At 41.5% G+C, this 72,089-nt stretch overlaps 1 protein-coding gene across 2 annotated transcripts; it reads right to left on the bottom strand.

The window, feature by feature from the left end:
* Window positions 1-14,418: 14,418 nt before the first annotated feature.
* On the bottom strand, window positions 14,419-56,984 carry si:dkey-199f5.8 (beta-1,4-galactosyltransferase 3). 2 transcript variants are annotated; one of them, XM_048260146.1, is made up of 9 exons: window positions 56,899-56,984; window positions 56,262-56,394; window positions 35,667-35,750; window positions 34,594-34,924; window positions 26,326-26,561; window positions 23,308-23,495; window positions 18,794-18,916; window positions 18,040-18,144; window positions 14,419-17,727 (listed from the first exon to the last, which is right to left on the bottom strand). In XM_048260146.1, exons 4-9 carry the CDS (start codon window positions 34,847-34,849, stop codon window positions 17,478-17,480), a joined length of 1,158 nt encoding a protein of 385 aa, XP_048116103.1. In that variant the 5' UTR covers window positions 34,850-34,924; window positions 35,667-35,750; window positions 56,262-56,394; window positions 56,899-56,984; the 3' UTR covers window positions 14,419-17,477. The 2 variants fall into 2 exon arrangements, with proteins under 2 accessions (XP_048116103.1, XP_048116102.1); XM_048260145.1 differs by having other exon boundaries at window positions 34,594-35,750.
* Window positions 56,985-72,089: the final 15,105 nt, after the last annotated feature.

Raw genomic sequence — 72,089 nt, forward strand, 5'->3', positions numbered from 1 at the left:
GAAATTTCCCAGGAACAGACCCAAAGCAGGCAGCCATCAAACCACAACAATAGAAAGATGGGCACAGACAAGAAGCAGCACTCGACCCTATTCATCCCACAACCCTCGTTCTAGGCTTACTTTGCTGTGAGACATATAAATGGGGAAAGGATGATTGTATGTTGTTTCCCAAATGCTTCAGTGTCTGACACAAAAAAACAAGCTTGCAGAACTGGTGTCAAAATATGCAACTATCAAGCTATCATTGTGCATGTTGGAGCAAATGACATCTACAGAGAACAGCTGTATGTCAAAGAAGATTTCAAGGAACTTTTCTCGGCCCTATATGAGCTTGGAATACAAATTTTCATCAGTGGCCCACTCCCAGCAGAGGGAAGCTTTGTATTTTCCAGACTATTCAGTTTAAACACCTGGCTCATAAAAACATGCTTTTCAGTTGGGATGAATTTTATTGACAATTTTAACCTTTTTTTTTGAATCGCAGGGAATACTTCAGACCAAATAGCACAGAGCTGAGTTGGACTGGGGCCAAGATCTTAACCGAATACTATCACCTCTCTCCTGCACCCAACATTTTTCTGCCAACCTTGAGCCGAGCCTCTGATAAGCGCTCAGTGGCCATACAGACGGAACAAGCGGATGACATCAACAACTCAGCTAAACCAAAACACTCTGCACAGGCTGAAACAGAGATATGCCCAACCTCCCCTGCTGTGGGGCCCTCTGATAACCACCCGCTAGCCTCCACTGAAATGCAGACCTTGGAGAAACATAAACAACCAGCTCAACAATGCCAAGCCATGTCCACTGGACAAGATAAGATGGGTGCTGCTAAAATGACTCAAAGTCAATCACTGGCGTCAAACTCCCTGGAATCTCAGCAAACAAATGGATGTGATGAGCATGAGGAGATGGCACCTATCAAAGCTGCTGAGAGGATATCAGAAAGGAAGGGTCATGTTGTAACACCAGTACCAATACCCCTCCCCACCTCCGTCGTCTCCTTGTCACCACAAAGACACAACAACATGGAATACACTACTGGAATACATGCTGAAAGCGGAGCATCTGCAACAAACTTCCCAGAACCTCAGCAGGCAGATGGAGACTCTGGATCAATTTTCAACCCCAACCTCCTTGATTTCCCATCACCACCCACACCCAATCACGTCCCCCCACCCAATCAAACTCCCCAGGCCACACAAACCCCCTAATCTCCCATCCCCATCCCCACCCCTTCATCCCACCACCCACTCAAACTCCACAGGATCCCCTGAATACCCATCACCATCCCCACCCAAGCACATGATGTTCCCTGCAAGAATGGAGAGACTGCTACCAGTAGCCATGCAGAGTTTTACTAGCCCAAGATCATTAGCACCAAAGAAGCGAAAAGGCACCTCCACCCCTCGCCCTCCCCTCCCGTTTAGAAGGATCTCTTAAGCAGCAGCAACCTCTTAGTTCATTTTCTCAGCCGGCATATAGCATGGAATGTGCAGTGGAAAATACAGATGGCAGCAGCAGGGGACAATTATATGATGACTGTATTGCATGATATTCTCAGGGTCCCTGCAATATAAATGGTACTGACAGTAGTTTTGAGAACATGCGGGACCCAGTAAGCCCATGACATTCTCTATTCCTGTATTGACAAGAAATAGAACACAAATGCATCGAGCTTATAGGGTAAACCAGTCCAATCTCCTACCCGTACCACATCAACCTCAGATTTCCCCCATGGATCATATTTCCCCAACACTTAAACTAGCAAAACTAGCACTCCTAAATATCAGATCTCTTTCAAACAAATCATTCTTAATTCATGATCTAATTTGCACACACAACCTTGATTTTTTACTTTTAACTGAGACATGGTTAGATCAAGCAAACAGTGCTGCTACTCTCATCGAATCAGCTCCCCCAAACTTCAGTTTCTTGAGTGCTACCAGAGCAAATAAAAGAGGTGGGGGGATAGCCACAATTTTCAATGCAATCAGTCGTCATTCGGTGACTTTACTTCATTTGAATATCTGTGTGCATGCATTAAGTCTTCTCCTCAGATTTTATTACTGACAATTTACAGGCCTCCAAAACATTCAGCTAAAGTTTTTCTTGAAGAGCTAGGTGAACTGCTATCAGTTGTTTGCATAGAGTATGACTGTCTTATTATATCAGGGGATCTAAACTTGCATGTGGATAATCCTGAAAACAATTATGCCAAGGAATTCATTGCACTAATCGATACTTTCTCCTTAACACAGCATGTACAGGGGCCAACACACTCTCTCGGCCATACCCTCGACCTTGTTATCACAAAGGGTCTCGATGTCTCTACAGCTGTTAAAGACCTGGCCTTATCTGATCATTTTTGCGTGTTCTTTGATGTGTCTATGTCCCCACACACTCAAAACACAGCTATGATTGTAAAAAGGAGAATCATAAATGATCAGACAAGTGCTCTCTTTGAGCAAGCACTTTCACTAAAGTCAAGTCAACTGTCAGACTCTGAAGACTTATTTGATCACTTTAATGCAAAAATGGCAAACATTATGGATTACATTGCTCCATTACAATTCAAGAAAGTTAAGGACAAACAGAAAGCACCATGGAGGCAAAATCCAGCAGTTAAACTTCTAAAAAGAGAGTGTAGGAAGACTGAAAGAAAATGGCGTAAATACAAACTTCAGATCCACTATGAAATCCATAAAGAGATGCTCCGCACATATAACTCTGAAATATGCAAAGCAAGACGGTCTTTCTTTTCTAACATTATCAATAGAAGTTCAAATAACACTCGTATTCTATTTTCAACTGTTGATAAGTTAACAAATCCCCCCCTCACAATTAGCCCTGAACTTCTCTCAACTAATAAATGCAATGAGTTTTCATCTTTTTTTTTTAAGGTAAAATTGACAAAATCAGACTCAACATATCTGCTCAATTACAAATTCAACAACCTGAACTTCCAGCAACAGAGGGAAACTAAACTTGATGTCAGAGTTCAGCTTCATAGACTACGAAACACTTGAAAAAACGGTACAAAATCTCAGCCCTTCCACATGTGTCTTAGACACTCTGCCTACCAATTTCTTCAAAACTGTTTTTCACCTCATAGCGTGGATGTCCTTCAAATTGTAAATGTATCATTGCTGTCTGGCACTTTTCCTAAGTCACTGAAAACAGCTGTTGTAAAGCCACTTCTCAAGAAGAATAACCTGGATGCCTCCATGCTAAACAATTACAGGCCCATATCCAATCTACCTTTTATTGGCAAAATTATTGAAAAAGTAGTCTTTAATCAATTAACCACCTTCCTAACATCAAATGGGTATTTTGATTACTTTCAGTCTGGTTTTCGGGCAAATCACAGCACTGAAACAGCTCTCATTAAAGTTTCCAATGACATACGCCTCAACACAGATTCAGGTAAAACATCAGTCCTAGTGCTACTGGACCTTAGTGCAGCATTTGACACTGTTGATCACAATATTTTACTACACAGACTAGAACACTGGGTTGGATTTACAGGCATAGTTATCAGCTGGCTAAAATCATATCTACAAGAAAGGAGCTTCTTTGTTGCCATCGGAAACTGTACCTCAACACCAACGTCCTTGACCTGTGGTGTTCCCCAGGGGTCGATCTTGGGGCCACTATTATTCAACCTCTATATGCTCCCACTTGGACAAATCATTCAAAATAATTTGATTTCATATCATAGCTATGCAGATGACAGAGCTAAGTAAATTTGTGTATCACCAAACAACTATGGTCCTCTTGAATCTATGTGTCAGTGTATAGAACAAATCAACACCTGGATGTCTCAAAATTTTCTTCAGCTGAACAAAGAAAAAACTGAAGTAATTATATTTGATAAAAATGAGGAAAGACTTAGGGTTGCCACTCTCCTTGACACAATAGGGTTGAAGGCAAAGGATACTGTTAAAAATCTTGGTGTATTAAATGACAGTGATCTAAATTTCAACAGCCACATGAAAGCGATAACTAAATCAGCTTTTTACCACCTCAAAAATATTGTCAAACTCAGAGGGCTGATGTCAAAACATGACTTAGAAAAACTCATTCATGCATTTATCTCCAGCAGGGTTGATTACTGCAATGGACTGTTCACAGGCCTTCCTAAAAAGACTATTAAACAGCTTCAGGTGATACAAAATGCAGCAGCTAGGACTCTAACAAAAACTAAAAGAACTGACCACATTACTCCAATTCTTAAGTCCTTGCACTGGCTTCCAGTAAGTCACAGAATTGACTTTAAAGCACTATTGCTTGTTTATAAATCAGTAAATGGAGCAGGACCTAAATACTTGTCAGACATGCTTCAGCAGTACACACCTTCTTGTCCTCTCAGGTCCCAGGTGAAAAACCTGCTAGTAAAACCTACAGTTAGAACTAAACATGGTGAAGCAGCTTTTAGCTGCTATGCGGCTCAGCTGTGGAACCAACTTTCTCGATGACATTAAAAGGCCCCAACTGTAGCCAGTTTTAAATCTAGACTTAAGACCAAACTGTTCTCAGGCGCTTTCTGCTAACTGTGCCGTTACAAATTCTGAATCTGCCTCGATAATTATTCTACTTTGTCTTTTATTACTTTTTTTACTACTTTTGCCTTTGTTTTTGCTTACTAATTATTCTTTATTTTTAAATGATTTTACCTTGTGTTTTATGTTTTCTTTTTATTATGATCTTTACCTTTTAACTATTCTTTGACTATTATCGTTTGGTTTTGTTTATGTAAAGCACATTGAATGACCTCTGTGTATGAAATGTGCTATATAAATAAACTTGACTTGACTTGACTTGACTTTACTGAAAGCGTCTGATATGTCGCCCTTGGATTGAAAGGCCAAATCCGAAAGCGTCCTGTGAAACGGATTTGGGTTGCATTGGAGAAAGCCACCTCTCTCGCACGGTAAAGGTGTTGAAAAGGGCCAATATACTCCTCTATGCGGGCAATAGATGGCATGGGGCATGTCACCTGTTATTGTGTTTTTTTTTTGTTGTTAGACCTACCAAACACACGTCCATGTTTAAATTAAGGTTAGGCTACTGGATAATTGGTAAACTGGTTACGTTGTTATGAGTGCGAGTCAGCCGAATCAGCCGGCTACGTTGTCATGAGTGGATCTGTAGACGAGCGAGTAACTCCTCGTCAAGGTGAAAAGCAAATCCACAACAAAAGCCATTCTTTCACTTCTGAAATAGCGTACAATGTTCTACACGTAGGCATAGCCTACTTTAAAATGCAATTAGGTCGCGAAGACAGTCCGAAACATTGCAAGCTCTGTATGGAGCTGCTCAGGCTAGCCGGGTCAGCCGAATCAGCCGGCTACGTTGTCATGAGTGGATCTTTAGAGGAGCGAGTAACTCCTCGTCAAGGTTAAAAGAAAATCCACAACAAAAGCCATGCGTTCACTTCTGAAATAACATATATTCTGCACGCATAGCCTACTTTAAAATGCAATTATGTCGCGAAGACAGTCTGAAACATTGCAAGCTCTGTATGGAGAGTAGGCTAGCCAGTCGGATCAGCCAAGCGGGCCGGTTACGTTGTTGTTATGAGTGTGAGTCAGCCCAGAGCCATAGAGAGAAAGAGTTGCGACACTCCCATTGGACCATTCTTTTACTGTCTATGATTGGACTCCGTTGTACGCTTTTTGCCGCCTACTTCCGGGGTATGCAGCTTCGCGTAGTTCCAAAAAGCCATTCTATGGCGTTGGACATCATTCACTTCCATTGCTGACTGTCGAGTAACTTCTGAGGTAAGTTGATTAAATAGCTACCTGTTTTGAATTGTCAACTGTCTATATTGTATCATAGGCCCTTTATGATGCATATACTGATCTTTTGTTGTATGTACACAGCGTAATTATATATATATATATATTTTTTTTTATCTTGGTATACGACCGATTGCCTGCTAGTTTGTTAGCTTGACTTGCCTTCTGTGAAGGTAACGTTATATCCAGGGGTAAATTGATTAAATAGCTACCTCTTTTGAACTGTCAACTGTCTATATTTTATCAGAGGGCCTTTATGATGCATATGCTGATCTTTATTTGTATGTACACCGCGTAATTATATATATGTTTTATCTTGGTAGACCACCGATTGCCTGCTAGTTTGTTAGCTTGACTCTGTAAAGGGAACGTTAACGTTATATCCAGGCGTAAATTCATTAAATAGCTACCTCTTTTGAATGGTCAACTCTGTATATTATATAAATAGGCCCTTTATGGTGCATATGCTTATATTTATTTGTATGTGCACAGTGCAATTTATATATATTTTCTTAACTTGGTAGACAACCGATTTTCAGTCATTGCCTGCTACTTAGTTATCTCGATTTTGCGAGCTGTGAAGAAGGTATTAAGGTATCGCTACACCAAAAATTACGAAGTTCAGTAGTGAATCTCTGACATATTTTATTTAGTAAATTATTGATGTTAGATTACTAGGATCATTAAGGTTGATTTTTTTTATCTGCTGAACCTGGCGGTGTTAGCTAGTCAGCTGAGTACTGTGTATCTGATGCTAGTAGAAATAAGGTTTATTTAATTACACCCTTGAAAGGGCTGTTGGATTGCATGTAGGAATACAAATTATTTTACACAAAAAATTATCATAAGCCATAATGAGCTTTAAAATGTTTATTACTCAGACAGTAGTGTGACTAATTTGTTTCCCAAACACTGCTGCTGCAGGCGGCTGCTGCTGGAGGCGATGACTGCTTGAGCTGGCTGGTGTTGGCGAAGGATGGTGATGGCGGCTGCTGCTGGTAATGGTGGCGGCTTCAGGTAATGGTGGCTGTTGCTGCTGGTGGCGGCTGCTGCTGGTAGCTGCTACTGCTGGTGGCGGCTGTTGGTGGCGGCTGCTGGTAGCGGCTGCTGGTGGCTGTTGCTGGTGGCTGCTGCTGGTGGCGGCTACTGCTGGCGGCTGCTGCTGCTGCTGGTAATGGTGGCTGGTGCTGGCGGCTTATATAGTGTTACCTGCTGTGTCCATTGTTGAATCTATTGTCGCCCTATTTCGCTTTATCTGCTTTTTAGTGTCCAGGACACAGATGAAGAGGATGTTAGTATGCGTTGTCGAGAGGAACTGCCCTACAGTGACTGGCCATAGTGCATAGTGGAACTCCACAGGTGTGAGTCTGATGTATGCAAGAGAAAGTATTTTCTAGGCAATCCTGAGTGAACTGGCTTGTTAGAATATATTTGTGCCCCTGTCTCAACAGATCTTGCTGGACCACCAGTATCATTGTTGTGGCCACTGTACGTATGTTTGTTGATATTATTCATGCTTGTTCCCATTTTTTTTTTGTTCCACACTGTTCATTTTTATCTTATGCCAGGTACCTTTATTATGAATGTTGTCCTTCCTTTCAGCCCTGATGCATTCTGAAGCCTGATGTATGTGGAGGATTTTTTTAATGTATTAATCACTTATAATATTCCTCCCTGTTCCTTCACTTTGTTCTTGTTTTTCCAGTTAGTTACACACACATCTTGTTGTCTCACTCAATATTTTTTATTAAACAATATTTTATTCATTCATCCAAGCTTAATGAGTTGTTATTCTTTAATATATTTGATTCTTTGTGCATGGCTTAGTATTAAAATTATCATGGTTGTGTGGTCAACTCCTGCCTCATCAGAAGAAGTGGGTGTAAATGCTGAATGGACTGTTCTTTCTCAAAAAAGCAAAAAGGTACAACGGAGTCCAATGGGAGTGTCGCCTGTCACTGTTCTCTATCACTCTCTCTGCAGCTAACCTGACTCTTACTCTGTGCATTAACCCAGAGCCGTAGAGAAAATCTTAATAGCTCTGCACTTACCTATAGACCCAAACATATAAGCATAATGCTTTTGATAATATGTGAATGGCTTAATCTTAAAATTATATTCTTAGTCTTAACATGATCATGTTTCACGTTGTGGTCGGGGGTGACCACTTATCAGAAGTGAGCTAGCTGCTAGGCGAATGCTGAATGGACCACGGCAGACGCTACCACGAAGGTAAGCTAATGGCTGAATCGGAATTTATAAGCAAAATCAATGGTAATCAATAATACAGCCCAGTTATGCGATAAAATTAAAATCATGAGACATCGGTCATCACATGAATGATATGGAAAAGAAAACTTAAGTTAGAGCCGTTCTAGCCTGTACTTCTGTCCATGCGAACATGAAAAGCTTTTCCCTCCAAAAATGTAAAACGTATCTAAGTAATATACAGCTTTTTCGTTGTCACCCTGCCTCTCAAAATGCAAACTGACATTAACAAATATGTAATCATGCAATAACAGCTGAAAAAGTAGTAGGGTTTATATATATGTTTTATATATATATATATATATATATATATATATATATATATATACCATTAAATAACGCAATCGCTGCTGTCTGTCCCATAGAAGAACATGACAGCCAGCGTATGTTTTGGAACTAAAGCGGTTTACACGAACCACGTGACTGCACTGGCGGTGACATCAAAGAGTGTCGCAACTCTTTCTCTCTATGGCTCTGAGTCAGCCGAATCAGCCGGCTACGTTGTCATGAGTGGATCTTTAGAGGAACGAGTAACTCCTCTTCAAGGTTAAAAGAAAATCCACAACAAAAGCCATGCTTTCACTTCTGAAATAACATATCTTCTGCACGCATAGCCTACTTTAAAATGCAATTAGGTCGCGAAGACAGTTGCAATGTCCGAAACATTGCAAGCTCTGTATGGAGTTGCTTGAGTAGGCTAGCCTACCTGGGTCATTTGGATCAGCCATGGGCGGACCGGTTACATTATGTTATGAGTGCGAGTCAGTCGAATCAGCCGGCTACATTGTCATGAGTGGATCTGTAGACGAGCAAGTAGCCTAGTTTCTACTCGTGTCAAGGTGATAATAATAATAGGCCTAATGAGAATAGTAGTAGTAGTAGTAGTAATAATAATAATAACAATAATAATAATTTAGTCACTGCAGGGCATTTCTACGTTCCTGTTTCTATGTCTACATTGAAAGTCAATTGCTTAGGCTAGGTTAAGACAATAAATAAACAGTCTGGCTCAAACTGCTTTCTTTCCCGTGAATGGGTGGAGATTTTGATGCTATTATATTAGGCTATTTTATATTATATTATATTATATTATATATGATATTATATTAGGCTACCTAACATGATATATATATATATATATATATATATATATATATATATAGCTATGATTAATAGGCTAATAATATTAGTTGCCTAGTAGGCCTATTAGCTGCCTATAATACCTATTAGAATAGATTCCTAGTAGCCTACTATTAGTATATAGTAGTGGTAATAAACATTGTAGCAGAGTAGCATTAGACCTAGGCAAATTTTCTATCGTTAACAAAACAACAACAAATAATTAATTATTATAATATAGGCTACCCTCCCTGTCAATAAGATCAAAGTTTCTGAACATGAGCACCAAAAAGATGAACAATGTGTGGATGCACTTTGACCAGGAGACCAAAACTCTTAGGCTAAATGCAAGTACTGCAAAAACCTGGTTTCAAATCATGGAGGATCCACATCCAACATGAGAAGGCACTTAACGAAATGAAGCACCCCACTGCACTGCTTGAACGTAGGACTGAATTTCTTTGCGATTTAGCAATACTGACTCAAGTGACTCGTTCAACCCGGATCAGTTTAGTGAGTGACTCAGAATAACCCGGATCCTTAAAAGGAATCGAGTTTGACAGGCCTACTTTTAGGCCGGTCGGAAAAGGAAAAAAAAATGTTGCCATTTGTCACGTTAAGTAGGCTACACGTTCCGCATTCTGTGCATTCCCGTTGCCTCCGCATGGGTTATAGCCTACCATGTGAGGGAGTTCTCCCCTCCCAAAAAGAGTTGGTTGGGTCCACATAGCCCGTCTTTTCCAAAAAGTTTTCTTAGCCGGGCCGGCCCTACAGTAGCCATAAGCGTCAGGAAGGATGGATGGTAGAAAGAGGCCAGGAGGGACTGAAACGGCCAGGTAGAATGCTGCTAAATGTGCATAGCTTCCAGATTACAGACAAAAGTGGCAACTGGTAAAGAGAGATAGCCTATAGGCAATGATTATTAGCAATGTAATTATTGGGCTGGACGTTGTAGCGTTGTCAAGCTATTCGTAAGCAACAAATTACTTAAAATATAGCCTTTTCATTCATAGACTTTGCAGTAGTCCTATGCAAATAACAAAACTGAAGCTTGATCTGTGTAGGCCTTTGCGGTAAAAATTGTAGCCTCTGAACAGCAGATCAACCAGTCGACCTGTAGACATTTGCTCATGACACTGCAATTGTGGGTTTCTTACCAGGTGATGAAACTTGCAGCAGTACAGACAAGGTAGACCCATAGACAGTAAAAGAAATGGACGAACAGACTCCGTCGTTTTCAATGGGAGGGCACGGAGTCAAATAGAACGATTTTTCAGTTGGTCCCCCCAGTACTGCGCAGACTCACACTTAACTTCGTGACGTTAGCCATCGAACTGAATCTTGTAACTCATATGATAGATACACAGAAATTCTTCTCACACTTCCTTCGTTTTCAAAGTCATCAAAGTTAAACATTTATTTATGTATTATTATTAATATCATCCTCACCAAGTCGTGTTAATGTTGAAGCTACCATACATGATCATCTTCAAAAACAGTCATGCTAAAACAAAACAAAAAAGTTATAGCCTTGAAGCTAATCTTCTTTCCACTTTCCCGCGCTTTCTCTCACTCTCGTCATTGGTCTGTCTCTCTCTCTTGCTCCTCCAGCCCTCCGCGCTCTCGTCGTTGCCTGCTACGCGACGTTGCTATGCCTACCCCGCTCTGCTGCAATTCATCACGGGTAACGTTGTGCGGAAGCCAGTATGCTATTCAACTATTCTCAGCCGGACACTACGTTGCCCGCAATGCATTGCGCACACAATGTCAAAACCATTTCTGTCTGGTGATAGGCTACATGATTTAAGCGGCACCAGCGAGAATAGAGTGTTGAAGTCGCGCACGTAAGGCAGCATGGGGGAAAACCCAGGCTAGATACTGATACTGACCAGTTACAATTTAAGGTAGGCTATTCTCTGTACGCAGTGTTGTGCAAGTTCATACTTCACAAGAACTATAAGATTATTGGAAGTGTTTTGTAAGAGGGGGTGCTGACCATAAAAGGGTGGGTCCGGGGGTAGTCTGGTTCAGTTAAAGGAACCATATGTAAGAAATGTATTTCAATTAATCATAAAATGGCCCTGATATGTCACTAGACAATAAGAAATCATGTTAATTTCAAATACTTATATCACTGACAACAGTAGTTCGGCCAGGATATTGTCATTTAAAAAGTGAAGTTGCAGCCCTCAACTTATGTTGATGTTGTGTTTTGTCATGTCATGTGTTTTGGCCTGATGCGCCACCCTCCACCTATCTACTAATCACAAAGTCAGTAGTGTTTCGGCACTCGGGTTGGCAACCTCGAGTCAGGGGGGAGGGGGAGGGCATACACCGCTCTACAGTAGGGTTGCAAAGGGGCGGAAATTTTCCAGTAAATTTCCGGAAACTTACCATGGTAATTTAAGCTGGGGAATTTTGGAAATATTCCAAATTGGAAACCATCATGGAATTAAAGGAAATTATGGGAATTTACGGGAATTAACTGGGAATTTTGGGTAATTCATACAAACTGTTTCATATACAAACATTAACATTTTGTTTCGTAATAAGCAATATGATTTGTATGTTTGTATTTTTGCTTAGCCTAGCATACAAAGCTAGCTAGCATGCTAGCGGGAATCCCATTCTCTGCCTATGGTTTACTAGCGTGCTAAACTAGCAACACTGAACTGCCCAAGATACATCACACCACTCAACAACAAAATCTGATTGGTTGGAACATTTTTACCCCATGCATATAAACGCACCAGACGCACCATAGGTTTCCTTTATGTCTAGCAGCCTATGCCGATTGCTGTGTGCATCTGATTGACATATATGTGCAGGGTAGAAATTTGACTGAAATTGCATTAAATCAGGTTGTTGTAACTAATATTAGACTGCACGATAGGGTTTTGTCCACTACATTTAAGTTCCCTGTTATAGACTAACTTGCCATATTAAAAATTCCCAGTTTATTCCCATATATTCCTGTTAATTCCCATGGAAAGTTTCCAACTTAGAAAATTCCCGGAATTTTGCAACCCTACTCTACAGTAATTTGAAAGTGATTGCAGTACCAGTTTTGGCCACAATCTTACATATGGTTCCTTTAACACAACCACAATTGTAGGAAAGATTTCTGACTTTATAGTTGTCAAGAAGACACTCATTGACACCCTCCACTAGGAGGGTAAGCCACAGAAGGTCAATGCTGAAAGGGCAGGGTGTTCACAGAGTGCTGCATCAAAGCATTGAAAGTTGACTGAAAGGAAAAAGTGTGGTAGGAAAATGTGTGCAAGCAACAAGGATGACCGCAGCCTTGAGAGAATTATCAAGCAAAACCAATTCAAGAACTTGGGGACTGAGGCCGGAGTCTGCATCAAGAGCCACCACAATGTTGAATGGGCTATACCAGTGTGGTATTACTAGTGTCAAGCAACTCCTGTATCAGAGACAAGGTTAGAGCATCTTGCCTGGACAAGACAGAACTGGACCACTGAGCAACGGTCCAATTTCCTCTTTTCGCCTAAAAACAAATTTAGCATTTCATTTGGATATCAATCAAGGTCCAAGAGTCTGGAGGAAGAGTGGAGAGGCACAGAATCGGAGTTGCTTGAAGTCCAGGTTGTTTCCACAGTCAGTGATGATTTGGGGTGCCATGTCATCTGCTGGTGTTGGTCCACTGTATTATCCACAGTGTAAGTCCACAGTTAATGCAGTCTTCTACCAGGAGATTTTAGAGCACCTTATGCTTCCATCTGCTAGGTGCTAATAATTCCAGATGCTAATTCCCTTTTCCAGCAGGACTCGACACCTGCCCGCAGAGCCAAACTGCTGGTTTGCTTACCATGGTATTACTGTGCTTGATTGGCACAGCTCGTCTGACCTGAATCCCATAGAGAATCTATATGGGGTATTGTCAAGAGAAAAATGAGACACCAGGCACAACCAAACAGAAGACCTTAAGGCCGCTATCAAAGCAACCTGGACTTGCGTAACACCTCAGCAGTGCCACAGGCTGATTGCCTCCATACCGCACCACACTGATGCAGTAATTTGTGCAAAAGCAGCCCAACCAAGTTTAAATGTATAAACTAACTATTTTAGATTAGTCAGATTAGTTCATTTCTTTTCAAAAGGCCATCTTTTCTGTATTATAACCTCTTTATTCTAATATTTTGAGATGCTGATTTTTGGTTTTCATGAAGGAATGGATTCCTTTAAGATGTAATAATCTAGATTAAAACAAAATGGCCTTGAAATATTTCACTTTAATATCTAATCAATCTAGAATATATAAGAGTCACTTTCTGAAATAAAAATTGACCACACAACCTTGAGTACCTCATCAGTTCATCGGGCCCTAATAGTGAGTAAGTATTCTAAGTTTGATAAATGTCCTTCAAACAGCTTTGATTCATTGAGATAACTACGTTTTTTCCATTAACGATTGGCATAGAGGCAATAGGACTGGTTGGCTTTGTGGGTGCCTTTTGCTCAGTCAACTTGCACTGGTAAACTTGCTTGTCTTTACCTGCATACGGCTTCGCACGAGGGCTGACGCTTCAGTAATAGCCTTCACTGAAATACTGTGAAAACCAATTGTTCTTTATACTACACTTGTGTGTAGTATCTACTATTTTTCAGTGTGCCCACATTCCACTCACATCTACATTCATTTTTCAAACAATAATAGTATAAGTATTATGATTGGAGTAGGCCATTACGGTATTGGATGCCTGAATATATTAAATTGAATAATTATACAATTTAACATAAATATCAATGTTTTTCATGTTTTTATTTGAATGAATTGCATCGATCTAGGTAAAATATGTAACTGTATTAGTAGTTAGTTTGTTTTCATTCCTTTCCCACTTAACAAAATCCATATTTGTCGGTCATTTTGAAAAATGTGGGGGCAAATCTGAGGCGCCTACGATCCTAAATCCTATCGGACCCCCTTTGTAAGTTTCTCTACCAAATTGGATGCTTTTATGATTAAATGATCCATTGTTTTGAACATTTGAGCTCAACTGCTCCACTGTAAGGATCTGTTTGGAAGTGTAACTAAGTATTAGTAGATCATAATTAACATAGTTCTAGGCAAAAATACAAAGGCATTTTTTCCCCAGACAGTGTTCAACATAGATGAAATACTTTTGGAATAGAAAAAGCCATTTAACCTCGGCACTAAATTAACCAAATCCTCCCCATTTTACCCATACATCACAGTAAGACTGGGACTGGTTGATTATTCGTTTTATTAATCATTATTATAAGGCAACTCTGGACTGTGCAGACTCTGATGAGAGGACAAAAACAAACATATAAAGTGAGACATTGCATTCTGCTGCATACAAATGTTTAGCACGGTTCTGCTAGAACCTCCTTTTGGGTGCTGAGGCCAAACGGAACAAAATGGAACAGACACTGGTGACTACTAATGCTGACTGAGAAATGCTGCAATAAATCTGTCGTTTTCTCACACACATGGCCAAGAGTACGTTGGGAAAAAAATTGTGGCCGGCGCATAGGATTCCCAAAAGTGCTTAAAAACAGCGGTCTATATTCATACGAAACATAATGTACAACATTTCATCCAGCCATGAGGTCCTGCATAGTTTGACCTTCTCTCCTTCCATCACACACACACATAGTGAACTGTCTTTATGTGTGCAGCGAATGGGTAAAGCTATAACGTCTCAGCACCCAACAGATCTGAGATCAGTCTCGTGAGCTGTGTGTTGATTTATCTCTTAACCCCCATCCTTCTTAGGATATAATTCCAGTTTCCCGCTCCTCCTTTAGACCAATGAGCGAAGCATGAAGTAGACACCAGAGGGACGTCTGCAGTGAGTCACCTGCAACTATCTATTAACCTTTTTTTTTTTTTTTTTAATACAAATGTGATACATCAGACATCCACGTTTTAGAGAGAGGAAGAAAAAAAAAGACAAAAACATGCCCAAGAAGAAAGGACCGGATATTAAGCTCATAGCATGGGCTGCTTGCCTCTAAAAAAAGCTTTGAGTGTAATGGATGAATCATGTGAGACAAAAACGTACCACCACCACCTCTCAATTTCCATACCATAAACAGCAGCATGTGAAACCACCATAAACTGTAAAAATACACACACACACATACACAATTATCTCTCTTTCTCTCTCACACTCACACACACACACACTCACATACACTTTTATCATACGCAATTTCATTTCATTTTGTACAAGACCCTCACTGGTCCAACAATTTAAACATTAGCTCAGAAGCTGCCTGCCAGACTCCTATCTTTGGTTTCAGCCCAGTAATAGTCTAGGCTCTCTGCTAAGACACACACGTTTGCATGAAGAACATGTTAATGCTGCAAATAAACAAAAAAAACAAACAGGTCTCTCCAGCTGCCGGAGTGAGGAGAGAAGCTCGCCTGAGAAGAGGCAGAAGGTATGAAGAACTCCAAGCCACATACGGAGTTATAACAAAGCGTGTGGATTACCCTGAAGCCTGCTCTCCACAGCCCCTAGAGGCCCTGGGACACACAAGCACTGCTGAACGTGCTACAGTCACAAAAGTGAAATCCGTAACAGATGATTTCAACAAAGAAAGATCTCAACCCATCAGACAATCACATCAACTAATTCCTCACAAGTTTTAAGTTGTAGTGCTGAACTAAAAAGTAGTATTATGAAAGTTGGTCACACACTATTCCTGATAACGGAGTAATCCTGCTTAGTGAAATGGCCTCCTGATCTTTGTGTTCCTTGGGTGATTATTTTTTTTAATTCAGGTTAAGCACAAACTATTATTTTCCTCCTCTTTCTTTATATATTTTTTCATGGCTACAGTATGAAAAAGGACTCACGACAGAACCATGCTCTCTATGCTAAACATGTTGTCACCTATGAATTTACCTTGCCTTCAGAAGGGTAGCTTTGACAAATAATTAAACAATCTGAACTACATAGGCAACTACATTGCTTAACCTACTCAGACAAATCCAGATTTTAGAAAATGCAACCTGTGGATACCTGTATATATAAAATAACGATACGCCCATATATCAGGTCCAAATGTAAAGGTCCAAGCCCAGAGTTACTGCAATAGAAACGTGCAGTTGAAACATCACAAAGGCACAACCGTCAGGGCGTACTTAATATTTGAATAGCCAAAGTGTGGCCGCACTCTAAATCACAAAGCACTATTCTGGTGTTGCCCTCCAGGCTACAACACCAGATCAGGGAACTGAAGAACAGAGAGGGAGAATGGGATGAATGTCAGCGCGACACCTGATATGATCTCAAAGAGAAACAAACATGGTCCTCCCTCTAGGCTGCTCACCAGGAAAGGCTATTACGAGAAAAACGTCCAGGATATCTGTGAGAGACATTGTGAGGCTGTGCATTTGATTATGTGAAGTTGATTACCTTCCTCCACTGCTAGTAACCACAGTAGTAGGTATCAGGTTGATATGCATGTAAGCGAGGGCTGGACATGTGAGTGAAACTAAACTATGTGGCCTGCGCTCAGCAGCACCCAGCTTCAATCTCTGCTTAAACTGTGTGGCCTCTTTCTGACTTTCGCTCACACACACACACACATAGCTTTAAACACACAGAGTGTAAGATCAAAATGAGCACAACAGTATGCTAAGGCAACAGGTTTAAAACCCAAGTCCGAACTGCTTTCCTTGCTGTGATGACACAGCAGGTCCCATCTCTTGTTGTCACCGCAAACACAGCAAACAAAGGTCAAGTGTCACGTGCAGGGAGCGTCCGGGGTTAACAATGATGTTGTAAATCACACACCGAGAGATACATTCAATGGTCTAATTTTCTTCTTTTCCACCACAGTCTTTCTCTGCTAAGAGTATATGTGCCCCAGAGAAAAAAGTAAACCCCCGCCCCAAAAAAACTAAACAGTGACACTCAGGCAAACCCCCACACCCCACCACAGTTTGTTTCCTTCTTTTTGCTTTAGTGACAGGGGCCATGGTGATTGCTGCAGTCGCTTTTCCCTTCAGAGGCTAGCAGAAGGGTGGATGGACAAGGCAGTAGCGTGAAAGAGATTGGTCCTGGAATGGCTCTGCCAGTGGTCCCCCAAGATGTGGGAGGCGATGGACAATGCTGGGAGGCTTACAGGAGGACAGAGACACGTGGCCATTTGATAGGACTCATCTTCCTCGCTACCCAGCACCACCGACCACACTCCCGCTGCTACTACACACAGACACACACACACACACACAGACAGACAGACAGACAGACAGACAGACAGACCAGACACACACACACCGACTCCTCAGTGGTCTGGCGTGTCCTTGCTCACTATGTTCGTCTGCTTGTCCTTTTTGGCATGGGCAGAAGTGGGGGTGTGGCCCTCAACTGGGGCATCAGCGGTTTTGGAGGGCGGGTCGAGGCCCTCCTCTGTCCCGATGTTGACCGTGATGTTGGTGTAGAGCGGCTGGTAGTCCCGCGAGACGAGCGCGTACTCCAGCGAGTTCATGCCGTCCTGTTTCCACGTCTGCCGGGTCTTGGCCAGCATGTTGAACCTGTAGCGAAGACAGACAGAAAGACGAGAGATTGAGCAGGAAAACAAAAAGGACAGACAAAAACAAGAGAGAACACAATGAAACACATTTATGTACTGTATTCATTTATGTACTGTACATGTTAATAGAGACATAAAAAAAAACAGTAAACAGACTTTAACTAACTACAGAACATTTCAGACTGACTTTTCAGAGACCTGAAATCCTCCACATATTGTGCTGCTGAACTCCCCTCCCACTAACCACACCACGAGTTCCACTATGTGCTCATGGAATGAGTCACGGGGAAAAAACCCGAGAGCCGGACCATACCTCTCAGGGTTGCGCTCGTTCCCCTCGTCCAGCTTGTGCTTGATCATTTTGTAGCGGCCTACGTTCAGCGACGGGCGAGAGATCACCATACCTGCCAGAGACACTCTGAGAAGAGGAGAGAGGAGAGGGTGATGCAGAGGAGGAGAAGATAAAGGCAACAGGAGAGGCTGATTGAGAGAACAGTCCCGAGTATAAGTATGTGGGCAGCCGTTAGCACGCTCGACCAGTGGGCCGCGGCTGAAGTGCCCTTGAGCAAGGCACCTAACCCCTCACTGCTCCCCGAGCGCCGCCGTTGTAGCAGGCAGCTCACTGCGCCGGGATTAGTGTGTGCTTCACCTCACTGTGTGTTCACTGTGTGCTGTTTGTGTTTCACTAATTCACCAATTGGGTTAAATGCAGAGACCAAATTTCCCTCACGGGATCAAAAAAGTATATATACTATACTACTACTATACTATAGACATGCTATGATATGAAAGGGACTCTGAAACATCAAACATCAACTGGGAGTAGCAAGCTGATGTCTCAGTGGGTCTGATGTGAACATGGGCGATAGCTTCTCACAAGGATTTGAAAATGAAGAGGTCTTTTTGGAGAGAAGAATCATTACTGTTTTGTTTGATTGAACAATTTGGGTTAAACATTTCCTGGGCAAATGACCTTGAGTAGGGGGTAGTGGTAGGGGCGGGGACGCAGAGTTGGGTGTGTTGATGTGGGCACTCCATTCCACACACACACACACTTCCTCACTCACCTGATCCCGATGTCGTCGTCCTCGCCTCCCCAGCCCCAGTAGTTGTTGGGGAAACCGTTCATCTTGAGGTACTGCTGAGGAGTCAGCGCAGACACGCCCCCAAAATACATCTTATATGGCAGCCTGCCCAGAGAAAGTGTACAGAGAGAGGGAGAGAGGTAAAGGAGAGAGGAAGGGAAAACAAGTAGAGTATACACAAATATGAAAAGAGGGCAAGGTAAAGAGTGTGGATGTGTGTGTGTGTGTGTAGGGGGATGGAGAATACACAAAAGGGGCTAGGCAATGAGGTATGATGTGTGCATGATTACGCCATGTCAAACAAAGGGAGGCCTACACCTTCTCCAGGACAGATGACTTGTTAAATAGACATGTACACGGCTGAAAAGAACATGACGCAGGCCCTCCAGAACACAGACACACCCCAGCAGACAAACAGGACAGCATCCTTATGGAGGATTAGTCCTGTTTATATAAAGGAGGCTCAGGGGCGTAGCCAGGATAATTTTATAGGGGGGGCCAGCTGGGTCCAGACTTTTTATTGGGGTGGCACTTGGGAATCAAAACTACTATTTGAAAACTACTCAAAAAGTTTTGAAGATTAGGATGGCCTATTTTAATAATGGCAATAAATTGTGCAAAGCCAACACTGATACACAGGTCAGTTTGTTGGCCACTCCAACATATTTTCCATAAATAGGTCAATGCCAATAAAAAATATTATGATAATGCACCTTACTTAATCAGTTTTATTTAAATGATGTTAACTCAAAGAACAATAATAAATACTACAAATATTGTATGTATATATTTGATCTCATACTGATGGCCAAACTATTTATATTTCTGATATCCACTCCAAGTATTTGGCTGTAAGTAACATGGCTCTGAATTAAGAAGTTAACCCTTAGAACCCTAGACTGTTTTAAGGGCTTTTTCACTACCTTAGAAACATTTATCCTGGTCAATGTAAGTGCCACACACAGAGTCTAGGCTACCCAGATCTGCCACTATTTCATGTATTAATACTTGCATTGATTTCATTTTGATTTTTAAATAATAAATACAAATAGTGCATTATAAAAATTCTTATATTTTGACATGTATCTCACCACTGCAAGCTGGCACATGTGTGCATAGGGCAGACTGTTCTGAATCTGGCAAGATCATTGCCATGGTGGAGGGATTCTCTGGGGCTGAGCAAATGTGAAAAATATGTGGTGTGTGCCTTATGGAAATAAATGCCTTTTTTTTTTTTATTTAGCCCTATGGCTACTCTATTTTTGGCCATTCTCACTACCTTTAGTTATAAGCAGTTATCCTGGTCATTGTAAGTGCCATTGACACAGTAATGAAAAATGCCCTTTCTGCGCTCCACATCTGTGACACGATCTGTGACTGAGCCTGCGCAGTGAAACCACTTCAGATGATCCAGAACGCGGCGGCGCGCCTGGTCTACAACCAACCCAAAGGGCATCGCACCCGCTGCTCATCCAGCTACACTGGCTACCTATGGCGGCCCGCATCAAATTCAAGTCTCTAACGCTTGCCTACAAAGTAGTCTCCGCTCTGCTCCCACCTACTTGAATGCCCTCATACAGACTTACACTACCTCCAGACCGCTGGCCCTCTGATCTAACGACGCCTAGCTCTACCACCGCACGCTCAAGCCAATCCAAACTTTTCTCATCTGTTGTTCCTCGTTGGTGGAACACACTGCCAGTTCCTACAATGGCAGGGACATCCTTTTCCACTTTCAAAAAACTCCTGAAGACCCAGCTCTTTAGAGAACATCTACTCTCATAGCAACACTTACAACAAGTCTTACTGATCCTAGCACTCACCAGCCGTTAAACTGACAAGTAACTGTTAAAATACAGCACTCACCGACGCACTTATTCTTACTGTACTCTAATGTGTTTTTTTTAAACTGTCCTAAAATTGTGAGAATTGTTCTAAAACTTACTGTTTACCATGTTGTTAGTCGCTTTGGTTAAAAAAGCGTCAGCCAAATGTAATGTAATGTAATGTAATGTAATGACACGAACTGATCTGACCTGACTGAACCCGAGTTTGCATGTTCTGTGTGTACACTCATGATGATCCTAAAACAACTTTTTACTGCATTGTCATGAACAAAGTGAAGGCAAAAAGGTGTTTCTTTGTCGAATAAATTGGGATGCAATGTCTCGAATTGGATGCCATGCAGGAATTCGCTAGGATCTCAAAACCGGATTATGAACATGCTTTGCCATAGAGAAACACATGATAGCATTGGATTAGGAACATGCTTTGCCACCACAACACACAAAAACGTGGGGTAAGTCGAGCTATATGAAGTTATTATTTTGATGTCATTTCGTCAGACCGATGCACTTGGTACCAATAGATAGCCCTGTGTCTCCTCTTTCTTCTGATATGCTTGCCATATCTATGCGATCACGGGTTCGCGAGTAATTCAAACGAGAGTAATGGGTGCGCAGGTGAACTGTGAATATGAATCAATTTTATTTAATTACATGATATTTATTTTCATACTTGATCGCACAGGCAAGTGTTTAGTCTCGTTGGAAAGCCCCACTTCCGCTCTGTCACACAATTAAGGTTTCATCTCGCTGCGATGAACAGTTCCGGAGCAATGTAACAAAGAATTCTGGAGATATGTGCCTAATATGCTTGCATTTCACCCGAATTTTATCGAAATATTCTTGTAACAGCGTTCCCGCGGGCATCCGATTATTTTTGATCAGCCCCACACATCAATGTCAGAGCCTAGGCTACCTAACAGGGACAGCCCAACGCAGCTCACTTGGCTATGATTCGTGACACATTCTAACATCTTATTAGCATTAATGTTCCAACTCATCAACTCACCTGTTACTGAGGTTAAGTAGTAGGCTAGCCTAGTCTACTGTCAAGTGTTTTTAACAGATGACTTGAATTGTCCCGCTGCTGCTGCTGCACTAGGCCTACTCACGATGTGATCAGATCCGTAGGCTACACTTCCTGACTGGGCCAATGGTCGTAGATAGAGTGCAGTAATTGGTTCAGTCCCTGCTTTGCAAAGTGTTGTCGAAAACGGCAGCAATTCTTATTTTTTACTTTTCACTGAACGGAGCTGGGGGGGCCAGCAGGGTTGCCAAGCTTTGACCAGTGGTGGCCGTGGCCCCCCCTGGCCACCACGTAGTTCCGCCCCTGAGGAGGCTCCATATACAGTTCAAACAGGAAAACAAAAAACACTTAGATACGGGTTCTTATTTATATAAAAGGACTGCTAGTTGTCAATTAAAAGAGAGCTAAAGTGAGATTTCTTACGGCTGAAGTGAAAACATTCCTGCTCGATTTACGAACAGCATAATCAGTTTGAATCATTCCTGCTCGATTTACAATGCAATCAGTTCTAATCATTCGTGCCATGACAGACAGAGTACACAAAGGCTGCATTCAGATTACAACTTAATGTGCGATTCTGATATCCCACACCGATTCCATTTTTCCGCCTACGTGGACAACCCACACTGATGCTGGTAACTGACCTCCATCAGAGACATTATAATGGACACATCCATCACGGCTGTGAATGGAACGCATACGTCATCACATGTGCCTTCAACAGTACGGTCAACAAAGCTTGTGCATTACAAGGCCACACAAAACACATCTGATCACATTCAGTCAGGTGGCATGTATCTTACCTATAATCTATATACCACTACACATCTGATCACATTCAGTCAGGTGGCATGTATCTTACCTATAATCTATATTCCGCTACACGTAGGACTGTATTCCATAACTGGGGACTTAGATATGCTAACTGACCTTGGTTCGGAAATCAAGTCTGTGTCATAAAGATGTCTGCTAAATATCAGTCAGCTTTATCTTTATGAACAACGTATGACCCCTGCACAAAAAATGAATAAATAAATAAATAAATAAAAAAACAAAAAACCTGTGTCCCATGTTGGCAAAAAAACAAAACAAAAAAACCTGGGCCTCACATGGGCAGAGTCTAATGCCCTGTGAGGTGGAGGGGATATCAAGCAGGTAGAAGCACAATGTACATAGACTAATAGTCTGTGTAGATTACACATTTTTTTGTCTTCCACGATGGTCTTGACCATGATTGACCATGTCAGATTTGGCGATCAGAGAACCCAAAATTCTTGCCACGTCTTGGTCGTAAGATTGGCCACATTACAAGGTCATGTAGCCTATCTACTGTAGCCTTCTCGTCGCGTGTCATCATAATCTCAGTGTCAACACGGGAGTCGTAGGAGATTCCCCAAAAATTCTGACATGCTAGACTTTTGGTTGTGAAGTCGTGGAACCTCTCAGACAATAAATTGCGGGTCGTTGAATATGTCACATTACAAGTTGCTTTCCTCCTTCGGCGTCGTTCTCAACTTTTCATATTCGGGCATAACACTTGAAATTTGTCGGCTACGACAAAATCAGGCTGAAATCGTGTAGTCTGCATAGGGCATAACAAATGATAGGACAAGAGAGACACTGACTTGTAGCCGAATTTGTCCATGGCTATGGCGGCGTGCTTGGGGTAGACGTCGCAGGTGTAGGTGTTGCGGTCATCCTCGGGGATGAGGTCCACATCGTGGAAGAACAGACAGTCCCAGTCCTCCTCGCGCATGGCCTCCCGTAAGCCGATGTTCATCAGCTTGGCCCGATTAAACGTGTAGTCCCCCGCCTGTCCAAACACAGTCATGGTCACGCATTAACACATCTATCTGTCCATACACCGACTCATCCATACACATGCTGCAATACATCCATCGTACATACTGTATAACAAGTTGTTAATGTCAACCTAATAAAATACAAACCCTTAACTAAATAGTGAATAACTGTGGTCAGATGTCACAATCTGTGATCACAAATATATGTTGAGATTAAATTTGATCACATACTTATGAATTTACGGATGCAAACCTACACACTAATTCCTTGCAATATTCCTGTAAATCCGAGCGAGCTCAGATGTGGTCGGTGCTTGAGGCTGAAAAGCCTGGGGATTAGCAAATCTAATCCCAGCAAGGCTGATGAGAGGTAGCCACCCCTGAGAGAGGAGACATGACAGAAAAGCCAAGGGTTTTGCCCCTGCATAATCACTGTGTGTGTGTGTGTGTGTGTGTGTGTGTGTGTGTGTGTGTGTGTGTCTGGAGGTCTTGATCTTTGTTGGCTGTTTACTGACACCGAGTCCAACTCTCACATGTGGCCTTGGTAATACGTCCGAGCACACATCATGCTAGGGCTGGGCTCTGGCGAGTGCGGTGTTCAAACAATATCGTGCTGATGCCATGCACCAGGATACAAAACACTTACGCTAACATGCCTGATAATAGGCTAGTGATCGCAGGCTAGTGATCAGAGGCCTACGCCTATTCTCTGTTGACACTTAATTTGGCTGATACGTCATACATCAATTATTACGGGGGCCATTCTCCCCAGAGCAAGTTGGGTTAAAGTGAGTGTTGTGCTCAAGGGCACAACAGTGGCAGCCATGAATTAGTGTTAATTTCGTCAGACTAGACGAGAGGAAATATGTTCGTCAACGACCTTTTTTTTCATGACTAAGACGAGACGATGACGAGACGGCAGTAATGTCCTGAAACACTGACTAAGACCATCTTAAGACGCATTATTGTTGACGAAAAAAGACGAGACCAAAATGTTTTGCATGAAATAAAAACTAAGATAAAATCTCTCTTCATTTTCGTCTACAAAATGAGAAGACAGAATATCTAGCTGTTATGTTTTCAAAATATTCTGAATGAGTTCATACGCAACAGCTTTCCTGTAGGCTAGTCTACGTGCTGTTGCTGCAACCCTGTGGCTGCAACACGAAACTACATGGAACAAGAACACTGGAGATTTCTACCAGAGTTAGCAAGATAACTACGTAAGCTTTATGCCACAATGCTATAAGTTGAAGCTTCTCTCATACAAATTAACATCCCCCAGAATGTCCATACGAAAATGTTCATAATGTAATGTCAACTATTTAACTAGTTAGACTGATGATGCAAAGTTTGCTAGCAAGTAAGCTAATATGGAAAGTTCGCTAGCAAGTTAGCTATGGCTAAGATGGAGAGTCTGTTTGGGGAATGTGTTGTGTTTGGGCGCATATCGCCATCTAGCGAGGTGGAGTAAAACATTAATACTTTGGCCTATGACAGTGTTTCTCAAACTTTCAGTTTCAGGACCACTTAACTAACCCTAAAAAAAAAAAAAAAAAAAAAAAAAAAAAAAGATTAGACCTACTTCAACAGTAGCCTATAATTAGTCTACACAATAGGCCTACTCACTGAACCACCTTGCTTATTGTCTTTGCACTTTGCTTATTGTGTGGATTCATACTGTGTGATTTAACCTGGCATATCTTACATAGACAGTGTTGCAGAACTGTTTTTACATACAAGTTGGTTCAATATTGCAAACAACTCATCTATATTATATTTTACCATGTCTGCTCGCGGACTACTTGGGATAGCTTGCGGACCACCAGTGATCCCCGGACCACACTTTGGTCTACGAATATGACAGTGGTCCAGTCAAATCTTTTACTGTCTATGGTCAAATCCCAGCCGAGCTATAACTGTAGCTCGACTTACCTGTGCATGTAAATATACTGACTGACAAAAAATCAGAAGGAGTAATTATAACAGACGAGTAGCCCTGTGGACACACAATATTGTTGGAAAATTGAGATGTGTGAAACACTATTTGACTCAAATGGTAATGAGAAATAATTTGTTATAAAAAAAACAAAAAACTAAAATGTGTTGACTAAAACTGCCTAAGATACCTTTAGTTTTCTTTTGACTAAAACGACGAGACTTTTAGTCGACTAAAACTTGACTAACAAAAATGATATTTGAATGACTAAATATGACCAAGACTAAAAAGGACATTTCGTCACAAGACTAAGACTAAGACTAAATTAAAAATAGGTGACAAAATTAACACTACCATGAATCGAACCCACAACTTCTGGGCACTGTACTAGCCCACTGTACTAGCCCAGGTCTTCATCCACTACGCTAGTAAAAAAAAAATCCTCCTCCATGTAAAGTGAGTAAAAGTAGTAGACCAACGGCCAACACTGTAAAGCGAGAAATGAAGTGTGTACTTTACCAAAGCAGGGGCCGTTGTAAGTGGATAAGGAGATTTGGAATTATGGCTGAACACAACAGGCATGACATGTGTCTATTTGCTGCAGTACCATTGGCTGGTGCCAGGAAGCGCTGTTGAGTCACTTGTGACGCAGTGTTAGGGCTGCAAGTCTATGGGCTGTGAGCTAATTCCCCCTTACTATTTCATCACTGCAGCGTGCCTCATGGGCTAGCTGCAACACGCCTCTCATCTGACTAGCTTAATGTGATCCTCTAGCAAGCAGTGAGGGCATTAGGAAAAACCACCACACAGAAATCAAGATTGCGATATGAGCATGGGAAAGACTGAAGCTGGCTGGCTGGCTGGCTGTCTTAAAGGGACAACTCTCACAACAGGGCTCTCACCTGGTGAATGACGTAGATACCATAATTGAGCTGTTGCCTCTGCAAGAATGGATGTAGGTAGTAGAGGAGGAACTTCAAGTGGTGTTCTCGGTTTCTGTGGGGTACAATTATGGCGGTGCGATGCCTGGCCTCACAGTTCGGAGGCTGGTAACGACCTCCCCGAGTAACAAGTGGGTTCCTTCGTTCGACTTCAGCAAACGTCAAGCCCATGGGGAAAGTGACGCGGATTGGTCCGCCTACACACACACACACACACACACACACACACACACACACACACACACACACACAAACACAAGTAAGAGAGAAAGGAAAAAAAAAAAAGAACACAACATTAAGCAAAGCACAAGCTGGAAATAGACCAGGGTTGGCTTAAGGGAATCATAGAACATTAAGACTAAATGATGTAATATGAAGCAAATTCAGTGTAGAGCGACTGCTGACTGCTTGCAGAAAGGCACAGCTCAGGATAAAATGAGTCTTAAATAGTAACAAGAAAAGCGCTAGAATGACTTAAGACATGCTAATGATTAGGGCGGTCACTTTACGTTCGAAAATCGATTGCACAATCGATTGGACCAAACACCACAAGTTTTGAAAACTAAAATAGGGAATCGATTTTAACCAAATATGTACACTATTCATTTTAAACGAATTAAACAAATAAAAAGGATACATGTAACAAAATTCACAAACAAGAATATAAGAATATAAAAGAATTCCTTAGTGCAGTAAGCATTGCGAAAGCTAAAAAGAAAATTCCCACCAATTTTACGCACCGGAAACAGCTGTTTCAATCAGCTGCTGTGCTGCTCGTGTTTTAACCTGTGCGACATGAGGGACGAGTGATAGGCCCTAATAACTTGAGGAGTTCGATGTGCAAATTTTGCAAAAAATTAGCGTACGAATGTCTGTCAGGGAACATTTGACTTTTAAAAACCATAGGCCTGGTAGTCACTCAGTGACTCAGAGTTATAAGATAAAGGCAATACCATTTGTGTCACCTAATGCAAGACAAAATGTTGCTTGCGTGGTTAATTAATAGGTGATTTGATGACGGTTTTCAGCAAATTGGAGTGGCTCAAAGAGATAATGCGCTGATCGGTCGGTCTGGTTCATAGGTATGCGTGTTTATTGCAGGTTCGAATCCATTTTAATGCTATAAAGTGTGCAAAATTATAGCCTTTATTTTACATGTATTTTGTACGAGTGGTTGTATTGTAATGATCATGGGATAGATATTAAATGCGACTTCAAATCAAAACAAGTACTTGTTTGTGAATGTTTGACAACTCTTGCAGCTGTGGTGAGAAACGCGAGCACGCACAAGGAAACCAGTAGGTGGGAAAAACCAGAAGGCACACAACCAGGGTAGGAATTTCACGGCGGCCACGGCGGCCATGGCCGTCGTAGCCCCTTGCGTTGGCAGTGAGGCCCCTTTGAAAATCAGAGGTTTACAGGCAACGGTGGCCTCTTTCAATATTCTGCTTTGCGTCTTACTAATAGCGATTTTTATTTAGCCTGTGCTAAATAAAATTAATTTAGTCTTTAATTTAGTGGAGAAAGTGACAGCGCGCCAAAGAAAGAAAGTGCGTCCAAATTCACCCATTCTCAGTTGAACTACTCGCGAAGTAGCCTGTTCATCACACAGACATCACAAGTATCACACGAAAGAGCTTTTTCTCAGCTTTTAAACGATGTTAGCCGATAATTGCTGTGTTGAATGTTTCGCGAGAAAAGTAAATAATATAATTTAATTTAATCATACATTCTACTGAAGGTTGCGTCCCATGATCGCCCTACCCATTCATCTCAGTGGAATACTTTACGAACCCTTCTTTTAACACATGACAACCCATATATCAGAATAAACAGGAGACCTTACCGAACACAAAGGTGTAAAGCAGTCCCCTGTACAGTTAGCCGTTCCAGAGTAATCCAGTTTTGAATTTGCAGTAAAGTTCGACATACATGGATGTCTCCAAATTTGGGCTTTAAGTTTTACAATGTGTTTAAATTGTTCCACATGATTTCATAACGGGCCAAATACAAAATAAATGTTACAAATATAAGCCTAGATATTGGTAAAATCAGAGGACAGCTAAGAGTTTGTGAAAGTAGCCTTAATGATCACAAAATGCTAAGCATGCATCTAGGCTATTTGAGTTTCTTAAAGCTGAGCTGTGCTTAAATTGTTCAATACATGATTTCATAACAGGCCAAATATAAAATAAATGTTATATATAGCTTAGATATCTGTAAATATTAGATGATCAGATGATTTACAGTTCTATGTTATGTCATGTTTCATGTTTTTGTAATGTTTCATACAGTGATGCAGGTCTGCTGCAGTGAATAGGCTAAATACAACTTTGATCATTTTTATAGACTACTACTGTATAGTTAACTTTGGCCTTGGTGCCCTGACATGTGGCCTTTGTGCCCCCCACCAAATTTGCCCAACTGAATGCCAAGTGGCCTTGCCCCCAGAATGGTGAAATTCCAAGCCTGCACACAACACTTGCAGCAGTAGCCTGCAGGCACGAAACTTCACGCCAATAAATCAGAAATATTGCTGGCTTGCGTCTACAAGTGCCCTCTTTACGTCCTAATGCCTGTTAGTTGTTTGTGAATTGGCCTAGACCTATATTTGCCGTTGAAAATGGAAATGTCTGTAGACATGAAAAATCGATTCAATGAACACTTCACACATCGAACAGGATTTTTTCACAAAAGTGACATCCCTACTAATGATCTGGGTCTGCAGTAAGCCAGTGATCCGTCAGAGGAAGACATGGACATATTCACAACTGTAAAAGCCAAGTCACATAGTACACAGTATCTATGGGAGAGGAGAAAGGCAACCTCTCATGTAAACTCATTTGTTAGCAATACCATGGATGTTTTCAGCTTCAACTGGCTCACTTGAATTCAACTTGGTTGCTAAAAGTTGCACTTAAGATAATTAAAAGGGGTAGCCGTGGCCTACAGGTTAGCGCTTCGGCCTTGTAACAGGAGGGTTGCCGGTTCGAACCCCGACCAGTAGGCGCGGCTAAAGTGCCCTTGAGCAAGGCACCCAACCACTCACTGCTCCCCGAGCGCCGCTGTTGTTGCAGGCAGCTTACTGCGCCGGGATTAGTGTGTGCTTCACCTCACTGTGTGTTGAGTGTGTTTCACTAATTCACGGATTGGGATAAATGCAGAGACCAAATTTCCCTCACGGGATCAAAAGAGTATATATACACTTACTTATAAAAGGTGAATAGGGTAAACTTTTTAAATAATAGATATCACCATGAAACTTATTTATGTTAAGATGAGAAAAAAAATGTATTGCAAGTTTTTTCTATTTTAAGGCGAGACACGGCAGGTGAAAACATCGTTTTTTTCATGCGCTGGTCAATTTCGAGATTTTGGGCTAATTTGATACCTTAGCATGTATTCTTTCACACTACTACAACAACAAAGCACGATTTACACATTTAGGTGTTTATTTCATTACATTTTGTCTACTCGCGTACTGTATATTTCTCCTAAATTCACCAAAAGTTAGTCTTCTAACGTTTCATGCTCTACCGCGACCGTGATACAAAACATAACATGTGTAGTACCGTTGGACAGCTCTGTTTTTCCTGCATGACGTTGTGCTATCCAAATATGGACACTTCCTTTGTAACCGCAACCAATCGCAAAAGTTCAAAGGCGAGTCTAGGCTGAGAACGGAATCTCTTGGCTGTGTTCCAAGGCTGTTCTCAAATTGAGTTTCTCATTTTCCAGTAGAAACATCTCAGCCTATGTAGCACCTATGTACACCAAACTTTCCAGTTATACACTTAGCAGTATTCTGAAGATATTTACAGAGGGATTTGTTAATAAATCATTCCTGGCCTGATTTATGTGACATTTTAATCAAAAATATATGGCAAAAATAGATTTTTTAAAGCTATGGACAGTATATTCTGATTTCCTAGGTAATGAAAGCAGATATCCTGAAATCCCTCTGTAATTTTATTCAGATGTTCAGATCTATCTACCGAAAATATATGCAAATTTGCGCATATTTAATGAGAATGCCTAATTTGCATAATTAAACATTCGAATTTCAAAAACTTGTAATACATTTTTTGTTCATACTTGTGTAAGTAATCAACTGAGGAAGTTTCATGGTGATGTCTATTATTTAAAAATTTTACCCTATTCACCTGTAGTGTCTCGCCTTAATGCGTGGCTGAGAACGATGACGATGAGGTCGTGCGAAGACAAAACCGAAACTTATGTTGATAAACAGAAGTAGCAACGCCTGCAAAGTGCAAACGTCAAAGAATGCAGTAGGAAAAATGCAGACATTTATTTACAGCAAAGGTAGACCCACATGCATTATTTCCTGACTGTTGATGCTGTTTATGGTCAGTTTGTAAAGTTTAGGCGAAGTAGGAAGTAACGTTAGGGATCTCCGATCAATATGATTGGTAAGGCTGCTGGACCAATGATTTAAAAAGTTAGTGCCCGTCACGATGCAAGTGTTGCAAACGTTTCCCTATCGAGATCTGACAGACTCTCTGTACAAATGAAATGTATGTACCAGAGTCTGGATATTTCCAGGCTAGGTCAAAATAATTTGGGAAAACACATATACTTGGGGGTCTGAGTTGGTGAAAACATTTAAGGAACCTGGTCAGGAGGCAGTGTTGACCTGTTACATACACATTTAAGGAACCTGGTCAGGAGGCAGTGTTGACCTGTTACATACACATTTAAGGAACCTAGTCAGGAGGCAGTGTTGACCTGTTACATACACATTTAAGGAACCTGGTCAGGAGGCAGTGTTGACCTGTTACATACACATTTAAGGAACCTGGTCAGGAGGCAGTGTTGACCTGTTACGTACACATTTAAGGAACCTGGTCAGGATGTTGACCTGTTACGTACACATTTAAGGAACCTGGTCAGGATGTTGACCTGTTACATACACTATTCCGGCCTTCGCCGTGCCCGTATGAAGAAAAGGATTGATTTTATTGAAGTGGTTTTGGGCAGAACATCCTTTAAACCAATGAGAGGGACATCGGTCATTTCCTTTCACAGCAAGCAGCGCGACAAACAGCGCATAGGTATTTAGGTGATGAGAACAAACTATGCGCCGTGCTTTTGACCATCATAATTGAGCCCAATGCGTATGCAGCCAGGCAGCCTGCCATCCTTTGTAATGGCACAAACTGGCCCTGAGGTCTGGGAGTCCTGGGTATTAGGCTTCAGAGGGTATGTCATGTACAGCATGCACACACACACACACACACACACACACACAATAACTACAAAAGCTGTATAGAGCATGCACACACTCAATAGCCTTCACCATCTTAATCATTTGTTTCCTCATTCCCTTCAGTCTCATCATCTTCTTGGTCTTTATCTGTATATATTGTGATTGATTTGAGCGGTGGACATCACCCCCTTCACACTTGCAACTAATTTGCAGCATGGCAGCTGCAGTCTCCTTTGCTGCAAGCCTTCAATGTTAAGTTAAAGGTAAACTATGCAGTATTGGCAATTTCCTTACTGTTCTCTTGGTTTTTGCTTCTTTTTCTCTGGCTTTGTCATGACGAATGTCTGAGAAACTCCATCGCTACCTTTTTCTAGCCGGTGCCTGGCGTGTATGTGTATTTGAATGCAGTAAAGCAATTTGTTACACTCGTTATACTTCCTGACAGTGAGGCCGTCGGCCCACAGTTGCAAGGGTGGTTTTTCCGCTCACAGGCACTAGGGGGAAGCGAGACGGCCAACATTCAACCCGAAAAAAGTCATAACCATTCCAATGACTCTGAAGCTGTTAAATGAAGGTAAATTCAATTAAAAAACTTGCATATTAAGCTAAAAAACCTGCATAGTGTGCCTTTAAGTTATACTGTATAATCCTGTAAGTTCATCCGCCACTCAGAGCAGTGAGCTCATTAGGAGCACACACAGTGGCGTCATGCCCATTGAAGTTAAGGGGACATGTGCCCCCTCGGATTTTTCGTCCCTGATAATTTTTTGGATCATAACTTTGTTCCTATTATGCTCCATAATAAGCCAGAGCCTATAACGACTCAAATGTATTCTTCTAGATGTGTAATAAACCGTAGCAAAATAGCTGAAGACCAGTCAACAGCCCTTTTCCTAAAATGTATGCCCATTTCCTGTCTGTGTATGTTCCCGTAACAACTCACACGTGCATTGAGCTCGCAATGTTTTGCTTGTGTTGAACTGTTACAGTTAACTTTAGGCTACAGTTTGAACATGTTGAACTGTTACAGTTACAGTTTAAACAGATACAGTCAATGGTGTTGAAGTGGTAAGTAGTCTAGCTAAGCAATAAAAAGTAGTGGAATTATTTGTAGTTGACCAGGAAATTTTGACTTGATGATCAAATAGTTAGAACTATGGATTTGATGTTGGCCGCGAATTCATAGCATTACGTTAACGTTAGCCTACATGGTGTCAGTATAACGTAGCCTAGGCTACTCTTACAAATATTACGAATATTTGGCAAAGTCTCCTGGTTCAATTGTTTCCAGTTTCATAAACGAGGGTGTTAGATTTGCAGTGACTACAAAATCCAACCTAATACCATTAGGCCTACCAAGGAATTGCGTTGGATGGTTCTCCCCTTGTTCTCTTCACGTATCTGGCTGCTAATCCATGTAATGAAAAGGGATAGCCTACCCGTTCAAAAGGATGCTTAAAGTTGTTTTATATAGGATTGCTATGACCGTGATGTAGAGGGCAAGAAAGTATAATAGTCTCTCTCGTGCTCATATCATCAGGTCACTTGCTCATGATTTGCAGATAGCAACTTACAAATGAGGTAGCCTATTGCTTGCCATAATGGTCATGAAAAATATATTACTAGTAAAATATTCAAATATTTAGGGTTAACCTTACTCAGCACTGAAACCTGTCTAACTTCTTTCAAAGTCCTTCATCACATGAATTAAGATTAAAATAATTTAAATTTCTGAGCACCACAAAGTCAGACCTCAGCAACTTTTTTAATGTAAGATTGTTCTTAGGTCACATATCAATCAAATCATAACAACTGCAATGATAATGTAGTATGTGTAGTAGGCCTAAGTGTGAATGTGTGTGTCTAAACATGCTTTAATGAGCTGAATTTGAGCTTACAGTTCTTTCACCAACCTATGTGTTTTACATTAACTTACAAAATAGATACTTTAGCTTAGTCCTCAGATAGAGGATGGTTGCTGCTCTGTTAAGGTGTTTCTGTCCCTCCCAAACTGCATTGAAATGGTTTGTTTAGCAGCCAGAATTTCAAAACCACATACACGGAGCAATGGGCAGCCCATATTCTGGGGCCAGTGGAGCAGTTGGGGGTTAGATGCCTTGCTTAAGGGCTCCTCATCCGTGGATGCGGGAGAGTGCTGTTCAATCACTCCCCCCACCCACATTTTTCCTACCAGTCAGGGATTGAATCGGCCACCCTTCGGTCAAAGGTCCGATTCCCTAACCAGTAGGCCACGGATGCAATGTGCTGCAGCTACAGCTGGTGACATCAAGCAGATTAACTGGAGTCCATTAGCAACCTCTCACCCAAATTTAGTGATGTCTCTGGCCTCTGCTGGAGGCTCTCTCTGACCAGCAGCCTTGTACAACATGACCTGAAGATGAGCACGCAGTATGTGCAGCATCAGGTTGCCATCAGTTGGAGGAAGCCTTTTAAGTTCAGGTGGCTTTTTACTGCAACTGTAGAACTGGTAGCAAGTGTTATTCATCGACTTGGCCTTCTTTTGCCCATACTGTGCAACAAAGAAGTATCTTATAGGCATTTTTCCACCGACAGAGAACCCGGGTGTTGCATGCAAAACAAAAGTTAGTGAGATGCATGAACGGGAGAATGATTTGACAGTTGTCCTGTAAAAATGGCAGAAATTAGCTGTGTAAAATGCTAGTTCTGCAGACTAGTGCTAGTAGTTTACTCATGGCAACAGTAATCAACTGAGAAAGTTGCATGGTTATATGTATTATTTTAAAAGTTTACCCTATTTACCTTTTAATGATCTTATTATGCTAATTATGCAAATTACCCAAAGTGCAACTTTTAGCAACCAAGTTGAATTCCATCCACTAGGCCTATAGATGACATTTCTGCAATAAAATTTTAGGGTACTCAACATTTCTGGGTTTACTATTGGGCTTATGGGGGATGCAACTAGACTATGGGGCAAAACCGGAGTTGGTATTACAGACGTGTGGCTGAGGTGGACTCACCAATGAGGGGGGACTTCTTGGGGCAGTAGGGGAGGTCCTCTTTGGCTGGACTCCGGGCCAGGACGGACAGGTTGGCGTACACATCCCCTCCGTTGGTGCCGTTGCGTGCGTGGGACGAAGGCTCCGACTTGCGGAAGATCCGGAAGAAGTATGAAACCCTCCGCTGGTAGCCTTCCCGCGACAGCAGCGCCATGACGACCAGCTGCACGCCCAGGAACATCACCAGGTAGCGCCATTTGGACTGTAGCTTGACCATGGCAACCGCCTGCAGGGGTCAATGTGGTCGGCGGGCACACCTGGCTCAGCTCAACTCGTCTGCGTTCTAAAGAGCCTGCGGGTGGAGGAGGTTATGGAGTGGCTTGGCGGTGAAAGAAACCAGGAAGTCACCCTATGGTGGTCTCATTCCTCTGAGAGGAGCCTTGTGCCACTTCAAAACCCAATAACACAAGTTCAGAGAGCATGAATGAAAAAAAAAAAAGCTCAACTCTCCCTACAGCTATGAGTATATAGTATGTAGTGCTGACGAAACTTGGACGCGAGCCAAAAAATATAAACCGGTTGTATAGGGTCTGGAGTTAGTGAGGTCTTGGAATATAAACCCTTTTGTTAGAAAAAAAAAATAGAAGTTGAAAGCAGATACAAAAGGCACTTGTGAGTGGGGAGTTGCGATAAGGGGTCACAAAAATGTTCCGACGTATCCGATTGCTGTGGAATGTGTGACGTTAGTCTTGCAGTGGAGCAGAAACCCGTCAAGTTCTCACTCGTCGCGGGTCTTTCACGTCCATTTCAGTTTCTTTCCGAGTCCTCACTGATTATCCGTCACAAACCCTCTGTGGAGGCGAGGCGCACTTCACACAGACGAGAGTCTTTTTTTGGGCATCGTCCATGCTAGAAACCACATCCCTCCACAGCAAAGAGTTGTGGTCTCTCAGCTGCTCACTCTTGACCAATGGCCAAGAGTCTAGCTGTTGTAATTGTGAGTGTGTGATTGTTTGTGTTTGAACATGTGTGTTTGAGTGTGTGGAGGAAAAGAAAGACAATGAAAAAGAGGGGAAGGGATATCCAATACCCACTGCTATTGTCCCATGTTGTCGCCGTCTAATTGTAGGGTCCAGTAAACCGGCCGGACAAGGTCAGGAACAGAATTATGGGTTTCCCTGTAGAAGAGAAAAGAAAAAAGAGGGGGTTAAGGCCTGATGCTAAATCAAACACATGAAAACATCCATTCCTATTTAAACACAAAGCAACATTATACCACAACTTGCCACTCATCCTCAAATTCATTTTGAAGGAATATGGTGTTGTGTCATGGAACAGTAGGTAGGTGGGTACCTCACTAATCTCAACCCAAATGTTCTTAGAAATCTGTGTCCCCTCATCCCCTACCACCCCGCTACTACCACCCACACACACAAACACCCCTCCAGCCCACGTCCATTGAGGAGGGCTGCCCTTATCTGATGGGCGCTGTCCCATTGGTCTTTGACAGTCAGCGCTAGCAGCAGCTTGTGTTTCTTTTCATCCCTTCCTGAATACCACAGCTCAAGTGCTCGGACGGGATCAAGCATGGTGTGGGTGTGTGTGTGTGTGTGTGTGTGTGTGTGTGGGGGTGTTTCATCCAACATGGCCACCTCTCAAGACTTGTGCTGTGCTGCTATTGCTTCAGACTGTTGTCTAGCTGTGAAGCCCTCGTCTGTCTCACATGGCCTCTCTGAGGATCGTGTGCATCTGTGATTACAAATCAATTAGTGCTCATTAAAACGGCCACACTCAGATCTGCTAATCCTAATCCCACGAGCGGCGATGGGATTGGCAGTTTACAGAAGAGACAGAGAGAGAGGGGGTGGGGGGTTGGGGGAAGTGGAGTGACAGGATGTAGAGAAATAGTGTGAGTGAAAGCAATGTGTGTGTGTGTGTGTGTGTGTGTGGTGTGAGTGAAAGAAAGCAAGAAAGAAAAAGCAAGAAAGAAAAAGAAAGAAAGAAAGAAAGAACGTATTTGAAGAGCACCACTGCAGCGTTACACTTGTGGGCCCATTTGAGCATTTCTGCCTAAGGCCATCCTTAAAAATATTTTCGTTTGCCGTAACCCGTGACCCTGTCAATTTAGAACCAACCCAAATATTTATTTTTCCCCCCTTTTAGTCCGACCGACTTGCCGGTTGTAAACTTGCGTTAATACCGACCGATTGTTTTTTTTACTCCAAACAACCAATACAAATGCAATAAAATAATATTTATTTTAGTAGGCCTAAGTATTGTGAATATAAATTGCCTACATGCAAACGTAGCTCACCTAAATAAAACCCTGTGGCGTCATCTCTACACCATTGGTTTTACGTATGTCACACTATGGCCCTACGCTTCGTTTCATTCACACAAACTGATAACGCTTTTACTTGGCACGAAGTTCTGGAAGAACTGTGCCCAGATCTTTAACCATCCCTTCTCCCCACTAGTCTAACGGTGACCGTGTCGAGGTATTGAAATTGGTTGTGGTCTATTCAGCATTTCTCAAAATATGGGTAAAGTGGAGACTGCTGGTCCGCGGAGTCGTGGAGTGAAATTAGGCCCGGTGCTTCATCTGATAATTTGCTGCGCAGTTGATCAAGAAACCAAGGACCCGACGAAAAAGGAAAAGAAACGTTTCTGCTATCGATGTCATTAAACATGGAGCCCTACAATTAAGTGGTGGTATGAGCATTCATTCAATGCGCCGTCTCTTGCACGAGAGAAACTGAAACTAATCGATAACGTTGGTATCAAAGCTTCGCTTCAACCTGTTGGAAGGCTATTTATTTATTTAACTTAAACTTAATAGAACAACGTTGTTTTTGAACTTCCATAGAAACAGAGCAGAGACTGTATAATACACTGTATAGCATTGAGTATTGTATAGTCAAATTTCAATATAACGTGGCCAAAAGCTATTGTAGCCTTCTTTCTGGGTACATGTAGATGAGCCCTACGACCCCAAAGTCTGCCATGACCGGGCCTCAGGTCAAAGAAGTTTGAGAAAGGCTGGTCTATATAACCTGCATCAGAATGAGGTTTGCAATGGTGCGCCTGAAAGCACGGGTTGAAGATGTAGTCAGTTACGTCACGATATGCACATTTGTGTAAATTCATTCCTACGTAATCACCATGACCAAAATTTTACTTTTTTTTTTTACTTTGAATCTTGAAAAAAATAAATAAAAAATATTGACCTACCTACTGACCCATTTTTATTTTTTTTTGGCTGTAACTGCAAACAAGAATATTTTTAAGGATGGCCTAATCCCTAGTCAATCCCACGCACACTCACAGGAAACTGGTTCATTAAGCATAGCTCATTAAGATGGGAGAGGGAGAGAGATGGAGAGAGAGCAAGCAGTGGGGGAGAGGGGGAGAGAAAGAGAAGAGTGAATGAGAGGAGATATAAACAGAGCCAGCACATCAGAGACGGGAGAGAAATTGAGTAAGCACAAAAGGAGAGGGGAGTAATCGAGGATAAAGAGGAGAGAGAGGGAGAGAGGGGGGGAGAGAGAGAGAGAGAGATCAAGCTGGCAGGAAAATGGAGAGAGACAGACAGAGAAAGAGAGGGAGGAGAGGGAAGGGGGGGGGGGAATGCTGGGAAAAAGCCAGAGCTAATGACTTCTTTTTGTGGTTGGAAATGAGCAGATGGAGGGCTGACCCTTCAGAGCTCTCTCTCCCTCATAAAAGACCAGCTCTGCATACTGAGACAGCCCGCACTACACTTGAACATAGCATATGAGGGTGGAGAGAAATCACACACACACACCCCTTATGTAAATAACGCATAGAATTGACTAGAGGTATGCAGGATGAGTTCAGCCAGGCGGTTCCAGGACATCCTGCAGAAATACAAACTAAGACCAGCTCTCTGAACAGCAACCTAATGCATCTGGAGAATGGAAAACACAGAGCCTGGAGCCCGAGTAGCTGCACTGTTGCGTAAGGCACATTTTTTGCTTGTGTAGAACAGAATGGAAACGGCATGAGCAGTAGAGCGGTGATGGAGAGGAGGAAAGAAAGATGTTGCTGTCGTCCATGCTTGTTCATCTCTCCTTTCTCGTCTTCCTTTCTTCACTGCTCTCCCTTTCCCTCCGCATCCCTACATGTCTCCCCCTCTCCCTCATCACCATACGCACGTCCCCTTCTCCAGCGCTCCTGTTTCTGGGCACAGTCAGCATTCAAAGCAGCAGCGCAGGCATGACTAACGCTGGCCGCCTCAGCGAGCCAAATCATGTGCAGCGTCATCCCCTCCTCCTGCTCTTCCTCCATCCCCTTCTCCTCCTCTTCCTCGTCACTTGCTACAGGCTGCAAGGCCTCTGAGCCTTTGTCAGAGAACGCATCCTATAAATGGGCTGCCTCCGCTGCCTGAGGTCATTAATACCATACCACACACACACAGTCACAAGCCATCTCTCACACACACACGCAATCACACATGCCAATGCACACACAGAGTCACAAGCCATCATACACACACAAGTCACAAGTCATCACACATGCTCATACAGTACGCTCACACACACACAAACAAATGGACTGTGTGGTGAGTGTGTTGGAACAGAAGACTTGGCATGAGCGAAGGACAGAAGAAAAAAGGCTGCTAGCAAAGCCGGCTTGGACATATTTATAGATGTGTGTCTGGCGAGCGCCTGGGGAGGTGCATGTTGGATGTGGGAGATAATTAGAGTCCTACCTGAGAAATCACAAGTCCCTGGCCGCCACATGCTGCCCTAGCTAGCTCCAGTCCCCGTCCACGGCTCTGTCCGCCTCCAGCCCAACAACCAGACCCCAGTGGGCCAGAAAAGTAGACACAGACCCCCATAACCAACACAATCTCTACACCATCAGTCAAACAGCACAGGAGGAGGAGGAGGGCGTACTGGCTGGCCGGCCTCCGAGTGAAGGACAAAAGGAGACAACTACGACTGCCTGTGTTAGGTAAACAGTAGGGATGGTCCCAATACCATTTTTTTTTTTTCAAACCAAGTACGAGTATTTACATTTGTGTATTTGCCGATACCGAGTACCGATACCAAATACCAATACAAAATAACTAGCATAAAATTGCAATGAATTTCCTTCTCTGCTCTAGTTGCTCCAATTATTAAACTGCTTGGTTGAATTTCCCATTGTCCTACGTAATTTAGAACGACCATTAACCGTATGTTATTTGCACACCTATGAAGTAGATCCATTTTTTTGGCCGTATCACACTTGTATATTAATTTGCCGAACTCGTTCTGAAGTTTAAATGAACAGTCACGTTGCATCCGAGCTGTAAAATGCAGACGTTCAGAACATAGTAACATTGTAGCTTATGACGGATGTGGCTTTTAACTAGATGGATGACAGCAGGCTAAGTAAAATAGCGATGTTTCAAAGCTAAAGTTCATCAGAATCTTGGGATACGCCCGCTTGACAACGGGAGAGATAGAACTAACGACTGGCCTTTGGCCGTAGCAACCATCCATTTAGAACTAGTAACGGCAGTTTGTCCTGCAAGTTGAGAAATTAGTTGATATGTGTCGGAAGAAATTAGTTCTACAAACAAGACAGTTTTAGCTATTAAAACGTTTAAATTGTAACACGAAATGAACACAACGCAAGTGGCAACAGTGGAATAAGCGGGATAATGGACTCCACGGTGGTCTGTTCACAGAAATTAATGCACTTACGAGGTTTAAGTGCATTAATTCCTCCGCTTCACGTCGGGGCCGTTTTACAACCTCGACCGTGCATTAACTTCTGTGAATAGACCACCGTGTCGTCTATTATTCCTTACATAATATATCAAATAAAAGTAGTAGTAATTATTTTAGTAGTAGGAGTATCAAATAAAATATATTTGGCTATATATCAGGCTATTTCAAACCAAAAATAAGCTGTTTACAGGGCAGCCGTGGCCTACAGGTTAGCACTTCGAAACCTGTAACCGGAGGGTTGCTGGTTCGAACCCCGACCAGTAGGCACGGTTGAAGTGCCCTTGAGCAAGGCATCTAAGCCCTCACTGCTCCCCGAGCGCCGCTGTTGATGCAGGCAGCTCACTGCGCCGGGATTAGTGTGTGCTTCACCTCACTGTGTGTACACTGTGTGCTGTGCGTGTTTCACTAATTCACGGATTGGGATAAATGCAGAGACCAAATTTCCCTCACGGGATCAAAAGAGTATATATACTTATTTTGTCTCACTAAAATCTGATAGGGCAACGAAACATGATCCCTTTGTAAAATTGGTGTGGCTCCTTTAAGTTAGTGGAGCGAGTGGCTAGGCTATAGCCTGACCCACATTAAAATGTAGGGTCTGGGCACTCACCGTTCGCAGTGCAGTCCGAGGGGCGGGATAATCTGTTGTCTTTCAAATTCCCTCTGCACGCAATAGGACAGCGGCAGCGCTATGAGTCCCATGCGTTTCCCCATAGATATGAGTTTCCCACCAGCGGAGCTAGTTGGCTAGTTCAAACTTTTGCCAACTTAATAAAAGCTTAACTCGTGTCACACTGTTCGCCAAAAGCAACATGTTATTTGTTTTCAAGTAGCAGGGAATTCAAGCCAAACCGTTGCAATTCTGCCATCAATCATTATGTTCAGCCCGCCTAACGACTCTACACGATTTGATTGGCCTGATAGAAGTTTATTTATTCGAGCTCACAAGCAAACGGAGAGTTGCTAGACTGCCGCTAGGGTGCGTCTAAATTTCTAGGCTACTCAATGAGAAAGGAAAAGAGAGAAGATGCTGCTGCTGCTGTTGTTGCTGCAGAGCCCATCTAAAGCTTGCTGCCAAAGTAGAGTTAGTGAAGGAGACTTGCATTGTTTAAACTATTAGCCATTGAAGAAAACAGTGATTTCTCACACAATATGTCCTCTCCCTGTTACTCATGACCTACAGTTGAAGTGAATTGGGCACTGACTTAACTTGGAGCATATAATGATCTGACTTTAACGTTACGATCTGGAGCAGAGACAGAAAAGTGTAACATTACTCAGTAAAAATTACAACATGTGAGATTACAAAAAAGTGAGTTTACAAATTAGATGTATTTATCTACCGAAACGGAAACTCCACAGAGTTTGTTTTGTAGTCTGCACCACCACAACAACAACAACAACAACAACCACCAGTTGTTCACAGTTTAGGTGAGCTATAGTTTAAACTGAGAACCATTTGTGCCAGATACACGCAGATACATGAATCTAGCTAGTTGTATGTTTTTGAAGCAATACTGATAAGCGTCGCAAGTAGGCTACATGAAAGCACAGCGTCAGTTTCTTGAAAGCAGCAGCTAAGCTACTATGATTTAGGGCAGGGGTATTCAATTAATCTTCAGCGAGGTCCAGTTACGGAAAATTTCCTCAAGCAAAGGTCCGGAGCATCATAATGTTTAACTTGCGTGTTTAGGCTATATGTATGTATGTATAATATTAGGATGGAGCCTAGTTGTAGATAGATCACACACACACACACACACACACACACCCACTGGTTAGCACTCTGGACTTGTAACCGGAGGGTTGCCGGTTCGAGCCCCGACCAGTGGGCCGCGGCTGAAGTGCCCTTGCGCAAGGCACCTAACCCCTCACTGCTCCCCAAGCGCCGCCGTTGTAGCAGGCAGCTCACTGCGCCGGGAGTGTGTGCTTCACCTCACTGTGTGTTCACTGTGTGCTGTTTGTGTTTCACTAATTCACCGATTGGGTTAAATGCAGAGACCAAATTTCCCTCACGGGATCAAAAAAGTATATATACTTATACTTACTTATACTTACATACATACATACATACATACATACATAATTGATCCCCAAGGGGATATTCAAGAAATAGAAGATTGTAGGCCTAGGCCTAATGTGAAATAAAATAAGTAGCCTAAAAGGCAACATTCGAAATTATAGGAGAAATAAGGCAAGATAAGAGTAATTGGGGAGAAAAACTGAGTAGCCTTGGCTATTTTTAAGATCTTAACGTGAACTTAAAATAAAATTTCAGCTGAGACAAGGATGGATAGTCCACAGCTGGTTCCTTGAACCCATTAATCAGCAAGTTTAATTTAATTTTTTTAGTTTTTTTTATGTCGACCCGAAATCCTGGAAACCCAGGAATATCACGTTGTTGGGCAGTGAATGCATGTTGGCTTAACTAGATTGTGGTTGATCAATCATATTGCCTTCTTAAATCGTAAAATATTCTGTGGTCTCAGTTCACAGATAAAATATTCTGTGGTCTCAGCCTAGCCTACCCTATGATTGCTCAAAATATATGCTTTGTCTAGTAGAGGTGCTTCAAATTGGCGCCTAAAATCGCCCGTCTCAGAATATATAGAAGAGGTCCAGGGCAATTCCGCGCAAAACGGTCACATCCATATTTAGTTGGCGTTACGGACGTGACAGTTTTGCCTGGTATTGCCCCCATATCGTTATATAAAGCTCTGTTCTCGCTGTCTAGCTTTCTTCTCTTTGAGCAATCGATGATTTGAAAACTTACTTATCGTTAACTTAGATATCCATCTGATTGTTTCTCGTCCCGTCTCCTCTCCTCGCTCGTTTCAGGCTATCAGTCTCTTCTCCATAGTAGGCTACTTTACTCACTGACTCGACTTTATCAGAATTCACAGATTTCACTGGCAGAATACCAGTGTAATAAAGTGGTATTGGTGGGTGGTACAAGTATATGGGCCAAGTATAGGCCAGATCCCCAATGCTAGTATCGGCATCGGCCCATCCCTACTAAACAGGAAAAACCAGTCAAAAGTACAAATACAAACTAAGAGAGAGACTTGGAATTGGAGGTCTTACGAAACAGTGCAGAAAGTGGTTGGCGCGCGCGCGTGTGTGTGTGTGTGTGTGTGTTGGGGGTGCAGAGGAAATGTGGAATACTTGGAAACATCTGGAAAGCATCGCTGAGATTTTTGTAGCAGAGGAGAGAAGAGATGGTAAGAAGAGGGGGATGTAACAGAGGACAGAAGAGATGGCAGAAGAGGGGGATGTAAAAGAGACAGGGGGAAAGAGGGGGAAAGGGAGGGAGGAACAACACACAAAAAGAAGAGAGACTGAAACAACCAGGCAGAGAGAGAGAGAAAGAGACAGAGACCAGGGAGAGAGAGACCAGGCAGAGAGACAAGTCAAGTCAAGTCAAGTCAAGTAGACAGAGACCAGAGAGAGAGAGAGAGAGAGAGAGAGAGAGAGAGAGAGAGAGAGAGAGAGAGACAGAGACTAGGCAGAGAGAGAAAGAGAGAGACTTTTGACTTTTATTGAACCATACTATGGATCAATTACTCCCCGTTAATACACACAGCAAACCAGTGGTACAGAATGTTGTTTCACCATTTAGAAATCAGTCTTCCATCATCAGCAAAATGGATCAAACCTTTATCCACACACCATTTACATCCAAACCAACTAAGGTTATTTGTAACTTGGAAGAAGGCATATTCCACTCTGACCCTCGAATCCCGAGAGAGAGAGAGAGAGAGAGAGAGAGAGAGAGAGAGAGAGAGAGAGATATTTTGTTATTATTATTTTATTTGTATTATTATTATTTTATCAGATATTGTATCTGTGTTGTTTTGTTATATGTTTGCTTTGGCAACACTGCTTCATTGAGTAATGCCAATAAAGCTCCATTGAAATTGAAAGAGACAGAGACCAGAGAGAGAGAGAGAGAGAGAGAGAGAGAGAGAGAGAGAGAGAGAAGAGAGAGAGAGAGAGAGAGAGAGAGACAGAGACCAGGGAAAGAGTGTGAGAGAGAGAGAGACCAGGGGGAGAGTGTGAGAGAAACAGAGACCAGGAGAGAGAGAAAAAAAAAAAAAAGAGAGCCAGAGAGTGAAAATCCTTCAGCAGGCAAAACCAGACACAGCCTGGTGTTTCTGCCCTGGAGCTACAGATCGGTGAGGGAGAGCAGCTCCAGCTCCCCCCAGTCAGAAGTGCCGCCACCACCGTTCCCTAGTCTGGGCAATGTGTCAGACACATCTGTTGGCCTAGGCATTTCCTGCACCCCCGCAAATCCACTCGGACACATTTCCATACTGCAGCGTAGTAAACAAATTGAGGTGAACTCCCTTAAATCACATGGACAGGAAGGGGGGGGGGGGCACCCTGGACTGTCAGAAGTGGAAAGCGTGAGAGCCCACAACCGTCACCACTGCCAGAAGCAGCTTTACGACACTCACTAGGGCTGAAATCCTCTAAAAGTCCTGTGTTGCGCAGCATCCTGCAATGACCCTAGGTCCAGACACCACATGGATTTTTTTTTCTTCATTTCCTTTATATATTAAAAAAAAACATACTCTATATCAGTCATCTGGTGCTTTAACGTTAAACTTAAAGTGCTTAAAAGCAGTCGGGGTCCAAATATTCCACAGCTCCATCTGTTCCCGTTACTCAAAGCCATCTTCGGGGAATTTCTGTGTAAAATAATTCTGATATTTTGTCTGTCACTCTGCTTGATGCTGCTTGACTGAAGACTCAAATGCTTTGTTAACGTGCTGCTCTCTGAGGTTAAGCAAATCGAGTGGCACACAGCCAAGCTCAGAGACATGCATTCATATCCATTGTGGTTAACAGTTTGTTCAATTCCATTGTGACCTGTAGTTCCACTCTATTAGCCTTGAAACATTTCTTCTTCTTTGATCATACTTGATGCACATCATACTGTGTGTATTGTATTGTGTATTGTACTTCTTTTGTATTATTTTATCTCTTCATCTTACACGGTGACAGGTACGGTACACACAGCATGGGATAAAAGCCAGGGGCTTTCCCAGTTCAATGACTGCTACAGAATTTCATCTTTGCAAATAGGTTGATATGGTTGGTCACAATGCAAATAGTTGAATAGCTAGGTCACTTTTTAAGAGCAGGAAGAAGTTCCCAGGCTGAGATTCTGCCGCCAAGTTCAACAAAGCCTGGTTGGCTTTTTCAGAGTGAATGTCTGAAAATGTAGCCCATGCTGTGAGCATTGGCGCCGGAAGTCGTAATCCTGTGCGCACGGTGCTTACATTTTTTCCCGGCTTTATTTGTAAAATCATTCAAAATTACAATAATAAAAATAGCTTGTGTAATGTCTTGATTGAAACATGCTTCTCGCACAAATGATAGCCAAAGAGAGCAGACTATCCCTGATTCTCAGCATAAGGATAATTTACATTACAAAGCGGTCTGATTGTTGTAAATAGTGGTGCCACTAACAACTAATTTTCTAAAGACTAATCTTTCGACTAATTTTGATTAGTTGACTAATCTAAACGACTAATTTTTTTAAAAATCAAGTGTTTGTTATTTTGTTGTGTCCGTTTTATTTTGAACTCAACTAAAGGGAAAGCGTAAAATATTATATCTACCTACTTTTGTTAGAGTAAGTCAACTGTTCAAAAACATTATGTATTAAAAAAAAAAAAAAAAAAAAAACACCCATTGAAAATGCTACCTTTAGATCTGATGTCAGACCTTTGATAGACTTTATTTGTATGCCAGTGTTGCCATGGACATTGACAACTTCTTTGACCTGAGGCCCGGTCATGGCACACTTTGGGGTCATACTGTAGGGCCCACCTACATGAAATCTCCACCTCCATCAAATTATCATTATATCACATCACAATTATTATGCTATATTGTTATACATGCACTTCAAAGCAACCAGTGTTTAAAGTGCCTGTTCACAAAAAGTTTGTGAAAACATGCACATCAGAGAACTGCTTTACTAATGTAAAATATAATTACAATAGTTCCATTGCTTTTGCATGGTTGCATGATAAATACTTCAAAACAACAGCAATTATATGGGTGTCATCGTTTTGGGATGTTTCCCTCATGCAAGCATCATACACTGGTAGGCAAATGGAAATAATATTGACATTTAATTATGCCACAAGCTTTTGGCCACGTTATTCAAATTTGACTATACAATACTCTAGATAGTGTATTCTAGCCTGTGCTCTGTTTTTATGGAAATTGCATAAATCCACATTGTTCTATTAAATGTAGTTTCATAATTAAATAGCCTTCCAATAGGTTAAATTGGAGCTTTGCTACCAACGTTATCAAGTGGTTTCAGTTTCTCTCGCGCATTGAATGAGCGCTCATACCACCATTTAATTGTATGCCTCTATATTTGATGACACCAAATTAGCAAGTATTTCCTACTTTTTGCAGAAACGTTTGTTTTCTTTTTCTGTCGGTCCGCGGTGTCTTAATCAATTGCGCAACAAATTATCAGATGAAGCCCCGAGAATAATTTCGCTCCGCGGCTCCGGACCAGCAGTGTCCACGTTACGGTCGGTGCTGGTCCGCGCGGCCCATAGTTTGAGAAACGCTGGACTTTGAAAGGCAACAGGAGTTGAGGACTTTGCAAATGAGCCTAACATCAGCATGTTCAAAGCAAGTAGGCTACAGGCACTTTGTGCGTCTTACCACATAGGTTACCTCACTTTCAGTTGGCTTGAACGCTAAAAAAATATGCGTCGTGACTTATTGACCATGCAAATGACGCACACCTTGATTGTTGAGATCACGAGCGGTGGCATGTTCGTTTTAACGTTTTTTTGTACGAATGAAGTACAGTAATGACACGCCGTTGCGTTGTTAACGTGAGACACTCTTCACTTAATTTATTTCAATTTTCACAATACTAGAGTTTGGACTAGCTCAACCTACTAGCTTCACTCCCCCCACTTAGCTCTGCCTAAGAATGAATTGCGCTGAAAGCAGGCAGGCGCGCAGCTTTGCTGCTGGCGTTAACAGTTTGCGTGCATAGCGGGGTTTAAAACTGCCAAAGTCTTAGTAGACCGTTTATTATAATAATAATAATAATAATAATAATAATAACTTCAATTTATATAGCGCCTTTCAAGATACCCCCCTACTCCCACTCTTGTAAAGCGACCTTGGGTATGTTTAACATCCAAAGACAGTCATTGTACAAGAGTTAATAACAGAGTTAATATAACATTACAGTGAGCCATTTGAGACCAAAAATAAATAGGCGGTCAATAGTAAAACGACTTTTCGACTAAAAAAATTGCCGTCGACTAATTTTCATGGTCGATTAGGTCGACTAATCGCGGCAGCACTAGTTGTAAACTTTTTCATGACTTATGATAAACAATTCTGGCACTTAAAACACAACCATTCATTCACATAAATCATTTAAGCGTAGTGCTCGTTATGAAAAGAAAACGGCAGCTTAATATTTTTCTGCCATTTAAGAGTAAAAGGCACACCGTTCTTAGCAGCAATGCTCAGTGGCGCCTCCAAGTATACGGCCGTAGCCTACGCACTGTGCGTATCAGGCTAGTCAGCTACGAGGAGGGAGAATTTCCCCTGTGCGCATTCCAAGTTGGACTATCATTACTTCCAATGGCGGAGTGGTAGGCTAATCGTGAGCAGGGGGCGCTGCTAGAAGATTTGGGCCCTATGACAGACAATAATTCTGGGCCGCCCCTCTCTGGGCCCCCCCCATCAGTGCTGGGCCCTTAGGACGATTCTAACTCCACCCCCCCAGCCCCACCCCTGATCAGGAGTCAGGAGTAATGTTTTGACGCTCTATAAGCACAATAAATTGAATGGAGCAGAACTATCTGGGCATGAGAAAAGAAAAAAGGCCTAATTGCAGAACAGCAGGGTGTTCCTCCTCATGTTTGATGTCAACAACTAACAATGATAAGCTCATCAGCTGATTTCGCCTATTAAATGACATGAGTAGCCTGAAATGTTACAAAACCGAACCTAGGCTTATTGGCAAACATTAAGCCTACAGTTCAGTGTTCGAATAAATAGCAGTGTGCTTAAAAAAGGGAATAAAGTGCAAAATCATTTTAAAGTTTTTATTTCCATATTTCAAATGTAAGTCTGCATTATTTTTTAGGCTACAGGAAGCAAAGAAAAGGAATTTAGTCTGTTAAAAAAAATAAAAATAAGTGTTGACCTTTTTCTCTTCAACCTCAAACAGTTGACAAACTGCATTATTTTTCAAATTTAACCTCACTTTAAATCACTGAACTAATATTTAGTTGCAGAACCATTGTTTTTGATAAGTGCTGCACATCTGCATTGCATAGTCAACCAACTTCTGGCACCTATGAAAAGGTATCTCTGCCCAGAATGAACAAACCTTTCCTTTCTGTTTTGCCCCAGAAACTGCATTTTTGTCACACCACAAGTTTTCAGAGGGGATGAGGTCAGGGGACAGGAACTGTGGTATGTACTTTGTTCATTCTGAGCAGAAATACCTGGGGGGTATTCCGGTTAAGTGACAAACCTGGGTAAGTTGTAAACCTCCTAATAAAAAAGGGCTGTATGGCTTCATTCTCCTAACAAAACAATGGCATAGGGCTCTTGTTGTAGGTGGTTTACCACTTACCGAGTAGCAGCGCCCATGGCTGCAAGTACTAGGCATTGGTGCAAGTTCGTCTCAGTGAAGGTTCTCAGGTCAGGCACATACAAATACAGACTCCTCACCGTCAAGCACGACCATGAATAGCCTAAGGGTGATTTCATTTTTTTTTATTATTAAAAAATTGCGGTTAAAGACCGCAGATTCAGGAACATGAACTAACAGTGTTCAGACAATTCAACAACACTCCTGACTCAAGAGCAAAAGATTCTTAAGGCCAAAACATTAATTTGTTTGCTATGGGTACACCTCGGATTCGTACAGGCAAAGCAGAGTGATTCAACCTGTATCAACTCCTTCAGGAACAATTAAAATATGAAGACGGAAATAAAACAGTAGCCTTGACAACAGCAATATGAGGAGGATTAGGTTTGCGAAGTAGACGCTACCAACTCTACTTTCTGCGAGACAGCAGAGACAAACCAAAGTGTTAATCTCACCTGACAGTGTTGGAGAAATGCAAGTGTGCAGAAATCCTTTTTCATTGAGACATGTCATCTGTGATGAAAATGACTGTCAGCGTGGCTGCCTGAGCTTCAGGCTCTATTGTGGCCAACCTGCAAGCCTCTGTTTCTACATAACTGTTTACCGTCCAACGGCTTCTCTTGTTGCTTAGAGACATAAGAGCTTTAGGTTGAATGTAAATGTAAAGTCCCAACACCCTGGTGCATTCGCTGGGTACTACGCATAAATAGAGGGCCTAGTATGAATACGAGTATGAGACCACCACTGAGGCACAGTTCAGTAGAATCTAGCAGGGTGTGGAGTTGACCTCTGTACCTAATGTTTGAAGTACTAACTACAAATGTGTTTTGTCCACAAAGGTTCTCTGGTTAGCATAGGCTATATATAAGAGCCACAGCAGCTCCACCAGGACTCCGCCTCTCCATGGAAACGCACCAGCAGCATTGGATCCCATGGGTGTTGGGGAGGTGGTGCTTCTGTGCTTGTGGCATTTGGTTCTCATGACTTCCCATTAAAACCAACCCACCCACCTCCCCTTACAGAAGTTAGGAGTGCAAACGGTAGTCTCCAGGCTCTCAGCCTGGCAACCTGAGTGTTGCCCTGAGCTCAGTGGGATCCCTGGTGAGCAGGTGCAAATGAGCTGCTGTGAAACAAACTGTTTAGCATTCTGTTTCTTTGGTTTTGCTTTTGGGATAGATCTACCTGTGGAACCATCCAATTTTGCTCTGTTGGGTTAAGTCGGGGGGGGGTACAAGCAGCCTACATCATGGCATCGACAAAGTTGTTTGATGGGAAACTGGCCTAAATAATGAAACCTCAGGCACAGCCTCAATGCATTAGACTCAGGCAGCCCATTTATGGATTCCTATCTAACACCTGGGCGGAGTTCACTTCCAATCTAAAACCTGAGTGGAGTTCACTTACCCAATATAATCTGTCACTTACTGACAGAGCAGATATTGAGCTAAATTTCCATGTCAAAGAATAGAAAGAAATAGGCCTACATATAGACCTCTGAAGTTCGCCTACTTAAGCCATCTTAGGGCTAGTCCACACATACGAAACCGATCTTTTTTTCCTCCGTCTTCCCTGAAACCGCATCAAGAATATTTGCGTCCAAACGGATCCATCTCAACACGACTCAACACGTTACTTCATACCCCAGGCCTATAGGTGGCACCGTTTCTTTTTCAGAAATTGACCAAAGTTTGTGCTTTACAAACAGACAGAATAGGCTATGACGAAATGGCTAGTGTAAGGAAACCAGAATTGTTTGTGTGGACTGATGGTGAACTGTCAACTGTAATCAACTGTAAAACTAATAAACTTTATTTTACGGTTTGTGAAGGGTGCAGTCCCGTCCTTTATTTGGCTAACGCAGGTAGGCCTATTAATCACCTTTACTTTCTTTGGTTGTAGGATAGTCCGTGATACACATTAGTTTTGGCCATCACCGCAATTAGGCTACTAAACGCAAGGCTTACCCAAGTTCTAGGCTATTCTGTCGGCACATTTATAATATTGCTATCAAACCTTCGTTAGTAACAGTCAATACGTTTGCCTGCATCAAATCGCGCATTTGCATTCAGTGTGCTACCATCGGCTTAACGTGAGTTCTAAGCGTCTTTGTATGCTTATATCTGATTTCACTCGACTGAATGCATGTATATATGTTGTAAGACATGTACAATAAATTAATGACACTGGCACTACGCACAAATTTAATTTAATGTAGCCTAAACTTACACCGCACTTTCCTAAAAACTTAAGTTCTCTCGCGTCACTGACAGTAGCTAGAATGCATTAAAAAAACACCGGGAAAAAACAGTGTTCAGTCCACCAAGTCATAAGCTATCAGCCGCGCAGCACCAGTTGTGATATTTATCTTACGGAGTAAATCGTAGGTAATGTCATGTATGAAAACTAGTATTGTTAGGCAATACTATAAGTGCAAGTCCAGGGCAGCTGAGGTGTGGCGATGACATCATCGATAGGCAAGCAGGATGTGCGGTTTCGCTGTCTAAACAAATTCAAACGGGCTACGGTTTCAGATTTCTCCACTCTGGGACCAGGTTTCAGAAAAGTGCGGTTTCGGGCAGTGCGTTTACAGGATTCGTTTGGACGCTCGGCCAAGACGAAGCAAAACCTCTGCGTTTAACCTAAAAAGCGTCTCCGTGTGGACGGGCCCTTAGCCCAAACAAGGAAATCCGGTCTAGCTAGCCAATGGACAAGTTCATTTTCATAAAGGACTTTTTTGTCCTACAGACCCAGGAAGGAAGAGGTGTGAAGTCATGCCTACCAACTTCTGCTTTTCACTGAAGGGATTATTTTTGAGCACATAAACACCTTTCATTCATTAACATCAAAGAATCAGGTTCCCTTCCTGTCGGACAACTCCCGTAATCCTTCAAGATCTTTCCCTTTGTCATTCCTCCTTAAGAACGTCAACATACTCACAGCCTTTTGTCCACTCAAGTTCTTGGAATGTGAGCTTATCAGAACCATTAAACCAATTCACCAAAAATGGTAAGAGGCAGGTGTGCCACTGTGTACCATTAATAAATCAATGACGAAAACAATCAAGGTGGATTGGGGAGCTCAACTGCATGTCACATCCCTTGGGTATTTACTTTACTAATAAAGTGAAGAAATCAAGGATATCATAAAAAGTGAAACTCAATCAGAAAGTTTGAGTCCCCCCCCCCATCAGTGCTGGGCCCTTAGGACGATTCTAACTCCACCCCCCCAGCCCCACCCCTGATCAGGAGTCAGGAGTAATGTTTTGACGCTCTATAAGCACAATAAATTGAATGGAGCAGAACTATCTGGGCATGAGAAAAGAAAAAAGGCCTAATTGCAGAACAGCAGGGTGTTCCTCCTCATGTTTGATGTCAACAACTAACAATGATAAGCTCATCAGCTGATTTCGCCTATTAAATGACATGAGTAGCCTGAAATGTTACAAAACCGAACCTAGGCTTATTGGCAAACATTAAGCCTACAGTTCAGTGTTCGAATAAATAGCAGTGTGCTTAAAAAAGGGAATAAAGTGCAAAATCATTTTAAAGTTTTTATTTCCATATTTCAAATGTAAGTCTGCATTATTTTTTAGGCTACAGGAAGCAAAGAAAAGGAATTTAGTCTGTAAAAAAAATTAAAATAAGTGTTGACATTTTTCTCTTCAACCTCAAACAGTTGACAAACTGCATTATTTTTCAAAGAATCAGGTTCCCTTCCTGTCGAACAACTCCCGTAATCCTTCAAGATCTTTCCCTTTGTCATTCCTCCTTAAGAACGTCAACATACTCACAGCCTTTTGTCCACTCAAATTCTTGGAATGTGAGCTTATCAGAACCATTAAACCAATTCACCAAAAATGGTAAGAGGCAGGTGTGCCACTGTGTACCATTAATAAATCAATGACGAAAACAATCAAGGTGGATTGGGGAGCTCAACTGCATGTCACATCCCTTGGGTATTTACTTTACTAATAAAGTGAAGAAATCAAGGATATCATAAAAAGTGAAACTCAATCAGAAAGTTTGAGTCCCCCCCCCCCCCCCATCAGTGCTGGGCCCTTAGGACGATTCTAACTCCACCCCCCCAGCCCCACCCCTGATCAGGAGTCAGGAGTAATGTTTTGACGCTCTATAAGCACAATAAATTGAATGGAGCAGAACTATCTGGGCATGAGAAAAGAAAAAAGGCCTAATTGCAGAACAGCAGGGTGTTCCTCCTCATGTTTGATGTCAACAACTAACAATAAGCTCATCAGCTGATTTCGCCTATTAAATGACATGAGTAGCCTGAAATGTTACAAAACCGAACCTAGGCTTATTGGCAAACATTAAGCCTACAGTTCAGTGTTCAATAAATAGCAGTGTGCTTAAAAAGGGAATAAAGTGCAAAATCATTTTAAAGTTTTTATTTCCATATTTCAAATGTAAGTCTGCATTATTTTTTAGGCTACAGGAAGCAAAGAAAAGGAATTTAGTCTGTAAAAAAAATTAAAATAAGTGTTGACATTTTTCTCTTCAACCTCAAACAGTTGACAAACTGCATTATTTTTCAAAGAATCAGGTTCCCTTCCTGTCGAACAACTCCCGTAATCCTTCAAGATCTTTCCCTTTGTCATTCCTCCTTAAGAACGTCAACATACTCACAGCCTTTTGTCCACTCAAGTTCTTGGAATGTGAGCTTATCAGAACCATTAAACCAATTCACCAAAAATGGTAAGAGGCAGGTGTGCCACTGTGTACCATTAATAAATCAATGACGAAAACAATCAAGGTGGATTGGAGAGCTCAACTGCATGTCACATCCCTTGGGTATTTACTTTACTAATAAAGTGAAGAAATCAAGGATATCATAAAAAGTGAAACTCAATCAGAAAGTTCTTGACATGTTCTCTTTAACAACTCTGGCCAACCCAGGCAACATCAGCACTGCCAGAATCAATAAATAAATAAGCTTTAAAAGGTTTAAAAATTCATCTCATGATCTGAAGCACCTGTGTTAGTCCAAGGGGGATAGTTTGGTGAAAGCATTTGTTCACTGGGGGATACACTTGTCTTAAGCCCTCCTTACACTGACAGACTTTGGAAAGATTTGGAAAAGATTTTTGAAAGACTAGTCTCAGACCCTCTCACATCTAAAGACAAGTAGTAGAGTTTTAAGTCACAGACTATGATTTTGCAATGACTAGGGATCTTGCAGGGTCACTAATTACAAGACTGCAACTAGATTCCTTTAAATTATTACCCATTGTGCAATAGATAAACAGGAACTGAAATGATAGCCTACTAAACTCAGTCACATTTTCGTGTTTCTGCAGCATTGTTTCATGCGTGACATCCCTAACCGATATAGAGTTGTTCTGTCACGTGGAAGAGCCGACTAAATATGTATAAGAAATGACAAATATTATAAGAATAACAAATAATCATAGACTACAGCTGTCGCCTACTTTGCCCCTTCCTGTTTGGTGTTGGAGAGAGGTCACTATTGGTTTTTATAGTTCACGTCACTATTTGCATGAGCCACGACTAGAAAGAATGTTTGATATTGTTGTAACAGCAAAACTAGAAAAGGACTGACTCCGACTGACTTAAAACCGCCAAGATTGGCACCTTACACTTAACGATCTAGTTGACGGGAGCGCGCCGCAATTCCAGTACAACTCCCATGATTTCTTCGGGGATTAATTCATGCCTTGCTCAAGGGCACAACGGTGGAAGCCAGGAATTGAACCCACAACTTTTCAGGCTACTGCATGCTAGCCCAGCTCTTTAACAACTACACTACCACTGCCGCATGGTAATCGCCCAGAACAGTGTCCTAAACCCAAGTATTTCACATCCCTGATGAAAATCCCATATGGATGTCAAATCAGACAAGGTGGCTGCATGTCTCATTATGGGTCCCAAAGCCAAGGGCTGTAAATATTTCTGTTAAAAACCATTGTCTTCATATTTTTTTCAACCCTTCATATTTATTTAGTTTTACAGCCTGACACACATTAACTAGGAATCAATGTTTGGGAGTTAAAATCAATAGCCCAAAATGTGTAGGGCGAAGACAAATATGTTCTCAGTATGATTCAACCATTAAAGACATGCTGATTGATTTTCTGTAAGACCCTATATTTGGGGAAATGCAAAAACCGTGACATTGAGGGTATTATAAACTTTTATATATTTGATAATTTTTGATTGAATTTTTACATATTTTACTTTAGATCAATTAGATTTCAGACCAAAACATTATGCAGACAAACCAAGCAAAATTGGAGACTGTGTAGCAGCCATTCACTGAATTCTGTCTCACAAATCTTATCATATAGCTTGGTCAGGCTTATTTTGTTTCTTTGTTTTCACTGGTATGGCATGTAACCTTGGCAAGCCAAACAAAACATTTAGACTCGTTGCCATGTTCAGGGGCTTCACTTTACCATGTAGCACAGGTTACTGGATGAAAGAGGTTAGGTGACAAAACCAATCATGTTACTCAACACAGCAGTGTGCGACTAGGCTATGTCAGGCTGCCTTATTGATCGGAATTGATACTATAGACCTGTTGGCAAATGACTGGGATAGAAGGGAGATTTTAAGAGTAACAGACACACGGATTATTCAAATGTAAATTTTCTATTTTATTTTAACTATTCAATAATTCTATGCATTTTGTTGGGCGACATACTCAAATAAAACTACTTGATGTAGCGGAGTGGCGATTCTAACGAGGTATAGCTGCTACTTTTTTACACGTGTAAACATGGGCTAGACACAGAAGCGTTATCTAAACAGAAGAATATGTTACCCATAACAATTATTGTAAAACAAGTTAGGCCAGTTCAACATTCGAAATTGCTAACATCAACGTAAAACCAAACCTCAATCTTTCCAAAGTTGACTACAGCTGCCAGCAATCACTAACGTTAGTCCATCATTAAGACCAAATCATACAACTAATGTTATCATGCGTTAGTGTCATGGTTAAGACCTTCTTTTCATATTAGTTGTAAAACTTTCGTTTATTTCTAATATTTTTGCTTGACAACGCTACGTGTAAACACAGACAGACTTGCATCTAACCTAACGTTATCTCAAACAAAAAACAGAGGACAAGAGCCAACGCACGGATGTGGAAACTAACGTTACGTTCATACATGTGTAGCCTAGCGAGCTAGCAGAGTTCCAGCCCTCGATGAGAACTAGCTAGGGAACTATGGCAGCACAAAGTACAAAATGGGCTATTTTATTTAGTCGATCAAGGTAATCGTTCGTCTGCCTGGCCTCGCCACTTACCCGATGTTTGTAGTCCTTTTAAGTGCCGTGGTTATTGCTCCGCACAGTTATCGCTACAGCTCCCACTAGTAAAGTTGAAAGGCGAAGCTTCTCTACTTCAGCACAGGAAGTGATGTACTTCTTCTATGCGATCCTGGAACCGGGAGGGTGGTTACTTCAGATTTAGTTTATTTGGTAAAACACTACTAATTACCTCTGTATTGTTTTCCCCCAAAACATAATTTATTAACTTGCGCAGGCAAGGCCAACCACGTCGTTTAGTATTTTTTTTAACCACAATCCGCGAAGTCACCGTTAACTTATTACACTGTGAACACAACAGTTTCTTAATAACCTTTGCTCTGTCTGTGGCAGAAGGCTTTGGCGGTAGTAGGCAATCAAATAACAAGTATAACAGCTCGTGAAACACCAGCATCTAATTCAACAGAGATCTATTCTAGAATGTTAATGTCAACTGTAAAACCACTTTCACAGAAGCAACAACAAATCAAATAAGCTAGGAATGAACTTGATTTCAATCACTTCTCCTGTTAATTAACACCTGGAAATGTATTAACGCTACAAATTACTCAGTTATAGCGTTTGTCGTTAAATTAAGTGATTTTACGACTTAATTTACAAAATGTAGGTAGCCTACCAACTAAGTTTAGGCCTACACGATGTCACAGGAGTTTCCCCAGTTCCAACCGTGGCAGCCCCAACCCAAACTTGATGCAGTGGTTGCAGCTCTCTGGCAAACTCTCTGCCCTAATCATAAAGGCACCTACAACCTGGATCTGTCATGTCTGTCTTCAAATAGACCTGAAGTTTACGATGTATCGCTAGTGACTCATGCAATCTACACAAACTTCTTCGACCCTGTCACTGAACACCTGCCAATGAAAACGTCATTAAACAGGTAGGTAAAGAAAGCCTGGATTCCCTTACGAAATAGACCTGAATTAAGTTAATGATCTATCCTTAGTGACTCATGCAATCTACACAAACCACTTGTCACTGAATCTGACAATCAACGTCATTAACCAGGTAGCCTAGGTCAAGAAAAAGTAATTTGGGACACTATATTATAGTAATCTTAATAGCCTAGAGACATAGAAGTAGGCTGTTATGGTAGCTAGGCTACTTTGGGACATATAGTCAGGGGTCACATTTCTGGATAATAACATTACATTTAGACAGTGGCAATTTTTTATTGGCATATTTCCAAAATGGCCACCAAAAGAGAAAAAGAAAACATAAAACACACAAGGTAAAATCATTTAAAAATAAAGAATAATGAAAAAAGACAAAATAAAAGACAAGGTAGAATAACTATGACCGCCACTAGTCATATATATATATTTTTTTTTCCCCCCATCATCTACATCCTGAATTTTTGGTCAACGATACCCGGGACACCGAAACACCGGTGCACATGAAATTTGGTGGGTATGTAGCCCCACTAGACTTTTACGGAAAAATTTAGTTTCATCCCTGGGGGCCACAAAATGAAAATGCAATATTATTCTGCTTTAATCGCCCCTATCTTCAGTTGTTCAGAACTGCACCAAATTTTATGTGTATGATTGACCTGGCATTCTCTGGGGGTATGCCAAGTTTCGTAGAATTTCATCCATGGGGGGGGTCTAAAAAAAATTAAGTTATGTGTACATTTAGTGACTGTACACTCATTGGCCTGTAGATGGCGGTGCACACATATACACATGCACACACACAGGCACCCACATACTATCGGTATTAGAACGGCCGATACATAATTACAAATTCAGTAGGATTAAAAGAAAGCCAAATATTCATCATCATATCATCATGGCTGCATTTCCAGTATTGGCGATAAGTAGTCGTTTGTCCACTAGATGGCGCATCGTTGCAGTGAGACGTAATTTTGTTGTAAGTTAAAAGTGGGTTGGAAAAACAATGGACGCTTCCTACAAGGACTGTAGTTTACCGCAGAAAACGTCTAATAAGGATAAAAACGATGTACACATGAAATGTAATTCCCATTTCTTCTTGAAGCCGAAATAAATCTGAGGATGTTTATCGGACATGCTTGGTTTTTACTGCAGGTACGTTAATCTTATAATATCAATAAGGACCTAGGTAATGTTACCGTTAGCGTTGGTTGAGTGATGGAGGCCAATTTGATTGATTGCATTTGTAGAAAACTATAAATGCGGTTATACCAAGCAAATTGATAGCAGCACTGTAATTGTATCTTTCGACTGTCATTTGTTGCACGTGCTACAAAAACCATTCTGTGCAATGGAAGATTTACCAACGTTACACCGGTCTGATACAGTTTTGCCTGTATGCGTGAAACTGAGACGCCTGTTTATTTGTTTTAAGTGCGTGCAGGTTGTGAGAGGGGAATCGATGTGCTTTGATTCCAGCTTGGTAGTTGTAGTCTGTGAAATTAAAAAGCATCCAAGCATGAAGTATCCAAACAATGACACCTTCATTTCATTATGGCTGCTTTAGCAACACACCTTAAGCTACTGTGTAGTGGGTCCCATTTAGAAGTGGCTACTTCATTCGTGCTTTCCTTGACTCATGGAGCTGCGTGAATTTTATTACAACTTTTCGCCACGATATGGCAGTTTAAGTCCGCTTTATACTGTAAGGCGTAAGCCATTGGTTTCCAAATGAAATTTTTTGTGTCGCCAGCATAGCCTATTGACAATTTATGTTGTAAATAGGCCTACCTTATAAGCCTACCTGTAGCTTAGGGAAGCTAACAGCTTTCTATTAGGATCTAGTTTGTTAGTTACAGTTTTGTCATAACTCCCTGATGCATTTTGCATTTAGAATAGCCAGAGCGTGGATATCTCAATCGAAAATTAAACAATATCGGGTGCCTATGGACTAGGCTGGGTGAACCCAGCCTGATCTGCCCGCCATTTATTTTTTTGATTTCTTAAAAGATTGAGCTTGGTCTGGTGAAAGCCAGACTAGCCATGGACCTCAGTTACACAATGCAAGGGAACATGAATCAGCCTATATTTGCACGAACAATAATGGACAACAGCTCTTCAACTTTGGCCCGTTAAAATGTGTATGAACAGTCTAGCGACGCATTTCATCAAGGCCCATTTGGACATGTCAGTTTGCACCAAGGTTAGATGTAAAACAGCATTTCGTTTCAGACTACTGTTACTTAATTTGTGCATTAACAATAAAGTTTCAGACTACTGTTACTTAATTTGTGCATTGACAATAACTAAAGATGACTAAAATCTTATGTAGAAGAAACATTCACAAAAAATCCATCCATCCAAAAATGACCTTTGTTTTTGATAGCTGTTGAAAACGGCATGGAACTGACAGAGATGTTTTTGTTTATTAATAAATAAATAAATAAATAAATAAATAAATAAATAAATAAAAATAACATTATGCTGATACCTTTTGCTTTTCCCAAATACAATGTAGCCTACAGGTGTAAGTGACCTTTCATCAATCCAGTTGCAATGGATGAACTGTGAGAGAGAGAGTGAGTGTGTGTCTGTGTGTATGTGTGTGTGTGTGTGAGAGAGAGAGAGTTTGCACACACACACATACACAATGTGTGTGTGTGTGTGCGTGTGTGTGTGAGTGTGTGTGTGAGAGAGAGAGAGAGAAAGTGATACAGAAATGAAATGGGGAAGTTTTCAGAGCAAACAAACTTAAACAAAAAAAGATGATTAAACAAATTTGATGATGTTGCCCAATCATCACTACTAATATAACAAATAAAAACAATAAAATAATGTGAAACAAAACAAAAATAATGGTAATAAAATCCTATATTACAGTGTTAACGCCCCTCACCGCCACATACATAGTGATAGCCTATTTTTATGATGTTGATAATAAGTGAAATATATCTTTCTTGCTGAACAGAACACAGTGGGAGGGATAAATGATTAATAAATGTACATTTACCAAAGTAACCTTACATGTAAAATGATTTTTATTTACATTTTTGTCATTATAATGTACTAAGAGTAAATGTAAACGTTTTTTTCTGAAATCTTTGAAAATGTACTCTGAATGTATAAAAATTGATTCCATATAACACTAAAATAAATTGCATAGGCATATAAATCCTAAATTAAATGTAAAACCACACAAAAAAGCATTTTGTAATAGTCGCACCACATGATGTTTGGTCGCACCACATGACATTTTCAACTTGAGATCAAATTTACAGGCACAAAATTGACCACCTACTCATAACAAACTTGATTCCTCTAAAAGGTCACTATTTCATTTCTAATCAAAAAATACATTTGAACAAATAAATTAATATTCATTGTATTGTTGAGGTCATACCACATGACGTCCAAATTTGGCATCTTCTTGCCAGCTGTTATTTAAGCTATGTTTTTCCAAATATAAGAGATAATTACAAACTTGTTTGCTGCCCCAATGGGTGCCTGGCACACTAGTTTATGAATGCAACTTAAGATCTTTGAATTCATTTTAAAATAAAAGTCTCAAAATGGCAGTTTCTTGATGGTTGCACCAGATGATATTTGATTAAGTTGACATCTTCGGACAAAGTTTGTTTGTATAATAGGATGGACATAAAAATAAAAAATGCTGTGTCATTTTCTACAGAGCTACAAAACACTTTTGAAAAAATGCTAGATAGAGCAGAAATCACATTTGAATAATTGGTTGCCATGGCGCCGCCGTGTTCGGACGCCTTTTTGGTTGCTCCGCCTAACTTGTGCTTATATTTATCCTTTTACCTTTTATTAACCCCTAATTTTTGCACTTTTCCACTGCACTGATTACGTATGATGGCGTTACACACTCCGAAACATCGGAAATGAATTGCCTTTTTTGTTTCGGGATGTTTTAATTGACGATTCTACCTGGCCGACTGAGATTCTCCGAGATGCATCAGGGAACCATGGAGACGCATCTCGGCGCAGAAGGAAAAAACACAGAGGAAAACGAGCCGGGGCCTGTAACAGATTGAGGAATAGAGCTCATAGGCCTCTACTGCCTAGCATTCTCCTAGCCAATGTCCAGTCTCTTGTGAACAAGATGGATGAACTAAGAGCGAGGATACAGTTTCAAAGAGACATCAGGGACTGTAACATTCTATGCTTTACTGAGACATGGCTAACTGAACTTGTACCGGACAGTGCCATCACTCCGGTGGAGTTTTTCTCTGCTGCTCGCTCTGACAGGACTGAGGAATCTGGAAAATCGAAAGGTGGCGGTGTTTGCATCATGATGAACATCAAGTGGTGTGATCCTAGAAATGTCACCGTTCTCTCAAAGTCCTGCTCGCCTCATCTAGAATATCTAGCGATCGTCTGTCGACCCTTCTATCGGAACTCCCCCTATTACCGTCGGTCCCGTATTTCCACCGTCTTGCGTGTATGTGTCACTTAATATCCATTTCTATACAAACCAAGACAGCGGACAACTAAAGAAACGCAAGCACCCACAACATAGGTGTATCTACATTAGCTATGTTCCAAAAATGACTTTTTACCGTGACTCGAAGAGCTGTAAACAGTGTTGTAAGGCTGCGTGTACACAACCGCTTGGAGCTCCAGTGGAATTTTAATTTCATGACGAGAATTCTCGGTCTAACCGTTCATGTGCCATTGAAACGGTGTAAATAGGCGACCCATCAGGCCAGCACTATAACTCAGAGCGTGGTAAACAAAATCGGATATTTCAGGCAGTAAATGCTCCCGTTAAGAACCAAACCAGATTTAGTTCAAATCTACACATCTATGGCTACTGAAAAATGTAAGGTTCATTTAGTAAATGTTATTTTGAAGTGTTAAAAAACATCGTTGTTTTAGAATTTCTGAACAAAAGTGGTGATAATTGGGGGTGTTACGATACCTGCCCTGTGAGTTTACTTCGGTAATATTCAACGCTGTCTACATTCCTCCACAAGCCAACACAGATGCTGCGGTTTCAGAATTGCAAGAAGTGTTAAATAGACAACAACACACGCACCCTGAAGCTGTGCTTATTGTGGCCGGTGATTTCAATCAAGTACATCTGAACCGGTCCATGCCTGAATTTATTCAACACATTTACGTCCCTACACGTGGTGACAACACACTGGATCACTGCTACACACAGTTCAAGAACAGTTACAAAGCGAAGTCTCTACCAGCTTTCGGAAAATCAGATCATGCCGCTGTTTTCCTACTGCCTATGTACAAACAGAGAAGTTGGACGGACCCCCCAGTGACGAAGGAGGTCAAGCGCTGGACTGACCAATCGGAAGCCAGGCTACAGGACGCCCTTAGCAACGTTGACTGGGAGATGTTCAAGACGAACTCTGCTGACATCAATGAGTTTACGGAAGTATCATTGAGTTACATCAATATGCTAACTGATTCCATCATCCCAACTGTAAAGATCCGAAGCTTCCCTAACCAGAAGCCATGGGTGGATAGAGAAGTGAGAACGGCATTAAAGACCATGACTTATAATGCTGGGCTTATTTCAGGGGATATGACGGATTACAAAGCAGCATCTTATAGTTTACGTAGAGCTATTAAAGATGCTAAGCGGCGCTATAGAGACAGAGTTGAAGCTGATTTCTTGGAGGGTGATCCAGCACGAGTGTGGAAAGGACTCCGAACCATCACTGGCTTTGAAAGAAAGTCCCCTCCTATGATGAATGTGAGTAAAGCCCTCCCTGATGAACTTAATGCATTTTATGCTCGCTTTGACATGAAAAACACAGACTATATTGGACTAGCTGCAGCATGTGAAGCAAATGAGGATGCACCTTTCTGCGTCTCTGAGGTCGATGTGAGCAATGCCTTTAGGAGGGTTAATTGTAGAAAAGCTACTGGACCGGATGGAATTTCTAACAGGGTTTTGAAATCCTGCACTGCTCAGTTAGCTCCTGTGTTCACTTATATCTTTAACACATCATTGGCTCAAGAGACAGTTCCTACTTGCCTCAAGCAGTCTGTTATTGTTCCAGTACCGAAAAACAAAAGTCCATCATATCTGAATGACTACCGCCCAGTAGCCCTGACGTCTACAGTGATGAAGTGTTTTGAGAAGCTTGTGAAAAACATTATCTGTTCATCCCTCCCTGCCTCCTTCGACCCCCTCCAATTTGCTTACAGAGCCAACAGGTCTACAGAGGATGCCATCTCAAACCTCATGCACACCACCTTAACTCACCTGGAGGAGGGGAATGGGAATTATGTGAGGATGCTGTTCATTGACTTTAGTTCAGCATTCAACACGATAGTACCTCTCACCTTGGTCACAAAGATGAAGGCCTTAGGACTGAACACCACCCTGTGTCACTGGATATTTGACTTCCTCACCAACCGTTCACAAGTGGTTAGAGTGGGGGGTCTGACATCTGACTCATTAACCATCAGCACTGGTGCTCCCCAAGGCTGTGTTTTGAGTCCACTGCTGTACAACATATACACACATGACTGCAAAGCCAACAGTAGTCATACCTCCATCATCAAGTTTGCAGATGACACAGTGATCTTGGGCCTGATTAGTAACAACAATGAACAGCTGTACTTGGATCAGGTTGATGAGGTGGCACAGTGGTGTCAATCTAACAGCTTGACACTGAATATCAATAAAACCAAAGGAAATGGTAGTGGATTACAGAAGGCAGCAGCAGAACTACAGTTACACCCCACTAATGATCAGCGGGCAACCTGTAGAGAGAGTCACAAGTTTTAAATACATTGGTGTCCACATTACTGAAGACTTAACATGGACTGTTAACACTCAATATGTTCTGAAAAGTCCAGACAACGACTCTACTTCCTTCACAGCTAAGGAAATTCAAAGTTTCTACATCCATCATGAAGGCCTTCTACACTTCAGCGGTTGAGAGTGTTCTAACTGGTAGCATCATCACCTGGTATGGGAACTCCACAGTTAGAGATTGTAGTACTCTGCAGAGAGTAGTAAGCTCAGCTGAACGCATTCTATAAGAACTCAACTCCCTGCTCTACAAGATATCTATTCCAGAAGAGTACTCCTAAGAGCCCAAAAGATTCTGAAGGACTCTTCTCATCCTAACAATGGATTATTCCTACCGCTGAAATCAAGAAGACGCCTATGTAGTCACAAAGCCAGAACTGAGAGACTCAGGAGAAGTTTTATCCCCAGGCCATCCAGACTCTGAACTCACACTATACTGACTTTGCACACATTCACTCCTCAGCACTCTCAAACATTTCCCAACTCAGAACTCACACTATACTGACTTTGCACTCATTCACTACTCAGCACTCATGACCCCACACACACACACCTACAAGACTTTTTAGCACTTTTACATCCCTCTCCCTATGCTACAGACCTTTTATTTATTTTCTTATTTCATCACACGTCAAAACACACACACACACACACACATATCTGACTTTCTCCAACTTTTGCACATCTCCATAGAACTTTTTATTTATTATTTTTGATTTCTCCTCCATCTACCCATGTCCTTGATTGCCTAGCCTTTCTGGGATATGCAAGGGTTATTTTATTTGATGAGGAGCTGATAAAGACTGAGCAGCAGAAAAGTCATAGTCGATACATAAATCGTTTAATATTATAATTAGGCTATTGATAGCCTACTATTACTTTACTACTATTACTGTTATTATTATTATTATTCGGATGAGGCAAATGAATGTAAATCTGAGTCTGAAATGTTGGCTATAAACAGTCTATACTGCTGTAACTGCACTGCTGCTATTATTAATTGTTAACTTCCGGGAACTATTTGAGGATTCCATTAGCTGCCATTGTTGGAAAAAAATGGAACATTAGCGTCAATGGAGTTGTCGCAACTTTATATGGCTCTGGTGTAGGCGGTTGAATGACCTTTCCCTTAATTCTTGACATAAGGACAATGGATCTATAGCAAGTGAAGAACAAACTCTGACCATTATTATTCAAGATCATTATTATTTTTGTTGCATTTTTGGGCTACCAAAACTACTGCTTGTTTATAAATCAGTAAATGAAGCAGGACCTACTCCATTCACACCTATCACACATACTTCAGCAGTAGCCCACCTTCTCGCTCTATCAGGTCTCAGGAGAAAAACCTGTTAGTATAACCTGTTAGAACTGTTACATGGTGAAGCAGCTTTTAGCTGCGGCTCAGCTCTGGTACCAACTTTCGGATGACATTAAAAAGGCCCCAGCTGTAGCCAGTTCTAAATCTAAGCTTAAACTTAAGACCAAGATGTTCTCAGATGCTTTCTGCTAACTGCACTGAGTTACAAATTCTAAATCTGCCTTGAAAACTAGATGTACCGCATAGCGGTACAAAATATGACCGCCGCTCAGTCCTGTCCATCCGTTCCGCGAAAATAAATCACACTTCAATTTGTCTCCATCTTTTACTCCATCCCCCACTCTTGAAACTTTTGTGTATGCTTGTTTGGCATGCCTGAGTGTGTGTGTACGGCTGCACAGAAAGTAGCCTACTGGTGCTGAAAAGGTGAATAGATTGTAGAATAGCCAAAGAAGATGTAGCATTGTTATAAAACCTTTAAAATCTCAACAATCACAAGTAGGGCAGTTCATCACAGTTCATCCATTGCAACTGGATTGATGAAAGGTCACTTACACCTGTAGGCTACATTGTATTTGGGAAAAGCAAAAGGTATCAGCATAATGTTATTTATGTATTTATTTATTTATTTATTTATAAACAAAAACATCTCTGTCAGTTCCATGCCGTTTTCAACAGCTATCAAAAACAAAGGTAATTTTTGGATGGATGGATTTTTTGTGAATGTTTCTTCTTCTACATAAGATTTTAGTCATCTTTAGTTCATGTGATACTTTATTGTCAATGCACAAATTAAGTAACAGTAGTCTGAAACGTTATTGTTAATGCACAAATTAAGTAACAGTAGTCTGAAACGAAATGCTGTTTTACATCTAACCAGTGGTGCAAATAACTGACATGTCCAAATGGGCCTTGATGAAATGCGTTAAGCTAGACTGTTCATACACATTTTAACGGGCCAAAGTTGAAGAGCTGTTGTCCGTTATTGTTCGTGCAAATATAGGCTGATTCATGTTCCCTTGCATTGTGTAACTGAGGTCCATGGCTAGTCTGGCTTTCACCAGACCAAGCTCAATCTTTTTTAAGAAATCAAAAAATAACTAGATGTACCGCATAGCGGTTCAAAATATGACCGCCGCTCGGTCCTGTACATCCGTTCCACGAAAAGAAATCACACTTCAATTTGTCTCCATATTTTACTCCATCCCCCACTCTTGAAACTTTTGTGTATGCTTGTTTGGCATGCCTGAGCGTGTGTGTACGGCTGCACAGAAAGTAGCCTACTGGTGCTGAAAAGGTGAATAGATTGTAGAATAGCCAAAGAAGATGTAGCATTGTTATAACTTTGTTTTAAGGGGTTCAGCTGGATTTCCTCCTAACTAATTTTTCGTAAGGGTTAGGCCACTAGTCCAAATATTTTTTCTATTGTTAATGTTTAGATTATTGTTGAATTGAAAATTGTTTCCAATGTAGAAGCAGTCATGAAAAAGTTATCATTATTCCAATTGAAATCATTAGGTCTATGAGAACTGAGCTGACCAACCAAGACTCAGGTAGCCTATATATATACTGCTCAAAAAAATTAAGGGAACACTTCAATCATACACTGGATCGGTACTCTGACACTGTTTGGTTCTGTGTACAAGTAAAACTTTTGAGGCGAGTGTTTTATTTTGCAAGAACTGTCAGACATTCTGTGAATGTAGTTTGAGAATGGAGAAAAGGGTGGAAGGTTTCAAAAAATGTGTTTTAACAATTGTGGAAAACTGTAAGTGTTCCCTTAATTTTTTTGAGCAGTATATATATACAGGGATTAAAGTGAAAAAAAAAAGCTAGCACCCCTTTTGCGGTCGCGACCTATTAGTTTTTAATCTACAAAAAGATGCAAACAGCAAAGTAAAGGGAGTATTCGCCTTATTCACACGGCGGCCATTGTTTAAACCAAAACGAGGCTACAGGGTACACTTACTATATAATTAATGCCACCTACAGGTGAATGCATAGAACATAACAATCCTATTGTTTGTGTACCCTGTAGCCTCGTTTTAGCCGCCAATGGCCGCCATGTGAATAAGGCGAATTCAGAGTGTTCTTGATTGAGATTGAGTTTTCCTGATGAACAAAACAATATTTCAGTACCATCCCTGACCATTGCTGATTAGCCATTGCTGTTCTTTTCTACTGCAGCAATATTGTAGAAAGGCTTTAACTTACACTCTTATTTATTACTTCAGGCCAAAAGTGTTTAAAGGGGAGATTTTTTTTTGTTAATATGCAATTCAACACCAACTTCCGTATCCATCCAACTTCCGTGCGTCAAATGTCTATGGGAAATAACATGCCGTTTCGAAATATCATACCGGTAAAACATCTGTAGGTGGCAAAGTAGAAAAAAAATGGTGGGCCGATTGGCCTACACACTTCTGCCATCTAGTTTCCACTGGGTTTTTTGATTGTCGGTGCCGTTAAAGTAGAAATATATCAGTAAGAAGCACTAAGCTAATGCACGCTTCAGACGCCGCGACTCCCCCAGTCAAGGTTGCATAGCAACGGCAATGTTTCATAGTTTGTTTTCACCAAAATGGAGTTTGTGACACCAGAGCCTGTCTACGGAGGTGGCACTAACCCTGCGTGAAATCATCATGTTTGATAGGTTGTTAATACATTCTGAAAACGTTACTGTTCTGATCAAGGTCATGCAAAGAAAGCTATCGACTCAATACGATTCAGCCTCTGATTCCTAGTCTGCTTATCATTTTCTGTTATTCGTGAAAAAAAATCTCATCTCGTCATGTCTTTAGTGTCTTCGTCGGCAATTTCTTTCTTTTTAAAATATCTCAATAACAGCCAACAAACTCGCACAGTCAAACCAAAGTTAAGTCATGTTGAAAAGAGGCTGAACCTTGCAAACGATTTACATTTATAGACCACTGAAACCACGCATGAATCACACGTGAAAATGACCATCAAGTTAGGTTGTGACTGGGTTGTGAGCAAGATCTAACGCCCTCCTCCGCCCGCGTACATTGGAACTAGCTCCCGGTTAGCATTAATAATCGTTTACTACTTAAACGGCACCGACAATCAAAAAATCCAGTGGAAACTAGATAGCAGAAGTGTGTAGGCCAATCGGCCCACCAGCTTTTTCTACTTTGTCACAGAGTTTGACAGGTATGATCTTTCGAAACGCCATGTTATTTCCCAGACATTTGACGACCGGAAGTTAGATGGATACGGAAGTTACGGAAGCGGGACTTATTCTGGAGAGGTGGATCACTCCCTATTAACTCCATTGTACCTGCAATCTGCTGTACTTCCGCTAGGGGCGATCACAAATAAGTGCAAAAACAATGGGGGTCTATGGAGCTAGACGGCTAAATGTGTCTCTTTCACCTGGTTGTCGTTGAAAAATCGAAGATTTGATTGTGGTTTCTGCAAGCGCAATATGGACTATAGGTCAAAAGTTGAATGAATGAGCACTTACGTGCTTTTGATTTCTTACAGGTTGGGTCGTTGTTGCCCACAACACACTAGCTTTCTGCTAATGAATGATGTCATTGACGCATTTTAAAGGCTTTTTAGATCAAATAAGTGACTCAAAAAATATAATACTCAGCGGTCTGTATTTTCTCTGACCCCTCTTTCGCATGCAACATTCAAATTTCTGAGCAAAAAAATATATTCAGAGAAAAGTGGATTTGAGGGGTACAGCTCCATAGACCTCCATTCATTCTACACTTATTCGTGAGCGGCTGAGCGCCCTCATGTGGAACCAGAAAAGGAACTGCAACCAGTTCTGAAACCGGAAGTTTCCCGAGAGTGGCGGTTCTCCCATAGACGGTAAACATTCTCTGGGTCTGTTAATCAGAGAATGTCTAATAAGGGCCAGGGTGCGATTTGTAGGGGGGGGGATGGTGAGGATTTCCCCCCCTCAGGTTTTTCTATCCCTACCTCTGCTAAATTATTTTTATCGTCGGGGGGGGGACAACATTTATCCCCCTCTGCCCCTCATATTGATTAATGCTACTTCATATAAGTAAAGCGCTGCAACGTGAGAACAGTCTAGTAGGCTAGCCTACATAATAATCTGACATCAGAAACGCACCGTCACCGTCAGCACTGATGCTGCTGACACAGTGGCTGCGTGATAACTTAACTTGGCCTTGATCGTGCAGGACATTTCAGAATATCGAGTGTGTAATCCATCATAAATGGCTAGGTTCAATGGTAAAGTTAGCTGGACAAATGAAAGAAAACGAGAAGGATTCAGTGAAGCATAATAATGTTTTAGAATCTTCAAAATTAGAAAACTGATGCAACTGAGATGGAGGACAACTGCACGTAGAGTAGAACGTAGGCCTATTGTCCGAATGAACTTACATCAAATGAGGAGATATTTGCTGAATGTCACAAAAAGTGTTACAGAAATTGCTTGGCATCGCTTATTCAATGGCTCTCTACCGAAACACCTGTAGTTTGCGGAGGACGAACGAGAAAGCACTCGTTTGATAAATCAGCCAGTAGTAGACAAATAACTTTTAGAAATAATCTGTAGTGCAAAAACGAATGTTGGTGGGTATTTAAACTATCTAGCGGGTGTTTTAACAGCTGCAAGAAATAGAAGCTTCATGGTCTTTATGTTCTGGTTCGTAAATTATTTTCATAAAACTTCAAGTTGCCCTATAACTTTACTCTTCAAACTCTTCACTGCACTGTAGGCAATTAACTGACAGTATGATAGGCTATTTATTTTCTGTAGGCTACAATAAACACACTTATTTTTTCAACTTTTGCAATATTACGCACTTCGCTACTGAACGCAAATCAGCAGGAGAGAGAATGCACGTAGCCTACGCAGCGTGTAGCGCAATGTGTAGCTATTTGGTTACCAAATGACACTGTTAGCCAATTCACTAACTTAAGACTTAAGTGCCATCATATACAACGTTTTTTTACACAACAAATACAGAAGGGATGGAGGCAGCAAAAGTAGAGAAGCCATTTCAGATGGTGCAAGAACAAGGTGAATTTGTATGCTTGTCAAAACGTAGTCCTACCCTGCATTAGAGGAGCTGATCATCATACCAAGCACACTCGCTGTTTAAAGTCATACACCACGGTAAACTAAAACTGGCAAAAATAATATAGGGTATTATTAGCCATGACATTACTAGGCTATGAATCGTTCGTTCTTTTTTTTTTTTTTTTGGGGGTTTGCAAACTTATTCAAAATCACCCCCTCTGGTTTTACACAAATCGCACCCTGGCTATTTGGTTACCAAATAACACTGTTAGCCAATTCACTAACTTAAGACTTCAGTGCCATCATATACAACGTTTTTTTACACAACAAATACAGAAAGGAAGGAGGCAGCAAAAGTAGAGAAGTCATTTCAGATGGGGCAAGAACAAGGTGAATTTGTATGCTTGTCAAAACGTAGTCCTACCCTGCATTAGAGGAGCTGATCATCATACCAAGCACACTCGCTGTTTAAAGTCATACACCACGGTAAACTAAAACTAAACTAAAACTTTTTTTTTGGGGGTTTACAAACTTATTCAAAATCATCCCCCCCTCTGGTTTTTACACAAATCGCACCCTGATAAGGGCTATTAATCATCAATAAGTGTTGTTGAGAGCAATGATCAGAGATGCAACTCCATTCCCAAACAACTGGTGGCAGTAATGCACCTTTTGAAGCTTGAAAGCTAAAGCACACAGCGAACTGCTTAGGTGTGCATGAAAGAAAGATAATGCTTCTCCGAATTCGCACATAGAGCTCACAATATAGTCCAGTTGACAGAAAGGTGAACCCGGAAATGTTGAGTACACCAAAGTTTTATGATAGAAATATATAGTATGGGTCCCCAGCATGCAGAAACTGCCGGATGCTAATTTGCATATGTTGGGCAATTTGTGTAATTCAGCTAATTAGCATAAATTAGCATAATTACCTATATTGATGATATTAAAGGAGCTGCTTGGGCAAAATTGACAATGTTAGTATGTTTTTAGGGGTTACTGGAGATGCTGAGTCCATACCTGACATTTTCAAGATTCAAAATCACTATTTAAACATGGTTTGGTCACATTCTTTCTCTCATTAAGCTGATTTTGCTCAGTTTTTGGGGGCGATTTAGACGGATTTTTGGAGGATAAAGATGTTCAGTGTTCAGGAATAATTTGGATCCTCAAGTTATTTCTGAATTCCACAATAATTTTGAAAATAGCTATTCACTGGCCCTCTGCTGTGACTCACAATGGAGTAACAAAGGGAAGAACTAGCCTCTACTACTCCTCTGTCCTCATCCGTTGTCCTGTCGTCATCTTCTCCAGACTCTTCATCCCTGTCCTTCTGCTCTTTTTGCTGTGTTAATATATTGCAACATGTAACATCACTGCCTTTGCAGAAACAATAATTAGTACAGGCCAGGCCTGCAGCTGCACTTTCCAGATACATGTATACACAGTTTTAACCCAGCTAAGAGACCTCTCCACCAGGGATGGATCACTGCACGGGCCTACCGGGCCCAAGAGGTCAGGGGGCCCTGAAGCCCAAGCCTTTGCATGAAATCATTGCCTCAATATCAACACATTATCAGGATGCAGGCTATGAATCTGATTGAATTTAGTATTGGCCATCCCCAAAATGCACCAGAATACAGGAAATCACATCAAACAAATGAAAACATTTCTGAGGGAGGACCCCCAAACCCCCCTTCCACATATGCGACAATTAGTGGGGGGCCCTTAATACATCTGGGCCCAGGGGCCCGAAAGTTCATAA

The sequence above is a fragment of the Alosa alosa genome, chromosome 13, assembly GCF_017589495.1.
Source record: "Alosa alosa isolate M-15738 ecotype Scorff River chromosome 13, AALO_Geno_1.1, whole genome shotgun sequence".
Lineage (NCBI taxonomy): Eukaryota > Metazoa > Chordata > Actinopteri > Clupeiformes > Clupeidae > Alosa > Alosa alosa.

Coding starts and splice junctions, on each gene's coding strand:
- si:dkey-199f5.8 (XM_048260146.1), bottom strand. CDS start 34,849: ATGGTCAAGCTACAGTCCAAATGGCGCTACCTGGTGATGTTCCTGGGC. Junction 18,917..23,307: donor ATGGACAAATTCGGCTACAA/GTCAGTGTCTCT, acceptor TTCTCTGGGCAG/GCTGCCATATAAGATGTATT. Junction 18,145..18,793: donor GACGACGACATCGGGATCAG/GTGAGTGAGGAA, acceptor TCCTCTTCTCAG/AGTGTCTCTGGCAGGTATGG.